This window comes from Delphinapterus leucas, chromosome 13 (genome assembly GCF_059928025.1).
Source record: "Delphinapterus leucas isolate spDelLeu-1000000601 "Yukka" chromosome 13, BTC_Dleu_Yukka2, whole genome shotgun sequence".
NCBI lineage: Eukaryota > Metazoa > Chordata > Mammalia > Artiodactyla > Monodontidae > Delphinapterus > Delphinapterus leucas.
In genome coordinates, this window is record NC_143141.1 from 42,878,423 (window position 1) to 42,944,394 (window position 65,972).

The 65,972-nt window shown below is 36.4% G+C and overlaps 1 protein-coding gene across 4 annotated transcripts; it reads left to right on the forward strand.

The window, feature by feature from the left end:
• Positions 1-817: 817 nt before the first annotated feature.
• On the forward strand, positions 818-44,654 carry XPO1 (exportin 1). Of its 4 annotated transcripts, none has more exons than XM_022597204.2 (25): positions 818-1,583; positions 4,931-5,062; positions 10,563-10,664; positions 14,193-14,265; positions 27,411-27,472; positions 27,699-27,743; positions 29,808-29,989; positions 31,233-31,281; positions 31,358-31,477; positions 32,612-32,740; positions 33,618-33,776; positions 34,730-34,927; positions 35,414-35,552; positions 35,753-35,934; positions 36,016-36,172; positions 36,277-36,440; positions 36,731-36,865; positions 37,409-37,592; positions 37,919-38,025; positions 40,279-40,473; positions 41,159-41,327; positions 42,001-42,135; positions 42,212-42,371; positions 42,457-42,553; positions 43,563-44,654. In XM_022597204.2, the coding sequence occupies exons 2-25, from the start codon at positions 4,937-4,939 to the stop codon at positions 43,707-43,709; spliced, it is 3,216 nt and encodes a 1,071-aa protein (XP_022452912.1). In that variant the 5' UTR covers positions 818-1,583; positions 4,931-4,936; the 3' UTR covers positions 43,710-44,654. The 4 variants fall into 4 exon arrangements, with proteins under 4 accessions (XP_022452912.1, XP_089779258.1, XP_022452913.1 ...); XM_089923132.1 differs by lacking the exon at positions 818-1,583 and adding an exon at positions 9,310-9,522 and having other exon boundaries at positions 5,045-5,062; XM_022597205.2 differs by lacking the exons at positions 818-1,583; positions 4,931-5,062 and adding an exon at positions 11,787-11,850 and having other exon boundaries at positions 10,600-10,664.
• The last annotated feature ends 21,318 nt before the right edge of the window (positions 44,655-65,972 follow it).

Below are 65,972 nucleotides of genomic sequence, written 5' to 3' on the forward strand. Positions count from 1 at the left end.
ATGTCTCCGAGAAAACCACGAGGCGCCAAGAGTGCGCACCCCACACCTCACCCCAACCTCTCAACATCTTGGCCCCAAACCCAGGCCTTTAAAATGGATTAGAGGTCCGGGGCCTACAATTAGTTGTCCTCCGTTGTGTTCTCCTAGCTCCTTTTTTCCACCCCACCCTTCCCCGATTAAAAAAACAATTCGCTGTGCCCTCCCTTTTAGTAGCGCAGCCCCCATCAGAGGGGCGGGTCCCGATCCCGACAGGCTCAGGCCCCGCATGTTGGCGGGAGCCGGCGGGGGCGGGCCAGCGCGGGTCCGGGAGAAGCCGAGCGAAAGCGGGCTACCGCGCGCCGCGCTCAAACTCGCGCCACCACCAGCTCAGGAGCTGCGCCCCACCCTCTCCGTCACCAAAGGCGCCCAGCCAATGAGCGGGCCGGAAAGGCCGGGCCTGCGGGCTAAGCACTGGGAGGGGGAGCGGCGGGAGGGGGCGGGAAGTCGAGGGCGGGCTACGTTTGATTGACAGCTCGCTCGAACCAATCCTCCGCGCGGCTTCTCTTCGCTCTCCTCTCTGCAGGGCTCAGCTCTTCGTCCCACCTCCTCCTCCTCCACCCTCCTCCTAGCTCCTTTGCGACCCGCCCCTCTTCCCCTCCCCCACTCTGCGGGCAAATCGCTGCTGGAAAGAGGCGGGGGACGAAGCGGCGGGCTTGTGTGGAGCCTTGAGGTGGGATTGACGGGCGAGCTGGCCAGTAGGAGGTAGGCTGATGGCGCGGCTGTGGCTGGAACTGGCCAATGGGCGGGCGGGCTGGGGGCGGAGGCCCAGGTTCCAAACGCTCCGCGGCGCCATGGGCTGAAAACTCAACCGAGATGGAATCTCCCAGTCTGAACCGGTTTCAACCGGTTCCGAGTTTGAGGCACTAGGAGGAGGGGGAGAAGCGGCTGCAGCGGCCGCGGCAGGAGCAGCGGGAGCTACAGCATCAGCAAGAGCAACAGTAGCTACAGCCCCGGCGGCGGTGCCTGTTCCAGTCTTTGCTGCTGCAGTCCGTGCAACCACCCAGAGGGGGAGGGGGGAACCACCAGTCGCTGAGGAGCAGGAGAAGGGGGGAAAGTTTAGGCGAGCCTGGGTGGGGGGGGCCCAGCGCCGGAGCCGCGTGAGGGAGCCGTATTTTGGTAGGGGGGAGTCGGACTGCAACTGGCAGCAGAGCGTCCCCCGGCCGTGTGGACTCTACAGCCCCTACTCCTGCCGCTCCTGCTGCCGCCTGTAGCTGGAGGGTCTCCCTGGGGCAGAATCTTTGGGACTTGACCCCGTTCCCCTCCCCCTTCCCTCACTCCCTAGCCAGGCGGGAGCATTTATTCCACAGATTAATTCCCCTTCTTTTTTGGGGGGGTGGCGGGTGTGTGTATCGGGGGGAGGTGTCCCTGAAATAGTAAATATTGTTGAGCTCTTTTTGCCCTTATCCTCTTCGTTTTTTTAATTTCCTTTTTTAAGGTGGGAAAACTGTGAAACCCACCTTGATTTCCTCCCCTCTCCCCCCCCCCATCCTCCCTCGCCCTAATCCCCCGACAAGGAAGGAAGAAGCAGTTGGTTCAATCTCTGGGTAAGTCGACTGTGTCTTCGGGGTCGAGGGTCGGGCGGCAGGGCGGGAGAAGGCTGGCGTGGGGCGCGGCGGCGGCCGCGGGAGGCGAACCGGGGAGGCGGCGGCGGGCCCACAGCAGAGCCTGCGATTGAATGGAGCCGCTTCTGCCGCTGGGGGATGGAGGCGGGGAGGCTGCCGCGGGAGGGGAGCGCTTGCTGGGTCATTCGCGTGTGCGGGTAGCGGTGGAGGAAGGCAAGGAGCGTGGTAGTGAAGTGGGGCCCGGCGCGGGGGTGGAAGGGCTTCCCCAGCCCCTTGGGTTGGGGAGAAGTTGGGGTGATTTCAGGAACATTTCTGTAAATTATTAGGAGTGGAAGTTTCCAGAAATATTTAGTGCAGCAGCATTGAAACGTCCGCCTGCATCACGTGGCCCCTCGGTGGAGAGCTTGGGATCGCGGGAGGGAGGGGCTCTTAAGTCCTTGCTCCTCCTGCAGGGAAACTCAGAATCTCTGGTTTTTTACGGAGTAGAATTAGAAGTAGGAAATGTTAGTTGATTTTTCAGGGAAGTGCAGATGAGGTTCTGTGCTGTAGTTTGTTTGGGGGGACTTGGGTGTGTAAAGTGATCGACTGATTTACTGCTGGCATTGTACAGTGGATAATACCCTGATTCTCTTTCATTCCCGTGTCTGAGTTTGGGGTGGGTGGGAGGAAGTGGTGTACTGGGGGAAGCATGAGAGATTTGCCCAGTCCGGACCTCCTCTGACCACGCAGAGGCCATGCTGCATAGAGAATGGGGCGGTGAACTTCAGGCGCCTGGTCTAAATGCCTTCTCCGAGTATGGGCGGGGTGAGTGCGTGCTCCAGTATGCTATAGTTAGAAGTGCTGCACATCGGTTCGGGTGGGAAGAGAGGGGAGGGCGGGCCTTAGTGAGGTGTGTTTCTACTGAATGAAGCAGGCAATTGCCCACACAATCTAAAGTAGCAGTCTTTCTCCTTGCAGCGACTTGTTTTTTGACCTACTATGTAGTTATCATTAACGGTTATGATTTTCTGGTTTTTGGATGGGAGCTGGCAGTGTATAGTTGCCTGCCTATTCAGTTTGAAGTGGCAGTGAAGGTATTTTGGTAGTCACTTGTAGAGTCACCACGTGGCTGGATAATACCTTATATTTGCTATACAGTGAGTGGAATTTAGAATTGAGTGTCCCAAGGAGAAGGAAAAGCTTTTGTAGTTTCTTTCACCTCTCCCGCTATGGCTGTTTGCTGTCTGCCTGATTGTGTATCTTAAGCGCGTGGGACACTGCTGTTAGTGGAAAGAATGTTTTGGAAGCTGTTTGATTTGGGAGACTAAATGTGCTTGGCATTGACTAGAAAGCCGCCATTTCTGTACTACGTACGATTCGAGAATAGGTAGGTCATTTCGAAGATAGCCGCTAGTTTTTAGGGTGGCATACCCTGCTGTATTTAACACAAGCTTCTATTCTAAACCTGATTTTTTTTCACAGGAATTTGTCTCATTTTTGTAAGGACAATGTGCTTGAAAATGAAACTTTTTAGAGTCACTTTATTTTTCGTTTTGGCTATTAAATTATGATAGGACGAAATAGGATAAAAGTTCATTCAATTTTTAACCCCCCCAATCGAAAACATTTGATGTATAGATCTTGGTTTTGTGGACATTGCTTTTCAGCCTCAATTTTTAAGATTGTCTGATCCTTTGAAATTGTATGGCACTTGAATGGGGTAAATTTACACTTACATTTGTGAAATATATATTTTCTTTTTCCTATTAGTATTTAGATCAAAGATTGTGTATGTCAGGTATTTTGCATTAAAAATACATTTAATAACTGCTGTAGAAATTTTTGAAATCTCACCAGTTTTTACTGTCAACAGTGGATGGAAGGACTTAAGAGGAATAAAATTCCTCAAACTCATAATTTCTCAGTTTTTACATTATATCTAACCTAACTGATCCTTCAGACTTTTACTTTGTTGTAACTGATATTATCGTTAAATAAAACATTTGACTTAAAATTGAAATTGCTGCCATTGTTAACGTTTTTTTACCTGTTATAAAATAGACAAGAAATAACGCCTTTTTCCTAACAAGCTGCTTTGTCCAAACATAATGTAATTAAGTTAGCCACCCATTTCCTGATCTTGGAAGGTTAAGAGAGGGAGAAGTAGAGATGACCATCTGACCTTGTTGGGTCTAAGTACAGTAAACCAGGGGTACTTAGCTCAAGGTTTCATGCATGGCTTTCATGGTGTCCTGAATCGTCTGTAATTGTATACAAAGTTGTGAATTTTTTAAATTTGGCAACAGCTATCCTGTTCCTCTGATTGTGAGGCATCTTAACCCCAAAAAGTTTGAGGAGTGCTGATTTAGCCAGTCAGACTTAAGTGGCACTGGCTTTGAAGAAAAAGCAAAAGGAAAGATTTTTATAAGGCTGGGCAACAAGAATGTGCATGTGTGCCAGCATCTTGGAGTAGAATCCTCTTAAAGGGGTACCATTGCATATGAACCAGTAGGTTTTAGCCAGTACATTACTTGAGGTGAAGAAGCTCGTTTTTCTGTTATGGTAGAATTTAGTCTTATTTAGAAAATAGCAAGATTTTACAGCTTTTTGTTTTGCCAGTCAGTACTTGGAAATTAAAAAAAATCTTGTTTGACATATTACCATAGTTTTTTTTTTCTAGAACATATATTCAAGGAGCTTGTACACTTGTAATTTAAATCTCCACAAATTCATTCAGGGATGAAAGAAACAAATATAAATGGTTTAATTGAGTGCAAAAGCTTAAATTCTATAGAGGTTAAGGATACCAGATTTGTTAGACTTGTTAGCTAATCATTGCTATATATAGGAAAACTTTTATACCACATTTAATTTTTAGCGTCTTCAATATATCTTAAAAATTAAGGTAACATGAAATGAGGGAAAGTGAGCTTTTACTGAACTAGAAGACCCTACTTGGGGCCGGGGGCGGGGATCCATTTGAACTTCATCTGTATTTAAAATTTTCGAGATCAAGATTTTAAATTGTATCAGGTTTTAGGGCCATAAATTCTTTAATAATCATTTTTAAAACGGGTTAGGGTGACTTTATATACATGTTAGTAGAAAGAACAATATGATTTTTCTGGGGTGTAAAAATAAAGTGAACCCTAATGATTAATGCAGTTGTGGAGTACCTAAGTAACTTCAGCGTTTATTTGCTTTTACTGTCTCAGTTGTTTAGGTAAAATCTCTGAAATACGAAGTAAAATATTTGTAAGAACATGGTTGAAGTAAAATAACTTGAGTAGAAACTTTCTGACAATATCAAAACTTCATAGGCGCCTTAAATTCTTTCTCTTTATTTTCAGTAATCTATGCCAGCAATTATGACAATGTTAGCAGACCATGCAGCTCGCCAGCTGCTTGATTTCAGCCAAAAACTGGATATCAACCTTTTAGACAACGTGGTGAATTGCTTATACCACGGAGAAGGAGCCCAGGTAAAGTAGCTGATCAAAACATTATTGCAGAGTAATAAAGTTGTTGAGTTTAGAATAAAATTTTAAATTACCACCTTTTAAAAAATATCCCATAGTTTGTATTAAATTGGAATTATATATTAATTCTGAGAGGTGGTCTGGAGAAAGAAATTGCATTACATTTTGAAATGGTTTAGAGTGGGAAGTTTTGGAATATTTTTATTATACTTGTTCTGTTCTTCAGCAACCTTTACCCCATTTAATAAAAGATATAGCCCAATGTATTAAATGTTTTGTAGATATTAAAGGTTGTACGTCCCTTATATATTTAATGTATTTGGAGTTAATATGAGTCTTCTGTTTTTGAAACATTTAAATTGCAGAAGTACTTCACAGATAAAACTTGTTTTAAATATCCCACAATACCAGGTATCTTTACATTGTTTGAATTTTAGCACTTGTAAAAGTGATAACTGTTAAAATAGGAAATTGTCTTACACTTAATCTATGTTTTGATGAGTTTAAGGTTTGGGTTTTTTTTTTTAAAAAACAGGAATGTTTGTAAATTTAAAATTTTTTTTATGGTACAAGAAACTGGACAATCTTCAATCTGCACCCTGTGGACCTAATAAAGTTTTAAACGAGTAAAAGTTTCTGTTCCTGGATTAAAAAAATCTTATAAGGTGATGTGACAGATATCTTACTAGTAAAATTTTGTTGCCAAAAAGTGCATTTCTGGTAGATAATGTATCTTCAAGCCATTAATTTATATTTGCATAGTTAAACCCTGGCTACTTTGATACTTTTTAAAAACCTCTGAAAGGTGGATATAGTGGTATCTTTTATAGATAGTCCAAAAAACATGATGTATAAATATTAGCAAGTGCATAAGTATTTCTATTCCCTTCTGAAATCTAACATTGGTTTCACTATAATAAAGAAAAAATTTAAAGGGAAAAAGGGCCATGCAAGTTGTATGAGTGGAAAAAATTAGTGATTTTGTAAGCTTGTTAGTGCAGTTTTATACTCCTAGGCGCTTTCGATCAGTGTTCTTGTCTCCAAAAGCATTCCTGAAAAAGTATCCGTATTTACTACACATACCATACATTCAACATGGAGCTTTAAGCTCCATTTCATCCCAGCATGGATGTATGGAAAGCAGCTGCTTTTGGAAGAAAGTATGACAGTAAGGTTGAAATGCATGAAGTAACGTTGGGCTCAACTTTGACTATATTAGAAACATAAGTCTATAAGCCATTAGGAAGATAGGCATTTAATTTTATCATATCATTAAGCTGCCACTGCTCTTTAGTCTTCGTTCTTTTTTAACCTGGTTCACAGCATCTAGAAGTATGATGACTAAATAGACCAGTGTTCTAGGCTTATAACAGAGGTAATTATGAAGACTATGTTGTAATATTATTGCTTTAGTAATGTTTCACAGTGTCAAGATTTAATGATTTGTTTTAAATTTGACTTGAATAAAGACTAGATTTAGAAAAGTGTTTACAGATATTTCCATTTATGAAGACAAAATTAACTTTACCAAAAGTAAGAATTTTATGTCTGGTTAGATTTCTCATGGGACAAGTCAGTTGCATAAAGAATAATCAGTAAGTTGGTATTTGTTATAGATAAGGGAACAGGCTTAGAGCTTAAAGGCAGTTAAGAACCCCTTTTCTGAAAGTGATATCTTTAAACTTCCTTGTTCAATTTTTTATATACCACTTCTTGGGGGTTTTATTTTGAATAAAAAGTTGAAGGTTGCAGTGGAAAACATGTTTTGTTTTTTTCTTTTGCGGTACGTGGGCCTCTCACTGTTGTGGCCTCTCCCGTTGAGGAGCACAGGCTCTGGACGTGCAGGCTCAGCGGCCATGGCTCACGGGCCCAGCCGCTCCGCGGCATGTGGGATCTTCCCAGACTGGGGCACGAACCTGCGTCCCCTGCATCGGCAGGCGGACTCTCAACCACTGTGCCACCAGGGAAGCCCGGAAAACATGTTTTTAGTGTTAAATGTCTTAAATTTATTCCAGTAAGTTTTCTAGTCATTCCTCTAGAATCTCATCTACAAAGTTACCTACCTTGCAAGAGACTGGAGAATTAGTGATGAGGTTTTGTAAAGCACCTGTTAGCGGTGACTGCTATTTAGGAGCCATTCTGTTTAAAGGGGACTTTGAAAGTATAATGAAGATGATTTCACATATGTGATGTAAACTCATTGTTTTGGGGTTTTTTTTGTTTGTTTGTTTTGTTTTTTTTTTGCGGTACGCGGGCCTCTCACTGTTGTGGCCTCCCCCGTTGCGGAGCGCAGGCTCCGGACGCGCAGGCTCAGCGGCCATGGCTCACGGGCCCAGCCGCTCCGCGGCATGTGGGATCCTCCCGGACCGGGGCACAAACCTGTGTCCCCTGCATCGGCAGGCGGACGCTCAACCACTGCGCCACCAGGGAAGCCCAAACTCATTGTTTTAAAATATGGTTTGGTGGGGAGTTTTTGTTTGGCTTTGATCTGTCATAAAATATGTACTTAAAATAGCAAGTAGAAATTATGCTAATTAAGCTTTAAACTCACCTGTATGTAGCCTATTTTGAAAAGGATTTCGTAACTTTGGAGATGAAGGAATTATTAGAAGGGTGGCCTTTAATCTGTAGATAGAACTTTTGCCTAGATGGGTAGTATAGTAGAATAATTAGCACTGTAATATTAGGACTACCTTCTGTTATAAACATTTTTCTATTTTTAGCCAAGTAGGACGCCAGGGAAACAAAAATGTTGGAGTTGGGTGTTTTCTCCCGTACTGTGTTAAGTGTCTTGAACTCTTTTATCTATTGCTTAGCAACTAAAATACTTTCACCATTCAGTTAGTAACACAGGGAGATGCCAGATTTTCTCTCTCCTCGGTTTCCTTTTGTGCCTTTTTTAACCCCTCCTGGGGTTTTAAGTTAATAAAGGAATATATTTTTTAAAAGAAGAAAAGGATATATTATATAAGGACAGTGGGATTAAGACAAATTAAAAAAAGGACGCAAATACTAGCAATAACTTTAGAGAGTAAAATTACAACAAAAAGGATGACTGAAAAGGAAGGAACGTGATTTATGGGGAGATTGAAATGAATGGTGATAGTGTGGGAACTATTCATTTATGTGTAGAATGCTCATCACTTCAAAAAATCTGATAAAGTTGTATCTTGACCAAATAACTTACTAGGCATGGATCTTTGATGTACCTTATCCTCTTAATATTTGTTACTGTTTTATATGCAAGTCTATCCAGTTAGATATTCTCAGGAAGAGAATCAAAACACTGCTAAAATGGGCTTTGGCCATAAATAATTCACATCACCATTCTTTCTACCTTTTGTTGGTTGCTTATTATATGATACAATTACAACCCTTTAAATCAAATAAAAAATGTATAGTTGTATTTCAAGACTTCACACACTTGCTCTAATCCCAGACCCTTAGGGTGGAACCCAGGCACCTTATTTTTCTTTCAAGTTCCAAAGTATTTCTGGTCTTATTGTCAGGATACAGAACCATTACCTAATTTAGTGGGTGTGTATTTGTCAACGTTTTAAACAATAAGCAGTGTATAAAAGCCAAAAGAGGGGCTTCCGTGGTGGTGGTGGTTGAGAGTCCGCCTGCCGATGCAGGGGATGCGGGTTCATGCCCCAGTCTGGGAAGATCCCACATGCCGCAGAGCGGCTAGGCCCGTGAGCCATGGCCGCTGAGGCTGCGCGTCTGGAGCCTGTGCTCCACAATGGGAGAGGCCACAACAGTGAGAGGCCCACGTACCGCAAAAAAAAAAAAAAGCCACAAGAGAAAAATTTTTTTTTTTGTAAATTGGAATAAAAGCCAACTTAAAGATTATGAGGTGTCTGTGTCAGAGATGGTTTAAATAAGAATGCTTTTCTCCCCTCCTTTTGATGCTTCCTTGTTTAACCCATAGAATCAAACCCTTGATCAAGTAAATGATCTAACAGAAGGATAATTGCCAAATTTTAAAACGATAAAAGTTTACTCTTTGGTTACAACATGTGATAGAAATAGGTAAAAGTTAATTAGGGAGGATCCAGTTCAGCTACAAAACAGCCTATAAAGGTGAAAAAGATTAAGCGGCTGCTTCCTGAAAAAAATTAATAGACTTATCAGCCTTTGATAAAATGTAGTGTTCATATTGTGTGAAAAACTAACAGTTAAAATGAAGAAACTGGATAATGTCAACATGGCTAGATCTTTAAAACTCTCAATTGTCAATCATATCTCAGTGAAGCCAAGGGAAAGAAACTATGTCAAATGGAAAGAGCGAACTGCAGAAGGATTTCTACAATATACTATTTATATAAAATTTAGTAACCACACAACTATATTTATGAAATTCATACACATGCTGTGAAAATACAGACAGGAAAAGACACCAAAGTCATGAAAGTGATTATCTCTAAAGAAGGAACAAAGGAAGGAAATGGCGCTGAAGAAAGGTACAAAGTTCCATAAGTTTTAGATCTTATGTTTAAAAGAAAAACAGACAAGTGCAGCAAAATCTTAACATTTGTTAATTCTAGATGATGGTTTCATAGGTTTAAATATTCTGAGTTTGCATTTTAGAAATACAAAAGCAAAAGAAAATTTTCAAAATAAGCTAGGATTTAATATGTGAAATTAAAGGATTTTCAGAGACAAAGGTGTGTTTACAATAAACTGAAAATACTGCTTTAAAAGGGTCTTAATGTTTTATGTGTATCAACAGGTATTAGAGAGTTGTAGACTTACTTAGACCTAGCTTTTATCTGTCTCCCCTGAAATATAATTTTATAGATAAAATTTGTTAAAGATATCTTGGTGACTCTTATAAACCAGAGTATACCATTACATAACTTATCTAAGTAGATGTGAATTTTTATATGTTGCTTTTGGTTGATTGTGTGCTGAGAACCCCTTTATGTTGGAGTAGATAATTGATTGAATTTAAGTTCAGTTTTGAGAATACCAAATAAAGCAGATTAGGGGAAGAAAACACTTTTCTGTTTAAAAAGAATATACCCATTCTTTTTTTTAATTAATTTTTTAAATTTGTTAATTTATTTTTGGCTGCGTTGGGTCTTCGTTGCTGCGCGCAGGCTTTATCTAGTTGCGGTGTGTGTGCTTCTCATTGCAGTGGCTTCTCTTGTTGTGGAGCACGGGCTCTAGGCACATGGGCTTCAGTAGTTGTGGTGCGCAGGCTCAGTAGTTGTGGCGCACGGGCTTAGCTGCTCCGCGGCATGTGGGATCTTCCCCGACCAGGGCTCGAACCCGTGTCCCCTGCATTGGCAGGCGGATTCTTAACCACTGCGCCACCAGGGAAGCCCTGTACCCATTCTTAATTGAAGTTGATAATGGACACATTTTTATTTCTATAAGGACTAGTTTCTTGAGTATTTCTGAAAGTTGATAAAATCACTGTCCTATTAGGATTTGTGCCTTGCTCAATACCATTTGAAAGAACAAGTTAGCTTAAAATTCTTTTTGTATACTATTTTAGCAAAGAATGGCTCAAGAAGTACTGACACATTTAAAGGAGCATCCTGATGCATGGACAAGAGTCGACACAATTTTGGAATTTTCACAGAATATGAACACGAAAGTAAGCAAGTGGTGGTTTTTTAAATCCATTATTTCTTCTTTTCTTCCAGTCATAAACTTTGAGGAAGGTATCTCATTTTTAGTATTAGCATTTGTTATCAAATCATTTAATAATGTTAACTTATTTCAAAATTTAGCCTTAAACATAGAATGAATTCTTGCAAATAGTCCTAAGAATTATAAATGGAGTTTTGAAATTGGGACTAGTATGCAAGGTGGCTTTTTTTTGTTGTTGTTTGGGGGTTCTTTTTGGTTTGGTTTTTTTTTTCTTTTTCTTTTTAGAATATGTGTACAGATCTCAGCATAAATTCTGAATGTTATTCAGAGATGAAACATAACATCAGAGGAATTATTTTGGGCAAGTAATCAATATAACACAGGCTAGGCACCTCCAAAACCAAGTTGTGTGGGCAGCGTAAAACCCTACTCCATGGTACCAATGCTTTTAATGGGACAGCACTCAGTTTTTATTTGCAATTGAAAATGTTATCATTTGGGTCCTTTTTTCTTAAGTTTGAACAGAAGGGTTGATCAAAATGTGTTTTGACTGTTTAGGCTTGATGATTCACACTTCTCTTTAAACTGCCTTAAAGTAGTAAAATACCATGCATGGCATTCTGTTTAAATACACACAAGGTTTCCACTTGGTATACATTGTGTTAAAACAGAAAGTAGCCATGTTCACCTCTGTTTCTGAAATCAGACTGTGTTAATTAACAGTTTTAAAATATTAACTAGTTTTGACATCTTATAAATTTTAGGGCAAAAATACAGTCCAGAACTTCCTCAAAGTGCTAACCTTAAGTAACATAACAGTGTTTGCCTGTTTGCTTGCCTGGTAAATTTTGCTTTTTATACTGACAGACATTACTAATGTTTAAGTTGATTTATCAACAGTATTTTTAAAAACTCAAATTTGTCTTGTGAAAAATGAGATGATTAGAGGAACAGAAAGAAAGCAACAGGTAAAGAATTCTTCCATTTACATAAATTACAAATGATTTGGTGCTAAATTTATGCACTATGACATTTGGCTTTTATGCAATCATTTTTTTTTCTTTAAAGATGTTAACACTACCTGATATTAATCATAATGTTCCATTATGTTGATTGCTTGTAATAGGAAGAAAAGGGGTGTCTTCCTGTGCAACTGACACAGCTAGGCTTTGACGGCAGGCCTCCACAAGGTCTACCCTTTTGATTCCCTTTAACTGAATTCTGTTCATCAATTGTTTTTGTTTCATGGGCGGTGGGAGGGGAAAGGGGAATTCAATGCGTAAAATAAGTATTTCTAAGGGCTCAGTAGAAATTTCTACCATAGGGATCATTTCATGCATTTATTTTTTTCATTTAGTCTTTGCTGTTCTCTGTCCCTCATCTTCATAACTCAGCAGTGGATTTCTCAAGTCCTGAGGTGTAAAGCAGAAACTTAATACTTCAGAATGATATTTGGATTATTTATGTATATTTCCAAAGTAGTTATTTATCATTGGCCCTCAGATTTGGCTATCACTTAAGATTTTTTAATCAAAATACTGCTTTTCAAAGAAATGTGAATTCTCATCATGTGTAGAGTCTTAATGTCTAGGAGAGATTGGGTTTTAGGGTACTATGTTGGTGATCTATGTATTCCTTTGAACTAAGTAGTGAAAAGCTTTTATTGGGCTTCCTGCCTCAGACCTGTTTGCAGAAAGATGAAAAGATGAATTGTATCTTCAGCAAGCTTGTGCTACTTTTTTACAGTTGGAGAAAGGACTAGAGGTTAGTAAATAGGTATTTCAGGTAACAGTATCAGATATAAAGGCAGAAGTAAATAAATGCAACAGTGAAGGGGGGGATATCCTTCAATTAAAAACGGTAGGCTGAAAATACATTGGCTAAATATGGTTAAGTTATCATTAAGATTAGTACTTCTTAACTGGTGTATTTATGGCAGGTTTTGTGTCTTAGTTTCTTAAAGATCTTTGTAATTGGTTGAGAATTAGCAAGAGGGTATATATTCCATGTAGTAAGAAGTGCATTTGTTTTGACTTAGTAAAACTTTTGACACTCTGATTTCATGCCTTTAGAATTAATTTAAAGCAAGTTTAGGGTAGTGTGTTTTTAAAAGTTAATTTAGAATTTTAGTCAATGAGAAACTTACCTTTTTTGTTTATTTACATTTGTCTGAAACGTAGATCTATAAAGAGGTAAATGAACAGGAAAGAAAGCTTCACCATTTACTGCTGATTATGAAACTTTTTTGGCATGGCATCAAATTTATAATTTGTAATTTCAGAATTTTGCTTTGGCCTTGTTTTTATTTTTGAAGTCTTTTTAAGGAATGTTCTGCAAATGTAGGATTTGGGTTGAAATGGCAAATTTTTCCTAAAAAGTATGAAATGTTAAAAATGAAAGAAAACAGCAAAAACACTGTTTGAGCACAATGTAGTTTGGGACAGTCTATATTGTGCTTTGGATAAAGTGTGCATTCACATGATCCCTTTGGTTGAAATACTAATGCTCCTATTTTATTGTGTGATGACTAACCATTTTAAAGATGAACTCTTATTCTCAGCCAAAACTTGCAATCTGAGGTTAAATGTCTATATATGAATGAGTTTACCTTTCAGGTATTATGGCTGATTCTTCCCTAATTCAACCAGTTGAAGCATACCACAACAGTTTTGACCCTTTTCTTCCTCCTGTCTATCCACACTAATTGGTCATGGTAATGATTTTGGGTAGTAACTCCTGTAGCCTTGTAAATTGTTATAAATATTGTTGACTATTTAGAGTGAGTAATCAACAGGAGGGACAAAATGGCTTGAAAGTGGTATTTGTATTAACGTTCTTACATTTTTAGTTATCATTTTTATAGTTGGAAGGAATACCTGAAAGGTAGATACAGATTGCAACATTCATTTGTGTATTATTTTGACTGTGCACAAAAGTTTATCTTTAAATTAGTAGAAATAGCAACTCTAAGGGTGGGGTTAAAATTTAAAATTAAACCCGTGGGCTGTCTTGCTGCTCCTTAAGTAACACACCAGTGATGTTTGTAAACACTTTCTGTAGAAAGTATCTGTGACAATACTTTAATACTTGGCCAAGAGCTTACAACTCCTAGAAGATGGTAGGAAGCTTGAGAGCATCCAAGCTGCTAAATTCTTAGGAGCCTGGTCGTGTTAAAGTACGTGAGCCTATAAGCAGTCATTTATGCTGTGAATTCGTATCTGGCTGCTACTTTTCCTTCTACAGACTAAGCCCATTTGGCTGCTAAGGGCTTTTTATTTGGTTCTTCCTCCTGGTGTGAGCATGTATAAACAGCAGGACGTTAAATAGAGTAGTAAACAATAAAGTGAGGAAAATGCATGAAAACTCAGTATATGGGCAAATAGATCCTTGTTTAATATATGTAATTAAACTTGGTAGCATAATGTTTTTGAAAATTTAGATGTAAATGTGTGAATGTCTGTCCATTTGTGAATCCTGGAAATTGCCAGTCTTATAGCAATATATTCACATGCTTCTATTCTCCAATTTTCAGTATTATGGACTACAAATTTTGGAAAATGTGATAAAAACAAGGTGGAAGATTCTTCCAAGGAACCAATGTGAAGGTAGGAAAGTGTTTTAAAGAATTGTAGATTCAGAATTTTATTATTCCTGGCATTTTTATTATAGTTGAGTATTGGACAGGAGGAATGTGTTGAATCTTTAGTAGTTTATTATGCTCTAATGGATTACTGCTTTCATCATGTTGCAAGGCAGGTTCTGTTTATATTTGGGGTCAGGGGAAGAATAAGGTTATTTTTGGGGGAAAGCAGAAATCAGACTGGTGAAACTTTCTACAGTAAATATTGTGGTGAAAAATTTGTATCAACTTACATAGTTAATCTAGACCATGTTTGAAATGAATGAAATTTGAATATGCGCTCTTATGTATTGTTTTAAATTCATCACACAGTAGCAAGTAATGAGTACTGTAATACAAGGAATAACATAAATATAACAGCAAAGGAAAAAACAAGTTTTAAAAATCAAGACTTTAGCTTTTGACATTCTGGGCATACCTTATAAGAGGTTGGCTTCTAAAATAAGGAAAGATAAAAAAAATGAAGCTGTGGTGATGCCTGGTATTGATATTTTTACTTTTTCCTTTGTCACTACCTCAGTAAAAGTAGTCATGGTTTAAGAAACATGGGGCAAAGTTAGTCTCTTGGAATTCTTTAATGCAGTTCCTTCCAGTTTTCACATACTGCCTTATTATCTACTTTGTTACTTGTTTAATCTCTGAAAAATAAAGAGAGAAGTCTGGATTTTAAAATGGGGTTATACTACTTTTGGTGGCATTTTTTCCTATTAAATTATGTTCCCTTTCTTTGACTGTTGCTCTTTAAGATTTGTCTTTACCTGCTTTCTCATGTCATCTTTATGGTGGAATAGCGACCTGGATTTACTCAGTCTGACTTAAATCTTGACATCTTTCTAGCACTTTTAGAGGTCAGTGGGACAATTTTTAACGGCAGTATCTGTAATACACCATAAACTGAATTAAGAATGATAGTATGGGAGGAAATAGTGCCCCCCCCAAAGAGGTTCCTGTTTCTTTAAATGTTTTTATTTTGGTTTGAAACCATTTTAGATCACATTCTGTGACTTTCTCAGAAATTAGTAAGTACAGTTTGACTCAGGCCCAAGTAGATCCTTTGTACTTCACTGCTTTTAGGGACCTTAGGTGCAGTCCTGGTTCCTTTACTACTGTTGTTTTTATACTTGTGGTTTGAGCCTCAAATTTAACTTTGGGTATGGCTTACCATACCAACAAAAAAGTGTGTAATATTTTACTTCAGTGCCATTTTACTGTAATAAGTCCCTCTTTAATTTCTAAACACATAGACCTCTGCTTCTTATTACATAAGGATTGTGCTAGATGATCCTCCCAAATTATTTTCCAGGTATAAAATTAAATGATTTAAAATTATACTAGCTTATCAGTCATGGTTGTGTTTGTTACTGAAAAAATTAGAGGCTAAAGGTTCTCCCTGAGGACTTGACAGTTTTTGCTTTCTGCATGAATGGGAGTGGCATCTTTTGGTTTTTATCATAAAGTCAAAAGCTTCCATATATTTCTATGTATCAAATATATACATATTCCAGGGCATATGTATATTTAATATATGCCCTGGAATATGTATATAATTTTAATTTTGAAAGTCTTACCATCTTGTTTGGCAAAAACTGGTAGAGGCGGGGTGGTGATATTCTTCCTGAGTCAAGAGAATTCTATTTTATTCATGTGTTCCTATTCTGTATTAGTGAGATACTTCATTTCTCTGCAAGCAGTACTTATAAAAAACATCAATTAGAATCACCTTTCTCCTTGCATTTCCCCTTAACACTAGTGATAAGATTGCGTGGGATGTAAACTTCTTTAAAAGTACGTGAAGTTCCTATCACCACATGTATGGTTTTCACTGTCAGTGAAGTCATTACATGGAGGGGAAAGTGTGATGTAATTTTTAGGGTCTTTCAGAGGCTCAATATTAGAAGAGCGTGTAAAATGGCTCCCAGAGAATGTTAGTGAACTCTATCTAACTTTAGATATACAGCAGCAACTTTGCATGATGCATTTAATGATGTGTGTTTTTAAGGTAATTGATCTCATAAAGCATTGGGAAATAAATTTATTCACTACTATATTTATAATTCTTTCCAACTTTGTCAATCCTAGGAGGATTTTACAATCCTAAAATTTTGTATCTCGCGAAGTATACTAAATTTCTGAATGTTAATTTTCCTTCATCTTAAGTAACTTCGATATTGGAAATAAATTAGTATAACCCCCAAAATATTGTACATTCCTTTTGTTTATAATTGTCATATCTTTTAAGCTGTTGTCTCCACTTTAGCTAGTCTTTGTCCATTTTAGTACCATTAGGTATTAAGACTATACAAATATATTCCCTACGTCAGAGTATTACAGGTAGGAAGATAAAACATGTTAAAAATGATATCTTTTTAAAAAAATATCATTAAATTAGGCGTATATGTAATAAGTGCTAACACATGCTAAAAGGGGAAAAATCAGGTTGGCCCTTTGGACAAGCTCATTCATGAAAATGGCAATGCTTGATGTATTTTAAAGGAATGATAGGTTTGCTTATCAAACCTATCAAACAGCAAGCCAAGATAAGTTTTTTTTGTTTGTTTGTTTGTTTTGGGTTCTCGGGCATCTCACGGGCCTAGCCGCTCCGCGGCATGTGGGATCTTCTCGGACTGGGGCTGCGCCACCAGGGAAGCCCCCAAGATAAGTTATGTACATTTTTTCCAATCCAGCATATATTTTATCAGCTTTCAGGTTCTTGTCCATAAGCGTACGTTAATTTTCACAAGTTTGTTTAGCAGAATGGCATTTTCAATTTAGGGCATTATCTAAAACAGTTTGCCAGGAAAATACCTGACAGTTCTGGACTAAGTTAGATGTCTCTTGCTCTGTGTTCCCTTAGTGTGTCCTGTACCAGCGGATCACAAATGAGTAAAATTTTAATGAGCAAAAGACAGATAATAGCTGAGAAAGGACATGTTAAAAAACATTTAATTAAAAGATATTTTAATAAAAATAGAGCAAGGGAGATATAACCTTCATAATCATTTTAATGAATTTAGATTTATGTAATACAAAGTTAACTACATTGCTCTGATTTTTATCATTTTGCTTTAGGTCAGAAAAATGGTTTTTTTGGTCACCCCCATCCCCACCCACTATAACCTTTATCCCACTTAGCTATCACTGTTTTTCTCACTCTTTATCTTATCCTCCCAAAAATAAGCTTAATGGTATCAGGGATCAGAGAATGTCTTTATTGCATTCTTACTGCTTGGTATATAGGTGTTCAGTATATAATTATTCAATTAATGAATTACTTATTATTGAAGTACTTCAGTGACTAACACCACTCCCTATTTGGGATTCATTCATCTATTTAAGACCCTGATGACTTTCCCAGTATTTTTGCTTTTACATTTTTAAGTAAGTCAAGACAATTTTTCATTTTACGATATTGAGTGTAGTTCTCTGTGCTATACAGTAGGTCTTTGTTGTTTATTTTGTATATAGTAGTGTGTATATTTTAATCCCAAACTCCTAATTTATCCCTCCCCCAATCCCCTTTCCCCTTTGGTAACCATAAGGTTTTTTTCTATGTCTGTGACTGTATTTCTGTTTTGTAAATAAGTTCATTTGTATCATTTTTAAAGATTACACATATAAGAAATATCATATGATATTCGTCTTTGTCTGCTTTACTTAGTATGATAATCCCTAGGTCCATTCATGTTGCTGCAGATGGCACTGTTTCATTCTTTTTTATGCCTGAGTAATATTTGTGTGTGTGACATCTTTATCCAGTCTTCTGTCGATGGACATTTAGGTTGCTTCCATAGTTTTTAAGGAACCTCCATACTGTTCTCCATAGTGGCTGTACATATTTACATTCCTACCAACAGTGCAGGAGGGTTGCTTTTTCTCTACACCCTCTCCAGAATTTATTATTTGTAGACTTTTTGATGGTGGCTATTCTAGCTGGTGTGAGGTGATACCTTATTGTAGTTTTGATTTTCTTTTCTGTAATAATTAGCGATGTTGAGTGTCTTTTCATGTGCCTTTTGGCCATCTTTATGTCTTCTTTGGAGAAAATGTCATTTTAAATCTTATGCCCATTTTTTGATTGCGTTGTTTGGGGTTTTTTTGTTTTGTTTTGTTTTTAAGCTGTGTGAGCTGTTTGTATATTTTGGAGGTTGATCCCTTGTGAGTTGCATCATTCGGCAAGTATTTTCTCCCATTCTGTAGGTTGTCTTTTTGTTTTGTTTATGGTTTCCTTTGCTGTGTAAAAGCTTTGAAGTTTAATTAGGTTCCATTTGTTTGTTTTTATTTAAGACAATATTTTTGACTCAAGAAAAAGAAGAAATTTTAATACGTAAAGTGGAATAATTTCCAAATAGGGAATGATTACTAGTCATTGAAGCGAAGGTACACTAGGACTGTCAGTGGTGTTGGTTCTTCTTTCTTGTCTGCAATACACATCAGCTTTCATTATAACCTTTGTTCCTTTTTAAAAATAATTTTGGTGCTTGGTTTAGAAGGTTCAAACCATAAAGAAGTGGGGGGAGGCCTCCTTTGTCTCTCGTGAAAAAAATCTTTGTTAAGGAATCTCTATTATTTTAATTTAAACCAAAGGATTATGTTTTAATCTGTTAAGGCATATGGCTTACAGATCATTACATTTCATGAAATATATACAAACTTGCTGACATTGAAAAGGGGAGTGGTGAATTTATGAAGAAAAAGTTTAAAGTGATAAAGCCATACTATCTTGATTGTCTTGCATGGTTATTGGGATGTGATATAAGAGGTAATGTGTGTAAAGCCCTCTGCATATCTAGGTGCTGACTATGGATAAACACAATGTGTATGTTGCCAGCCTTTTTCCATGAAAATACTCCCACTTCTCTCCATTTCACCAAGTAATCATACTAGTCTCAGGTTACCTTGCGATTTCTGCAATAGCATCCTAACTGGGCTCCTTAACAGCCATTTATGTGTGTCCCTTGTAATATATTCACAACAAAGGATTTAGCATGCTACTTTAAAAAACAGAACTAAGTCAGGTCACTCGCATGCTTAAAGTCTCTCATTGTACTGAATATCACGTTTAGCTTGTTGCCTTTAAGCAATACTGGCTTTTAAAAATTGCTTTTTTAAGTTTTGTTAAGGTATATTTAACATATACAATAGACCATGTTAAAGTGTACAATTTGATATGTTTTGACTCATGCATATACCCGTGAAAACACCACTGTAATCAAGACCTTCTTCTTTGTGATTGCCCTCTCCTTTACCTCCCCAGCCCCCAATCTGCTTTCTGTCACTCACTTGATTAGCTAGGAGTAGAATGGGTAGATCATATGGTAGGTGTATGTTTTTAGCTGGCTGCCCAACTGTTTTCCAAAATGGTTGTATCACTTTACATTCTCAGTAGCAGTATGCTTCCCATCCTCACCAAAGCTTGGTATTGTCAGTGTTTTTAATTCTAGCCACTATGGTACATATATAATTGCTTCTCACTGTGACTTCTGCTGTTGAGCATCCTTAACATCTCTGTGTGTATGTTTACTTATTTTAAGTTGATAGTGTTACTCCCTGTTGAACAGAGAAAGTTGTTTGTTGGTCATTTTGAAAAGAAAATTTAAGTGTTTGGGCTCTTTAAGCCCTTGGCTCTGAAGCAAATCCATGAGAAACTCCTTTTTTCCCCTCATAGAATGTAATGTTTGAAATATCAGAATAGGCACTCCTATTCGTGTATTTTTGCCAGTTTTATAACATGATGGGATAATAAAGCAAAGATAATGATTAAATTTACATTTTATCTAATAAAACAAGGCAGTATTTTTCAAGATGTTATTTTGCATTTCAGCATCATACATAATTGACAGAAAGTATTTTCCCACCACTTGAGGTTAAGGTAACCATTTGATCCCCCCAAAGTTTCCTAGTTCTGTGGAACTTCCATAAGAGGTCTTTACTTGAGACGTAACAATTCCTAATCCTTACCTTACATCCATGCAGGAGACAGGAACCACCTATAGATTTTATTAAAGGGGTGTGGATTTTATTATGATTGTTCTTTTGTTATAGGAAAAATTGTTGAATTTTTAATAAAATAAAAACTTGTTGTGATTAAATATACATAATGTTTACCATTTTAAGTGTATAGTTTATTGTCAGTAAGTAAATACATAGTATTGTGCAACCATCGTTACTATTCATCTCCAGAATTTTTTCATCATCCCAGTTGAAACTACCGATTAAACATTAACTCTCCATTACACTCTCTCCCCAGGCCCTGTTAACCATTATTATGCTTTTTGTCTCTATGAATTTGCCTGTATTAGGTAACTTATATGCATATAATCATACAGTATTTTGTGTCTGGTTTATTTCAGTAGCATGTTCCCAGGGTTCATCCATGTTGCAGTATGTAACAATTTCATTCCTTTTTAAGGCTGATTAATATTCCATTATACGTATATACCACTTTGTTTATGCATCCGTGGGTTGTTTCCAGATTTTGTCTATTGTAAATAGTGATGCTATGAATTTACTAAAATTTTAATTGCTGTATATATTTTAGAGTTTAGTATCTGTTTGAGGCCGTAAACCCTTTTAAGAGTAGAGAATAAATATCCATTCCTCTTAAAACTACTAAACATATAGGCAATAAGTTATAGTCTAATTCTAGCCTATCTATGGGAACCCTAGGTTAAGAACCCCTGCTTTTGAGGGTTTTTTAGCTATTCATTTCTTGTTTTGCTGTTTATTCTCATGAGTATTTTATTGAGTGAGGAGTAGGAATGTTATTCTGGATTCCTTTGGACAATAAAGTAAAGAGGACAGAGCTGTATTCTAGTGACTATCTTTCTGATGATCATTGGTGGTTTAAATGGACAGATGTTTGTAATAACAGTATGACATGGGAAAAGAGCCTTTCTTTCTTGCCAACAGGCATGTGAAAAGGTGCTCAGTATCACTAATTATTAGATAAATGAAAATCAAAGCTACAATGAGGTATTACTTCACACCAGTCAAAATGGCCATCCTCAAAAAAGTCTACAAATAATAAATGCTGGAGAGGGTGTGGAGAAAAAGGAACCCTCCTACACTGTTGGTGGGAACGTGAATTGGTAATCCACTATGGAGAACAGTATGAAGTTTCCTAAAAAACTAAAAATAGAGTTAACCATATGATCCAGCAATTCCACTCCTGGGCATATATCCAGGAAAGAGGAAAACTCTAATTCAAAAAGATACATGAAGCCCAGTGATCATAGTAGCAGTATTTACAATAGCCAAGACATAGAAGCAACCTAAACACCCATCAGCAGATGAATGGATAAAGAAGATGTGGAGGGTGGGTGTGGGTGTGTGTATATACACACACATGCACACACACAAAATGAAATACATCACTCAGCCGTAAAAAGAATGAAATAATGCCACTTGCAGCAACGTGGATGGACCTACAGATTATCATACTGAGTGAAGTCAGTCAGAGAAGGACAAGTATCATGATATCACATGTGGAATCTTTAAGATTGATACAAATGAACATATTTAAAAAACAGAAATACTCAGACATAGAAAACAAGTTTATGGTTACCGAAGGAGGGGAGGGAGGGATAAATTGGGAGTATGAGATTAACATACACTACTATATATACAGAGTAAACAAGGACCTACTGTATAGCACATATATTGTGCTGTATTGAATATCAGTGTCTCATAATAAGGTATAATGGAAAGAATCTGAAAAAGAATGTGTATTATTTGTATATAACCGAATCACTTGCTGTACACCTGAAACTAACAGCATTGTAAAATATTTTAAAATGTGAAAGAAAAGAAGTTTCAGTTATACATGGCTTTGATGGAAGGATGTGATTACAGAGTAAACAAATATTTAAAGTGAATTTCATGTGATAGTATTGCACAATGGTTGGGACTGGATTTAACTCAGTTTTGTCTGTAGCTTTACTTTTGTAAGAGTGTATCAAGGCTTTCTATTTTCTGTGTTGTATGAAAATTAGCCACTATGAAAGCAAGAGATAGGAGTCTGCAACTTTTTTTTTTCTTTTGGCTGCTTTGGGTCTTTGTTGCGGTGTGTGGGCTTCTCATTGCGGTGGCTTCTCTTGTGTGGAGCACGAGCTCTAGGTGCACAGGCTCAGCAGTTGTGGTGCACAGGCTTAGTTGCTCCGTGGCATGTGGGATCTTCCTGGACCAGGGATCGAACCTATATCCCTTGGATTGGCAGGCGATTCTCAACCACTGCGCCACCAGGGAAGCCCCGGAGACTGCAACTTTTTAACTTATATTTTAGTTTGCACCATCAGTATGTTGCAGTCAGTAAGTTCTCATTTTAAAGGGTTTTAGTGAATCAGATTCTGTTATGCATTTCTTTTACCCTATCATTAAGATCTAATATTTGCAATATGTTCCTGGGGGTTAAGGTTGTTAATATTGCTGTGTAACTAACTTGCAAGATGATATATAACTTCTAAGTCAGGATGGGAGTTACTTAAATCTCAGCTTTTTAACTAGCTAATGTTGATACTATCAACTTACAGGATTGTGTAGGCTATTTGGTATTGCTTTGTTTTTATTTGAAATGGGACTGTCAAAGAAATTTTTCTTGACTTTGAGAAAATAGAGTTGGATTATAAAAGATGCATGCATAAACTCTTGGATAAGGAGCATTCATGTGCCATAAGCTGCCTTCCAGTGAGTAGTTAGGCATTTTTATACTAGTGTACCTTGTTTTGAAGAAATTATACGTGACTGATCCTTTTAAAAAAAAAAGTATTCCTTTTCAATAAATAATTCAAAGGTTTACTTTAATAACTTTGGAGGTGAATTTTTTTGTTCATATTTAGAAGAACGGGATGGGGGGCTATGGATATAAGTATGCTAGATCATTGTAGGAGTCCTTTGAAAAACTTAGTAACCATATAAGAGCATAGTTGGGTTTGTCAAAGGCATACAAACTATGTATGAGAACTCTTCAGTGAAATGTTCTTCAGTTTGTATTTTTAATATATATATATTTCAAGTTTTCCTTATTCCCAAGGAAGAGCTTAGAAGGCTGCTGGAAGGAATATCCTAGTCTCTTCACATACACTTTCTGACTAATTGGAAACAGATAATTTCTGATTAGTATGGTTTTTATTGGATATGAAATCTTGTAAAGGTAGTTCTTGTTTTAAGAAATTTGTTTTACATAAATGTCACTTTCGCAACTGGCAGACGACTAATTCTTTTGGCACAAAGAATAAATAGACACTGGGATTGAAGTATTTTCTGTTAAATCCCAGAAGCTGAGCTTTCTCTGCTACTTGTAAACATTTGACTGTTCTCCCTTGGTACATGTGACACCTTTTTTTTTTTTTTTTTTGGCTGTGCCGCGTGACTTGTGGAATCTTAGTTCCCCAACCAGGGATTGAACCCACGCCATGCAATGAAAGCCCAGAATCCTAACCACTAGGCCACCAGGGAACTCCCACCATTTCTTTTATAAAGGTTCAGTTTACAATTGTAAACTTTTTCTTAATTGAACTGCTTTTATTTTTTTAATTCTGGGTAAACCATGGGAAGGAATTTGGGGAAAGGAGTTATGGTACTTAATCAGATAAGCTACATAGCAGTAGGATATTCTAAACAGAAAGTTGTAGGTGTTTACGTATAGTTTCAATGCTTTGGATGGATGGAAGTACTGATCATTGTAGAGTGACGTTAAATTAAGAGACTTTAAAGTCTTTTTAAAGTCTCAGAGACTTTATTGTCTCTGAGATCCTTGTAGTTTTTTAAATTACTTATTTCACATTTTTCCTGCTTTCATCTTATACGCTTTGCTCCATCTACGGGTGAATTTCAGAAGCCTCTAAAAAAAGGGGGAGAAGGTATTTAATTGATTTAATTTATAACAGAAGAGTGAAGGATCAGTTTGATCCTGTTTTCTTATTCTCCGAGGCTGAGAAAAGCCTCAAAACTCATACATGTTTCAACCAGAGGCAGGAATTGTAGTTCTACTCTTGTTCCTTATGACAGATTTAGAAGAAAACTACTGAATGTCTTATTATTTGGTATTGTCAGTCATTTAATCTAAGAGAGTAGGCTGTGTTTTTGGTTTTGTTTAAACCACGTTTTTGCCTATATTAGAGGTTTCAGAGGGGTGCTTTTTTATTTGTTTATAATGGCCCTTTTCCTTAATTTTTTTTGAATTTTATTCTATTTTTTTATACATCAGGTTCTTATTAATGTTATCTATTTTATACATATTAGTGTATATATGTCAATCCCAGTCTCCCAATTCATCCCACCCCCGGCCACTTTCCCCTCCTTGGTTCCTTAACTTTTTAGGGGTCTTAATGACAGTAATTCATCTGTAAAGAACAGGAGGGTCAACAATATCAGAATTTTTTTTTGTGGTTTTTTTTTTGGTTTTTGGTTTTTTTTTTTGGTGGTAAGCGGGCCTCTCACTGTTTTGGCCTCTCCCGTTGCGGAGCACAGGCTCCAGACACGCAGGCTTAGCGGCCATGGCTCACGTGCCCAGCCGCTCCGTGGCATGTGGGCTCTTCTCGGACCGGGGCACGAACCTGTGTCCCCTGCATTGGCAGGTGGACTCTCAACCACTGCGCCACCAGGGAAGCCCAAAATGTTCACTTTTTTTTTTTTTTTGGCTGTGTTGGGTCTTCATTGCTGCACACGGGCTTTCTCTAGCTGCGGTGAGCGGGGGCTACTCTTCGTTGCGGTGCGCGGGCTTCTCATTGTGGTGGCTTCTCTTGCTGCGGAGCACGGGCTCTAGGCACGTGGGCTTCAGTGGTTGTGGCTCGCAGGCTCTAGAGCTCAGGCTTAGTTGCTCCACAGCATGTGGGATCTTCCAGGACCAGGGATCAAACCCGTGTCTCCTGCATTGGCAGGCGGATTCCCAACCACTGCACCACCAGGGAAGCCCCAGAATTGTTTTGATTTGATCTAGTGGATATTAAGGACATGAGATTGTTGTGTGGGTTAACCTAACTAAATGGTATGATTTAGCACTCATTTTAAAATAAAACTTGTTCCCCTAGTCGGTTTGTTTGTTTATTTTAATCACCTTATTGAATCTAGATCTGATTTTATTGTGTGTGTCCACAAAGCCTCTTGTTTTTTTAAAATAATTTTAGACAGTAGAAACATTGACCCAAGAAGTACAGAATGTACTTACACCTCTTAGTTTATCCTTTTAACAACTTAGACAACCATAATAAAATTATCACAACCAAACATTTAACATTGGTTCAGTACTATTAACTGAATTATGGACCTTAATTCAAATTTCACAAGTTTTCTCTCTTGTCCTTTTCCTAGTCTACAATTTATTTAGTTGTGTCTCTAGTCTCCTTAATCTGTGACAGTTCTTAATTTCTGCTTGATATGTGTTTGACACTGATGAGTTCTGGTCAGTTATTTTGTAGTGTATTTGAATTTAGGTTTGTCTGTTGTTTTCTCATGATTAGACTGGGGTTCAATATTTTGGAGCAAGAATACCACACAGGTGATGTGTCCTCAGTCCACCAAACCGGGGGTACATGATGTCAATATGTTTAATTATTCATTTATTATTAATCTTTATCAGTTATGTTGGTGCCCACTGGTTTTCTATTTACAGGTTTACTATTTTCCACTTTGAAAGTGAAAAATATCTTGGGAAGATAATTTGACAGTGTGCAGATAATGAATTTCTCCTGAAAGTGTTGCCCATTTGTTCTAGCATTCATTCATTGGTGGATATTGTCTGCAACAATTAGTACTGTGGTCTTTGCCTAATGTAGAAATTTTTAAAATGTCAATAACATAGTTTTCAGCAGATTGTATGTGTTTGTATATAACAGTTAAGTTTTTGGCACCTGGCAGGCAGGTTTTTTAACTGATTCTTATATTGTGAACGTTTTTAATACTTAACATTACATTTTCAGCTGATGAATAACCCTTACTTTGTGGGTTTATTGTACTTAATGAAATTTTTCTGCAATTAGGAAATTATTTATTAATGATTTTTTGAAGGTTGTTTTAGCTTATGAAGATTACTATATTAAGGTAGTTTTACAATCAAATAAGCACTTTGTTGCCTTCAAGTTGACTAAATTTCTGGCTAACCCCTTATGGGTAAATTTCTTAGCATATTCCTTCTCAGTGGATATTGAGTCCAGTGTTGTAGATTTGTTAGATGAGACTTGGTACACACAGTTTAATAAAACCTTTATCTGTATTTTTGAAGTTCAGATAGCTTTGAAAATTCGAAAATCTTCATAAGTCATTTGGTGGCAAAACCTAAATTATTAAACAGATGTGAGAATAGTCTTTATTCTTTGTAGTGGGAAATAATAATTTGTTGGATTAGGGAATCTGTTTCAGACCCTTTGGATATGTTAATGTAAGTGTACCACATTACTTTAAATTTTGAGGGGAGCTGTAGTAGATGCCAAGTAAATTCTGAATGATGCAAATTAAAATCAAAGGCATGAAGTCAACTGTTGAAAGAATAAAAGGCATGAAGTCTTAACTGTTAAGAACAGATTATACTATTAAGGTACCCTTAAGTAAAGACTACTAGAAATAAAAACTTCCTCCTTAACTCTGTTTTTTCCTACATTGTAGGACAAACAAGTTAAAATTACTTATAGGATTAGCTTAATGCTATAATTAAAATAAATCTGAAAAGGATTAACATCTGACCTTGATTTATAAATATTTTACATAAACTTATTTATAGTGCTCACAAAGTTATGTCTTAAAGGTTTTTGTAGTTTTAACCCACAAAAATAATGTGTTTATTTAAATGAACAATACCTTAGTCCTTTATGGGGTTTTTTGTTTTGGTTTTTAATTTAAAAATCACAGCTTGGCATACTTGACTGTCTAACATTAAAGAATATCTTAGAATACAGTAGTTCCTAATTGTTAAACCAATATTTTGTAAAGCTTAACAAAAACTAAAAATTTAAAGGAATAGTACACTAAACTAATAGGCATTTTTCAAAAATGCCATAATTGGCGATGGGATTCAGGTGTATCATCTGACTTTACTCTGCCCTCCCCCACCCCCAGTTTTTTTGGTTCCTGAAGATGTATTAGCATGCTATGAAAGTGTTGAATAATTTTTTTTAATAGGGATAAAAAAATATGTTGTTGGCCTCATTATCAAGACGTCATCTGACCCAACTTGTGTAGAGGTAAGAGCTTTTTTGCAGATTATTGTGAGAGTATAAAATCATTTAAATATTGGGTCTTCAACTTAAACCCACTTCTGTCACAGACATACAGACACATATATGCACAATCATTTACAATAGATCTGCAGTCTTTTTTTTTCTCTCTGGGGGGGTGTGGGTTGCCTACATTTGTATTTATGTATCTATTTTAAGTCCTCATTTAATCTAAACTTTTTTCTTTTCTTAGAAGGAAAAGGTATATATCGGGAAATTAAATATGATTCTTGTTCAGGTAAGTTTTTAGTTGACACACTGTTTCCCTGAGAAGGATTAAGTGCTTCACTTCAGGCTGAGTGGTTGAACAAATAGTCTAACCTACTTTTATTGAATAACTAAACTAACATCTTGCAGAGTAGTGATAGTAATCTTCACAGTAATTACAGTAGCCTGCTGTCTAGCATTTAAAATTGTTAGTATGCTGTGGTAGAAAACATCAGATATGGTACTGTAAAACCTTCACTTCTTTGGCTCCAATATGGATTGAACTCATTAAAAAATTTCTCATCTAATGCAAATGAAAACTACAATGAGGTATCACCTCACACTGGTCAGAATGGCCATTATCAAAAAATCTAGAAACAATAAATGCTGGAAAGGGTGTGGTGAAAAGGGAACCCTCCTGCACTGTTGGTGGGAATGTAAATTGTTACAACCACTATAGAAAACGGTATGGAGGTTCCTTAAAAAACTAAAAATAGAACTACCATATGACCCAGCAATCCCACTACTGGGCATATACCCAGAGAAAACATAACTCAAAAAGATACATGTACCACAATGTTCATTGGCAGCACTATTTACAATAGCCAGGACATGGAACCAGCCTAAATGTCCATCAACAGATGAATGGATAAAGAAGATGTGGCACATATATACAATGGAATATTACTCAGCCATAAAAAGAAACGAAATTCAGTTATTTGCAGTGAGGTGGCTGGACCTAGAGTCTGTCATACTTAAGTCAGAAAGAGAAAGACAAATACTGTATGCTAATGAATATATATGGAATCTTTAAAAAAAAAAGTGGTACTGATGAACCTAGTTGTAGGGCAGGAATAAAGATGTAGACATAGGGAATGGACTTGGCACAGGGTGGGAGGGGGAAGCTGGGGCGAAGTGAGAGTAGCATCGACATATATACACTACCGAATGTAAAATAGCTAGTGGGAAGCAGCAGCAAAGCATAGGGAGATTGGCTCCGTGGTTTGCAATGACCTAGAGGGGGTGGGATTGGGAGACTAAAGAGGGAGGGGATATGGGGACATTTGTATACATATGGCTGATTCACTTTGCTGTACAACAGAAACTAACACAGTATTGTGAAGCAATTATACTCCAATAAATATCTATTAAAATAAAAAAATTTTTTCTCATCTGTCTCACACTGTGCATGTTTCCTTTCCATGTCCACTATCTCAGTCTTATTAATTCATTGAAAAAATTGCCTTTGAATTCAAGCATCCCTTTAATTGATCTCTATACTTAGCCTGTTTTTTAATCTTTCTATATTTGTAACTTCAGAAATTTTAAGTTTACCTACCTTTAATAATATGTCCAAAAAATTTCTTAAGAGCATTAATTAGTATGTGAGGGAAAAACACATTTTTTTAAATTTAATAAGTTATAGAAACATTGGGTTTTCCTAAACACTTGGATTTTCACTAAGTTAAACTAGCTTTTATTGAGAACTTCTTGTTGTTAGCGTATCTCTGAATGGGAAGAGGGAGGAGTCCAAAGAGGTTAAGTTACTTACCTCTTACTTAACAGGTGCTATTACAGAATATTGTTGGGAAATCCCTAGCATACAGAATCAACAGTACAGACCTTAAAATTGAATAAGTCCATTAGGCTTTTGGTCAAAGATGATTCTGTCCCCAACGATAATGCTTCTTTTCTTCCAAATTTCTATCTCCAAGCGCTACCTATATTTCAAGGCCCAGATTCCAGCCAAAGAAAATATCTTTCCCTACCCATCACCTTTTTATCATTTAGAGTTAGATTTTATAGTCTCTTAGGATACTTTGCAAATATTGGTATGCATACACATTAGAGCTAGATTAGACGAATCAGGATAATTGAGAGGAGGAACAGGGCATTTGAGACACAGAACTTTGTGTTGTAGTTTCTACTCTGTACATTCTATAGAGAGCAGCACATTTCCTGTCTTAATAAAGGGGAAGAAAATGAAAGGTGGTTGATATTTGCTCCTGCTTTTGGTATCACGCAATTTCTATGAAGTTTGTTTTCTTTACCATTGACAAGTGAAATGAAATTAACATTTCCTATCTTATTTTAGATACTGAAACAAGAATGGCCAAAACATTGGCCAACTTTTATCAGTGACATTGTTGGAGCAAGTAGGACCAGTGAAAGTCTCTGTCAGAATAATATGGTGATTCTGAAACTCTTGAGTGAAGAAGTATTTGATTTCTCTAGTGGACAGATAACCCAAGTGAAAGCTAAGCATTTAAAAGACAGGCAAGTAATTGTTTTGGAATTTTTAAGTAATTTATCTAGCAATTTCAAGGAATTTGGAGGTAGATTGTAAATTTTTAAGGAACTATGATTATTAAAAGTTAATACACTTAATTCTTTTCTACTACAAATTTAAATAGTGCTAAAGTGGCCTAATATTCTAAATATGGAGGCTTGAAAAATATGTATGATGTTACAGCAAAATTAACTTCATGCATGTCATGTGGAAGGAATATAGGTTAAGAATTCCCAAAAAACTCTTTGGAATCTGATTCATATGATGTCTAGTTAATCATAGGTCCAAGGATATGACTTGTGTCCAGATGTCTACTTTATTCTTAATATTCCTACATTTTATCAGTTTCCCTATAGTTAACACCAGGAACATGGCAGATTTTATTTTCTTCAACATAGTAATAAAAATGTGTTTAGTCATTAGAGAACAGAAATGTTTTTTACCTTTATGTATTCAGACTGGCTTCAGAATTTAGGATTTTTTCTCTGGTTTGGTGTATAAGCACATTTTAGGTGTATAAGCACATTTTAGGTTTGAGGATATATCGAACACCACTTCTCATTTTGGAGAGTTCTGTTTTGACTGTCTTGATTTAAAAGACTAGGTTGAGGGACTTCCCTGGCTGTCCAGTGGTTAAGACACTGCGCTTCCACTGCAGGGGGCGTGGGTTCGATACCTGGTTGGGGAACTAAGTCCCACATGCCATGCAGTGTGGCCAAATTTAAAAAAAAAAAATAAAAGGGGCTTCCCTGGTGGCACAGTGGCTGAGAGTTAGCCTGCCAATGCAGGGGACACGGGTTCGTGCCCCGGTCCGGGAAGATCCCACATGCGGCGGAGCGGCTGGGCCTGTGAGCCATGGCCGCTGAGTCTCCGCGTCCAGAGCCTGTGCTCCGCAGCGGGAGAGGCCACAACAGTGAGAGGCCCGCGTACTGCAGAACAAAAAACAAAAAAATAAAAGATGTGATGTGATTGAAATTATTCAAATAGAGTAAGGATGACATGAAAACCAAACCTCCAAGAAATGAAATTAAGTGCTATTTATAGGTGAGTTTTAAGAGATATTTACACATAGTTTTAATAGCTTTGTAACTTTCGATGAAGTTATTGATATCTGTGTTTATAAATAGAAGTAACTCAAGTTTTCAGTGGCTGCTGAAATGTTAGTATGTAAATAATTACAGTGTTCATTTCTATGTGTGTTCTAAACTGATCAATTTTTTATTTTTTTAGCATGTGCAATGAATTCTCACAAATTTTTCAGCTTTGTCAGTTTGTGATGGTAAGTACTTTTAATTTCATTTTTAAAAATAATTAATTATATAGGAAGATAATTTACAATCATGTTTTTGTTGTAGGAGAATTCCCAAAATGCTCCACTTGTACATGCAACTTTGGAAACGTTGCTCAGATTTCTTAACTGGATTCCACTTGGATATATTTTTGAGACCAAGTTAATCAGCACGTTAATTTATAAGGTATAGTGAATACATGTCAGTTATATTTATCACTGGATAGTGGTGTGTATTTTCTTAATTTGTAATGCTCTTTTGAATATTAAAACCATTCCACATTCACAGCCATAATCAACTTTGTTTCCGAGATAAGGAAATTGCTCAGAAGAACTTTTCTGTAGTTTCAACTACTAATTCTTAAAAACCGTGTCAGAATTTTATGATTCTGCCACTCATACCAGGCACTCTCCCAAATTGTATGTGAACAACTAATAATGAATTTGGTTTCCTTTTAGTTGCAGTAGCATGTAATACCTATGTAAAGTCTTATAATTGTTCATTCAGAGATAGTTACCAACTGGTTGTATTTCCAGATGTTTTCTAATCAGATATAATGAGTAAATTATGTATTTAATTAAGACCTTATAAAAGCAGACTATTATAGCTTACGTTTGGGGCTTTGTAGTTGAGGGCTTGATATGGTCATATTCTAATTTGAATTTACTATGTTAGAGCCACCATTTTATCCATAGACAATTTATTTTAAATTGTTTGCCATTGTCAGCAGTAGTGCAGGAAATACTGGACATTTATGCACTTGTCCAAATATTTGGTATAAATTTTAATACATGTAAGTATTGGATCAATAGGTATGTCCATTTTTAAGGCTTCTGATGCTTACCAAATTGCCACCCCCAGTGGGAGGCTATTTTTACACCTTCTCAACAGTTAAATGTGAAAGAACCAGTTTTTCCACACGTTATTAATCCTAGGTGTATTGCCCATCTCTTAAAATCCTAAACAATTAAAGTCTTTTTAGATTATACAGAAAACATGATGTCTTTAAAAGTCATGTAATAGATCGTGGGGAAAGTTTCTAAGCAACTTTGTGTTTTCCAGGTGTCTGAGGACACATCAAAAGAAAGCACAGTATACTAAAGCATTTACTGTCTATTGGATGGATAATGAAATTTTCTTAAAATATATGTGCCAAAAAACCCTATCACCACCTATTTGCCTGATATTTTTCCTCTGTGTTCCTGATTTTTAAATCCTTTGTTATTTTTTTAATTGTTAATTTTAAGTAAAGTGCTTCAGGCCATTTAATTTTATGCTTCCTTCCCCCCCACCCCACCCCCTTTTTTTAAATTAAAATAGTTCCTGAATGTTCCAATGTTCCGAAATGTCTCTCTGAAGTGCCTCACTGAGATTGCTGGTGTGAGTGTAAGCCAGTATGAGGAACAATTTGTAACGCTATTTACGCTGACAATGATGCAGCTAAAACAGGTAATACAACACTCTTAAAAACTGACTAAACAATTTTAGTGCCTTAGAAAATGTTGGGTTTGAGTTGAACCATTTCAGCACAGCTTACCATAAATAGATGAGCTGTAATGTGATTGTATATTTATTATATAAAATGAAGTGTAAGCTAGAAATTTTTATGAACATTTTGAAAATTCCTTGAAGTAAATTTTCTGGGAGTGTCATGGTAATTTATTTCTACAGAATTTAGAGGCTTAGTAACCTGGGGTTTAATATCAGTTCTGCCTTTAACCTTTCATCTCTTAAATGAAGGGATTAGCCAAGTGTTAGTCTGACTAGGTGTATATGAAATTATCTAGAAGGTTAATCACAAAACTATATTACTATATATGTTCGTGATCTGAATCAACTATTTTTACATTTTTAATGACCCTAGGTGGGAAAACTCTGATGTAGGGAATATGTCAAAGCATAATCTTTGAGGAAATTTTACTACTTGCAAGTTTAAAAAAAAATCAAAAGCTAGGACAGCAAGTTACAAAAATGGATATAATAGACCAAGGCATTCTAGGGGAGAATAAGCTGTTTAACTGCATATAGTTTTTTTGTTGTATTTTTAAAAATATTTATTTGGTTGCACTGGGTCTTAGTTATGGCAGGTGGGCTCCTTAGTTCTGGCATGTGAACTCTTTATTGTGGCATACATGTCTAGTTCCCTGACCAAGGATCGAACCTGGGCCCCCTGCATTGGGAACTTGGAGTCTTATCCACTGCGCCACCAGGGAAGTCCCACTCCGTATATTTTAAAATTAGTAAAAGGGTGGTGGAAATTTAGAACTTAAATGTAGTATCTTTGTTTTTAAAATGAAGGGCTTATGATCCATATTTAACCTCACAGATGCTTCCTTTAAATACCAATATTCGACTTGCATACTCGAATGGAAAGGATGATGAACAGAACTTCATTCAAAATCTCAGTTTGTTTCTCTGCACCTTTCTTAAAGAACATGGTCAACTTATAGAAAAAAGATTAAATCTCAGGGAAACACTCATGGAGGTAGGCTTTATGGAGCCTTTGGCTTCTGAAATTAATAATAAAAACTTAAAAGTACACCTTTGTTCTAAAAATTCCTATACCTTTTAACATATCTTACCTGTTACTTGTCTGTGCAATATAAATATATGTTGCCAATTCTGAATTATAGTTGTTAAAAGCCAAGTGTCACGAGTTTTGTGTTCTACTCAATACCAGATCAATAATTTATAATGAAAATTAAATTCCTAAAGCGTGTGCAGATTTGTCATTTGTAAGATGAAAAGTCTAAAGACCTTATTTTAAAATTGAGATGTAATTCACATAACATAAAACTATCCATTGTAAATTGTTTGATTCAGTGGCATTTAGTACATTCACAGTGTTGTCAACCATTACCTATTCCAAAACATTTACATCACCCACAAAGGATGATGTACCCATTGAAACAGTCACTCCCTCAATCCGCTCTACCCTCCAGTTCCTAGCAACCAGTAATTTGCTTTACATCTCAATGGATTTAACTATTCTGAACCTTTCATATAAATGGAATCATAACATACTGATTTTTGTCATTGGTTTCTTTCAGTTAGCATGTTACTATGTTACAGCATGTATCAGTACTTAATCCCTTTCATGGCTGAATAATACTTTGTATGGATAAACATCGAGTTTTGTGTCCGTTCATCTGTTGAACATTTGGATTATTTCTACCTTTTTGCTATTACCAAATGTCTTTTAATGTCCATACCTTTTTACAATCACGTAAGTTTCTTGACACGTCCTAGGACATGTCAGAAGAAAGCACAGTTGTTCCTAGAGAATTTCTGTTGTCTGTCTGATGAATAATGAAATGTTAGAGTTGTACAGAATGCAACATGAGTTTTTATTTCCCGTTAACGTAGCAAATGGAAAGCAGTTTGAGGTTGGTTAGTAACGTCTAAGGATTGTTTTAATAGTTTTGGTCTCCTATGTAGGCCCTTCATTATATGTTGTTGGTATCCGAAGTAGAGGAAACCGAAATCTTTAAGATTTGTCTTGAGTACTGGAACCACCTGGCAGCTGAACTCTATAGAGAGAGCCCATTCTCAACATCTGCCTCTCCATTGCTATCTGGAAGTCAACATTTTGATGTTCCTCCCAGGAGGCAGCTGTATTTGCCTGTGTTGTCCAAGGTAACAGTAGTGGGTGGTTGAATGTGCTTCCTGTGATTTGGGGGACCAAATGCAAATACTGGCTTTTATTTTTTGGCTAAATCTATCCAAGCACCACCTGTGAGTTTCTTAGGAATGAAAATGAGATGCAAGAAAGTTAACAATTGATTATTGTATTTTATTTTATTTTGCGGTATGCGGGCCTCTCACTGTTGTGGCCTCTCCCATTGCGGAGCGCGCAGGCTCACGGGCCCAGCCGCTCCGCGGCATGTGGGATCCTCCCGGACTGGGGCATGAACCCGTGTCCCCTGCATCAGCAGGTGGACTCTCAACCGCTACGCCACCAGGGAAGCCCAACAATTGATTTTTATCCATGTTATTTATTCTTTTATATTGTGGGAATAATTTTGTTTGGTATGTTGGTGTTAAGTGGGAGTGGGGGTTACATTTGATGTGACTGATTTCAAAGATCTAACAGATTTGTTTCTCTTGTTTATTGCTGAATAGGTCCGTTTACTGATGGTTAGTCGAATGGCTAAACCAGAGGAAGTATTAGTTGTAGAAAATGATCAGGGAGAAGTTGTAAGAGAATTCATGAAGGATACAGATTCCATAAATTTGTATAAGAATATGAGAGAAACATTAGGTAAGTTAATAAATACTGTTAATTTAATCTTTATCTTTGTAATTCAGTTTGGGGTGGAAATACTTTTTTAGGAAATATGGCATGCTTAGGTTCTCAATCTGTTAATAGCCATCCTTATTAATGTGCTATTAGTCTTAGTAAACATCTTTTTGCTCATTAAATTTTGCAATTTGAAACATTTGGAATTTTTTTCCTTGTAGTTTATCTTACTCATCTGGATTATGTAGATACAGAAAGAATAATGACTGAGAAGCTTCACAATCAAGTGAATGGTACAGAGTGGTCATGGAAAAATTTGAATACGTTGTGTTGGGCGATAGGCTCCATTAGTGGAGCAATGCATGAAGAGGATGAAAAACGATTTCTTGTTACTGTTATAAAGGTATGTAAGAGATAGGTATGAACTGGAACTTTAGCTGAGTGTATTTTATTACAAATGACTGAAATTTGTCTTATTTTACAGGATCTACTAGGATTATGTGAACAGAAAAGAGGCAAAGATAATAAAGCTATTATTGCATCAAATATCATGTACATAGTAGGTCAATATCCACGATTTTTAAGAGCTCACTGGAAATTCTTGAAGACTGTAGTTAACAAGCTCTTTGAATTCATGCATGGTAAATCCTATTTGCTTAATATATTTTATTTAGTTACTTTTGCTGAATAAAAAATGGAAATTTTTTCTTGAAAATTTTTTTGATAATTGTTTTTGTTTTGTTAGAGACCCATGATGGAGTCCAAGACATGGCTTGTGATACTTTCATTAAAATAGCTCAAAAGTGCCGCAGGCATTTCGTTCAGGTTCAGGTTGGAGAAGTAATGCCATTTATTGATGAGATTTTGAACAACATTAACACTATAATTTGTGATCTTCAGCCTCAACAGGTATGTGGATCAGCAAGCATATTTTTCTTAGAAAGTAACTACTGTTTTAATGAGAATTTATTAATGGGAATAGAAAGAAAGCCACTCTTGAATTCAGTTCAAGTGTTTCTGTGGTTAGGTTTTTATAGTGAGGCAGAAATTCAACCAGAAGTTTGTTAGGCTGTTTTCCTACTTAATATAAATTATTTCTGACACTTTAACAAAATTAGTTTAAGTGTATATGTGGATTGTTTGTGTGTGGTTTTCCTTATTATGATGTATGCAAGTAAAATGTCTGCCTTTTAACATAGGTCCATACATTTTATGAAGCTGTGGGGTACATGATTGGTGCACAAACAGACCAAACAGTACAAGAACATTTGATAGAAAAATACATGCTACTTCCTAATCAGGTTTGGGATAGCATAATCCAGCAAGCAACCAAAGTAAGTTTTATTACTTTTTGTAAAAGTTCTAATGGAAATTGAGAAAATTATATTTACAGAAGTAATAAATTTAGTACCTTTGACATGTATATCTGATCCATAAGTGCTTTTTTTTTTTGCGGTACGCGGGCCTCTCACTGTTGTGGAGCACAAGCTCCGGACGCGAAGGCTCAGCGGCCATGGCTCACGGGCCTAGCTGTTCCGCGGCATGTGGGATCTTCCCAGACCGGGGCACGAACCCGTGTCCCCTGTATCGGCAGGCGGATTCTCAACCGCTGCGCCACCAGGGAAGCCCCATAAGTGCTTTTATGTGTACTTTTTTATGTGTACTTTTGCACATTGAAAAAATTGTAGTATTTTTATTCTGTTTCGATGCAAAATTGGGAATATTTTGCTCTATTTTTAGTAAGGAAGACTTTTGCATTAGTTTCACCATTTAACATTATAAATGTGATGGTGCTTTGGAGTAGTGTGGGTAATGTTTTTTGCTTCAGCTACAAATATTCTCATATGTTAAATGGAGTTGTTTTTTGTCCTTCGCAGAATGTGGATATACTTAAAGATCCTGAAACAGTCAAGCAACTTGGTAGCATATTGAAAACAAATGTGAGAGCCTGCAAAGCGGTTGGACACCCGTTTGTGATTCAGCTTGGGAGAATTTATTTAGATATGCTTAATGTATACAAGTGCCTCAGTGAAAATATTTCTGCAGCTATTCAAGCTAATGGTAAGCGATTCTGAATTCTTATGGAATGATGTATTAATAAGTCAGTTCTGCATTCACTGCCTTGGCGTAAGCATTCAGCACTTCTCACAGATTTAAATTAATCCGTCCCATGTTTCAGGCGATCCTAGACAATTTTTTTAACCACTCACAGGCCCCTTTCCCCTATAAAGTTAGTCTTAGTTTATTTTCTCAGGAAATTCATCTGTGTACTCTTGTCTTTTAAGTTTTCTAATGGTAAATGGGAACTAATAGTATCTGAAGCACATGTAACTGCCAGTGTAGAATTTTAGTTGTTAAGTTGGATTCCACCTGATTGTATTTTTTAGGTGAGATGGTTACAAAGCAACCATTGATTAGAAGTATGCGAACAGTAAAAAGGGAAACTTTAAAGTTAATATCTGGTTGGGTGAGCCGGTCCAATGATCCACAGATGGTAAGTGAGATGTGCTTTTTGTTTTTAAAGTTGATGCTGCATTCTCTGGAACGTGCATATATTCTGTATGCGTTTAGCTATTTTAAAGGTAATTTAGATGTTTACATCTGGCGTTATTTTATAACATTCTATTTAGTGGAGTCCCTGAGTACATTAAAATAATAAGATATATACCATCTTCGAAAGAAATTGCTGTTAGTGGTGGGGGAGTTGGTGATGTAACAAGATAGCTGAGATGATTGGGTCGTTTTTATTTTTCCATGGATAGAGTTCAGATGAAATTTTTGTTTTCCTCATGGCTTTGAGAGCAATTTGCAAAGCTGTCATTAGTTTGCCTTTTCAGTGGGTGGGGGGGAGTAAGCACTTTCCTAGTTGAAGGTGTGAAAGTCTCTTTTGCTCTCTTATTCCTGTTAGTTCTAAATGGTTTTCAGAAACTAAACCAACTCCATATGCCTCAACTTGGGGAAAATGAGATTTATGTTTAGTTATTGTATACCTTTCATTTTCTTGATCCTGGGAACATTACCAAAAATCTTATCCTGTTTATCACTATTGTGTGGAAGTAGCACTGACAACCGTGCAACTTACTTTCATAATTTTAAACTTTCAATATTGTTCCTATTGATATGGAAATTTTTTCCAGGAAATTCTCAAGGTATCAAGCTTAAATACCAAAAGGTTTTAAACATGTTTATGTATGAGATCAGAACTGTATTTAAAATTGGAAAGTAAAAAGTAGGATGAATTGAAGGAATTGAGAAGTTCATAATTTACAACAACTTAGGCAATAATTTCAGGAGTATCAGTGATAATAATAAGAAGGGTCTCATTATGTTTTACAACTAAGGTTTATGTTGAGGTTTGGGGCTGTGAATTCAAAGATAATCAAACACTTCAGATCCAGTATGTAGGAAAATAAATTATTTCAGTGTTAAGAGTAGAAATGTGAGGGTGGGGGAGGAAAGAATAAATGAGTCATGGGTATGAAATGTATAATGTGGGGAATATGGTCATGTGGGGAATATAGTCAATAACTCATAACTTTTTATGGTGACAGATCGTAACTAGACTTAATGTGGCGATCATTTGAAATGTATAAAAATACCAAATCACTCACTATACTGTGTAACAGGAAGTTACATCGTGTTGTAGATCAACAAACATACAACGAACTCAAAGATACCAGATTTGTGTTTATCAGAGGTGGGGGAATGAGGGGAGGGGAAATTGGATGAAGGCAGTCAAAAGATGTAACGTTTAGTTTTAACATAAATAAGTACTAAGAATGTAATGTACAAACAAGATAAATGCAATTAACACTGATGTTATATAAGAAAGTTTGTTAAGAGTAAATCCTAAACGTTTTCATCACAAAGTTTTTTTTCTATTTGTATCTATATGATGATGTTCACTAAACTTATTTTATAATCATTTCATGTATGTAAGTAAACTTAGTGCTATACATTAATTATGTCTCAAAACTTGAAGGAAGAAAAAGAAGTGAGAATCAGTTCTAGTTAAGAGAAACCAAGTAGGTGAAAGGAAAAATAATTTTGTGCTTATCCTTCAAATCTTAACTAGACTTGTTTTGTTGTATGGTGGGACGTGCTAACTAGTAATCTTCAGTTAAATGAAACATGGTTATATTTATTGTGCACATCTTAATGGAGAACCTATTAAAAGCATAGAAGTTACGCCTTACTAAGACTGTATTTATTGAGAATCTTGGAAACTCTCACACACAGTCTTTCTGGCATAGTCCAGTTCCTTTTTTGAGAGTAAGTGATGGTTATTATTTCTGATTATTAAAATGTCAACTAGCATTCATTAAATTAAAAAAATCATTGAGTGGGTGTCTACTTTTGGTTAGTTATGAGTACCTTGGTACAGTATTGGTGAGGAGGACTCTACTTTGAGGTTACCAATCCCATACACACAGTATTCCTAGAATCCTGGTCCTGCCACAGTACTTAGAGCGTCAGGCCCCAGTTTCCTTTAATAATTACAGATTTAAACTATGCAGTGTCCATGGCCCTTCTCAGCCTATTGTGATTTCTCGCTTTCTCTTGGTAAGGTTTTAATATACAAAAACTTTTAAAGCACAGGAGTTTCCAATTTTCAGCAGATGATCAACCTAGATTAAATCCTACAGATGACATTGACCTAGCTGCTTAATAAGAGTTAGCAAGTGCCTACATTAAAATTGAAAACTTGTGGGTTTTTTTGTTTTTTTTGTGTGTTTTTTTAAAACAGGTAGCTGAAAATTTTGTTCCTCCTCTGTTGGATGCAGTTCTCATTGATTATCAGAGAAATGTCCCAGCTGCTAGAGAACCAGAAGTGCTTAGTACTATGGCTATTATTGTCAACAAGTTAGGAGGACATATAACAGCTGAAATACCTCAAATATTTGATGCTGTTTTTGAATGCACATTGAATATGATAAATAAGGTATGTGATTTGCATTTCAGTTACATAATGAGAGGTTCTGCAGTATGTCCTTATCACTTTTAAAAGGATAAATAATGGCTGTCTATGAGTACACCATAAACTTTAGGCTCTGATATTAAATATTTGAACTTCTAGATAAGAAAAATACTTGTTTTTTAAATTTACAAAAATAAATTTGATAGATTGTTTATTCAAATAGCAGCTTGCATTTGTTGAATACTTGCTGCATTTTAGTCACTGCCTTTTTAAAGTGTAGTCTGTGCTTATAAGGATAGGGAAAATGTATTAATCAAAAAGAAAAAAATGTACATGTAAGTGTACACATTTACACAGTAGACAGCAATTTTTCTAATCTGTATTAGTGATCTCAAAGTCACTTAAAAGTGGTAGTAACAGTCTCAGAGTTACTAGAAAATATGACGGTCTTTATGTGGGTTTTGTTGAGTTCTCTTTATAATAAGGTGAACTTGTATTCCTTCACTTTGGTAATTCATTTGTCTAATAAATAGTAATTTTGTCTTCCCTGACAGGTGAATTCTATTAGCTTTTGAGTTTGAGTTTCACATCTTAACGGGGTCCACTAACAACTCCAAACATTTATACTGAATTAGGGCTTGCTTTCCCCCTTCCATTTAACATAATTCAGGCATTGAAACTTTATTTTGTTCCCACTATTTGTTTTTAGGACTTTGAAGAATATCCTGAGCACAGAACGAACTTTTTCTTACTACTTCAGGCTGTCAATTCTCATTGTTTCCCAGCATTCCTGGCTATTCCACCTGCACAGTTTAAACTTGTTTTGGATTCCATCATTTGGGCTTTCAAACATACTATGAGGAATGTAGCAGATACAGGTAAATACACAGAAACGATGTTCTTTATTCATTTGCTTACCAACCCACAATCCATGTACAGACACTTACAGGTAGGTGTATAGTGGTAGACAGGTAGGTATCACTTCACTTCTCATGGTTTTGTTTGAATGCATCAGTTGCATAGATAGGTCTGAGTAAGTCCTATAAACAGTTTAATCAGATCCAGAGTGAGTTCATAGAATTGAGTTACAGGGAGATGGGCATAAGATTCAAGGCAGGGAGAACATCACTCACCCATATCCTCACCAGTGTTTCCTTTTCCCCATACGCTTTTCCTCTGGCACCGAGGGTTAACTAAGCATAAAACAAAAAAACTGTTTATAGCTGGAGGGTTTGTTTTCCTTTTAAATAATAACTGTTTTATGTAATAGAAAAATCTACTCAGTTGTACTGCTTTTGGAGTGGATGTAGAGAGAATCAACTAAACCTTCAGAAATACTGGAAAGGTGGCAATGGTTAGATTATAGCCTGTAAGTTAGCAGACATTGATTCCAGTTTAACTCCATTACTGAGTCAAGATAATTTAGGCAAATAATTGTCATTAGCAAAAAAAGAGGGGCGAATGGACTTTGAATGAATTGTTTAATAGCTGAAACACTATCATAAATGTTGTCAGTATGTGATAACGTTGTTGGCATTATATGTATTTTAGGCTTACAGATACTTTTTACACTCTTACAAAATGTTGCACAAGAAGAAGCTGCAGCTCAGAGTTTCTATCAAACTTATTTTTGTGATATTCTTCAGCATATCTTTTCTGTCGTGACAGACACCTCACATACTGCTGGTAAGAATTTAAAGCCATAAAAGTATGTGTTCCGGTTGCTCTTATATCTTGAAGTTAATGATGTCCTTCTTAACAGGTTTGACAATGCATGCATCTATCCTTGCATATATGTTTAATTTGGTTGAAGAAGGAAAAATAAGTACACCATTAAATCCTGGAAATCCAGTTAACAACCAAATGTTTATTCAGGAATATGTGGCTAATCTTCTTAAGTCTGCATTCCCTCATCTTCAGGAGTAAGTATAAATAGACTTTTTAATAAACTTAAACTTTTAAGTTTTTTTTTTTTTAAGCAATTAATTATTGTGTTTTGACTTGCAGTGCTCAAGTAAAGCTCTTTGTGACAGGACTTTTCAGCTTAAATCAGGATATTCCTGCATTCAAGGAACATCTTAGGGATTTCCTGGTACAGATAAAGGTATGTATTTTATTTGCAGTTGCAGAAGTATTGACTAAATACTGATTGAATTCTTGCATCCAGAATTGACCGCTTTTTGTAATGCAAAATGAGTGGGCTTTTAAAATATGTGTAGTCTTACTCTTTTGAGACTGATTACAGAAGGAAACACTTTCAAAGTCAAGGCCAGGAAGAGGAGATAGGTTTGAAATGGTTTGAAATGTTCGGGGGAACTTTTTATTAATATAATTCATCTTAGAATATCTTTTGCAACATTGTGATTGAATCCCATAGGTATTTTTAAAGGAGTGGAATGGGTGAAAGAAACACATTGGTAGTTCCTTTTGGGATTTTCCATTTTGTTAGTAAGGAATTCATTTTAGGGGGAACATGATAATTAGCAGATACCAGCCTATTTTTACTGCTGTTACAATGCTCCGTTTACTTATGGGAAGAGGGATTTTTCTTGTATCATCATGCTTTAAAGAAATACAAAAAGTACCATGAAACTCATAAGTAGTTGATGTTATCTATGTCTATTAAAGAATTGGTCACATAAGATATTCAGGTTTTTTTCCCTCCAAAATACAAAGGTTTTGTTTTTTGTTTGTGTTTTTTTTACTGTAAATATAAAATTAGTAAAAAAAAAAACAAAAAACTAATTCATAAAGTTGAGAGTGTATAAAGGATGAAAATTGTCTGAAACACAGCTATGAGGACAATTATAGAAACTTGATCGTTAGTCTTTCTTGGTATCGTTGCTTATGGAGTATATTTTGTATATGGCATTACACTATCCCTCTTTTGAAATCTATTTTTCCCCCCAACTAACACCTTTGGTTTTTAATTCAGTTGTGTAGAATTATAAAAATAATATACCATAATTTAAACTCAGTAATTGATGGATAAATTACATTGCTTGTGTAAACTGGGAGGTGCTTATCTACACTTTTTTTTTCCCAAAGGCAAGTCATTTTGCGAATTGAAGTTTACTAAAGCATGTTGACGTTTCAACTATCTGTTTCCACAGGAGTTTGCAGGTGAAGATACATCGGATCTCTTTTTGGAAGAAAGAGAAACAGCCCTTCGACAGGCTCAGGAAGAGAAACATAAACTTCAAATGTCTGTCCCTGGCATCCTTAATCCACATGAAATTCCAGAAGAAATGTGTGATTAAAGTCAGAAGTCATGCTGGGTTGTTGTTGTTTTTTTGTTTTTTTTTTTCTTTTTCTGTTTTTTTTTTTTTTTTCTTTTTTCTGCAACTCTGTTAGCAGATGAAAACAACATCTGGATATTTGTCGACCAAAATGATGCCAATTTGTAAATTAAAATGTCACCTAGTGGCCCTTTTTCTTATGTGTTTTTTGTATAAGAAATTTTCTGTGAAATATCCTTCCATTGTTTAAGCTTTTGTTTTGGTCATCTTTATTTAGTTTGCATGAAGTTGGAAATTAAGGCATTTTTTAAAATTTTACTTCATGCCCATTTTGTGGCTGGGATGGGGGGAGGAGGCAAATTCAATTTGAACATATACTTGTAAATTCTAATGCAAAATTATACAATTTTTCCTGTAACCAATACCAATTTTTAATTAGGGAGCATTTTCTTTCTAGCCTGTATTTCAGTCTAGAAGAAAAGATAATGAGTAAGACAAATTGCGTTGTTAAAAGGATTATTATAGTGCTGCATTGTCTGAAATTAGCACCTCTTGGACTGAATTGTTTGTCTAGGCTACATGTATTACAAGTCTGTTTGGCAAGTTTGCAGCAAGATCATGTGCATATCATCCCATTGTAAAGCAACTTCAAAAAATATGGGAACACAGTTAGTTATTTTTACACAGTTCTTTTTGTTTGTGTGTGTGTGTGCTGTCGCTTGTCGACAACAGCTTTTTGTTTTCCTCAATGAGGAGTGTTGCTCATTTGTGAGCCTTCATTAACTCGAAGTGAAATGGTTAAAAATATTTATCCTGTTAGAATAGGCTGCATCTTTTTAACAACTCATTAAAAAACAAAACAAAACTCTGGCTTTTGAGATGACTTATACTAATTTACATTGTTTACCAAGCTGTAGTGCTTTAAGAACACTACTTAAAAAGCAAAATAAACTTGGTTTACATTTATTTTCCCTTTATTGGCTCAAACTTATTCCTATATTAATGAAAGTGGTTATTTGTGTTTAGGTATTAGGTAATATTTTTAAATGAAGTTTGATACCTGTTGACTTCTAAATATTATTTCTAAGGTTATTAAGTAAAGGCAGCACTTGTATAAAATGAACGTGCTCCTGAAATACCTTCTGTTCCCAAGAAACAAGTCGTTCCTGTGACAGCTTGGCGCACATTTTACCTTTACTTGTGGTTAAACATCTTCTTTATTCTGGTTAGGGGCTAGGGGTAACAGCTTAAAATTAGTCTTAATGAGAACCAAGGGGCAAAAAGGTACTGCACATATTCTTGATTAATTCCACTCTTGTAAAACAACCCTTGGAAGTAGTGTAGTCCCTTTGGGAAAGGTGGGAAGAGAGGAAAAAATGTGTAAGAATGCCTACGAAATATGAAAAGGGAGTAGAAAAACGAAACCAACTTGGGTGAACCTGTTTCCAGAGGATTAAATTAGCCTTCTATAAACCTAGACTAAAACCTAAGCATTTGAAGTGCCTCATGTTCGTGGAGAATCAGCAGCTTGGTATAATTGCTGTACTCCTAACTTTATAGGTCTTTGGCAAAAACTGGCATCATTTTAGTAGAATGTAATCATACATAAAACAGTCATTTTTTAGAACAGATGGTAAGATTTTTAAATGTGTTCAAAGAGGAATATTGAAGGGCTTTGTTTAAAACTTCAGCTTTGTTAAAAGCTTGATTTGATCACTGGTATTGGCCTAAAAGTAAGAGGTTTTCTTGGATCAGTCAAGACCTCAAGTCCAAATCGTTTGCTGTGTTTGAAATCAGCTGTAAGTTCATGTTTGGTTTAGAACAGCTGTCACCATTTCCATTTCCATTCCATGTAATTTTCTTATCCTATAGCCCCATTGCCTACCTTGATATGTTCTGGATGTTTAAGAAACCAAGCTTTGGCCAAAATGATACTGATAGCTATAGCAAATTAAATCTAGGGTGGGCATTTCTTGCTTAATTAAAAGTTAATCATATCAGGCCAGCCTCAAGGTATTTGACAGCAAAGCCCACTGATAAACTGGCCATTCGAGATGTTTGGTTTAGTGCTGTTTAACTCTTGGAACAAGGCAATGTCTGAGTTACAAATTGTGAAAGAGAACTAGAATTGTCTCATAAGTGGGTCTGAATCCTGGTCTAGGCACCCGTTAGAATCTTGGGCAAGTCATTTGAACTTTGAAGATGGGATCACAAAGCTAATTCCTGAGTCAGTTGTGAGGATATCTCAACCAACAGTAGTATGCATTTTTTTCTTCACATTTTAGCATGTCTGGAAATCAGGGTGTATTTTACAATCCATGGCACCTGAAAATTACAGTGGCGAGGCAATACCCCTGGCATATTTCCTTGCTTGTCCCTGTGTGAACTTAGTTACAATGGTTTGTAAGCATTTGTTTAATTGCTATTTAAAAGTGTGTTACAAAGGATTGCTCAGCAACAAAATAAAATGTTACTTATATGCAAAATGGCAGAGGCAGCAGGATATAAACTAGATAATAAAGGGAGGAAATACTCATTGTTGGAAGGATAGTCACACTTCCATATTATCTTGCAAAGTGGCAACCAGGTTTTTTGGGGGGGGCCTAAGCAAGGGAGCTGCCCATAAGTTATAATGCAAAGAATTGTCCACCAAATGCCAAGCAGTGCAATTTTATTCATAAGAAACTTTGAAATTTCAAAAAGGCTGCTGTAGCCAGTTCATGTATTTTGTAGTAAGGACTATCATATTGTCATAGTTGAAATTGTTTTCTTGTTCTCTATGGTACATAAAATTAATGGTACATCTTGCAACTGATATCTTAGAATTGAAATAAAGCAGAAAGTAAAGTGTGAGTTCAGTCTTCACAGGCTGTCAACTCCACATTTAGTCAAATCTATGAAAGACTGACTCGGGTGCAGATGTTTCATGATTTGATGCCAACAGACATGCAAGGATGGAGTTGGAAGAAATACAGTATTAGAATACTGAGAAATTAATTGGTCTGATTTGCTGGTGTATGTATTGGATTTTCCTCCTAGAAAGTTTCCAGCAGAATTCAGTCTGTAACGTGTGAAGACTTAGGTCTATGGAAAAGAGGTTCAAAAAGTGTAAGTCACATAGTCAACCGATTCTGGTGTTGTGATTAGAAGCTCAAGAACAAAATGGATTATTAAGTTACATAAAAGTATATTAATAAGTAGTACTTTGGTACTTAAGTACTGTTGTAAAGTTAACAGTAAGTACTGTTGTAAAGTTTCTTACCGCTTTTTGTGCTTTTCGTCTCTGATACATTCTGGGTAAACTTAAAAAATTAACTGTAATTCCATAATATATGTAGTCCATGTTTAGATTTCCCCAACAGTTCCTAAGAATTGTCTTTCATAGCTTATGTTTTTCCAAATAGGTATCCAATTCAGATTCATGCTTTTTGCATTTGTAGTTTTTAATTTCAGTGATCGTTGTTTACTTGAAAAATATTTGGTTACTATGTGAACCTGTTTCTTAAAGTATATTCTCTTTTTTCATGTTTATCTAAGCATAGTTTATATTCTATATTGTCTGTTGTCCCGATTGACAAAAGCCCTCCTCCGTACCCTACCCCCTGCCTTTAGAGTCCACTTAACAATTTTATTTACAGTTTTATTCTAGATGGTCTAGGGAGTAAAGTCTTACTAGCTTGCAAAGTGGTTATCTATACAATCTTAAAGCTGGATGTGTTGCTGCTCTGAATAGAATTGGCATTTGATTAATGAGGAAGGGGGAGAGTGAATTGAAAATAGCAGTCTTGACCACAAGTTCAGCAAAATTTAAGTGAAAGTAAAGGACAAGGCAGTTGACTCTGTGAAAAGTAAAATCTTCTCTAAGCATTGAGGTACTGAAAATGCCAAAGAAATTGCTCTTCTTACAGTGGCAGCTGTCTTTGTCATTCACTGTACACAATTCAAAAAAATACCCATCTGTACAGGGTGGCAGACAAAACCATTTACTCCTTGTCTTTGTTACTAATTGCTGTGTGGTATCAGTTTTCAAGATAAAAAGAAACTACTGAAACTAACATCCTGACATTACAAGAGGAAGACTTTAAAACCTAAAGGAGAGGAAGCATACAGAATTTGAGGGGGAAAGGCGATGTCTAAGAGCTGGGGAAGTTTATGTGTGGGAAACCTGTTGTTTCCTTTGTGAAAAAGGTCTTTTGGAAAAATGGGTATCTAAACTTACAGACTCCTTTTCTTGATCTACTCTTAAGTGAGCTGTCACTGCTCTCCCCACTGTCAAGACACCTGAGGAAATTATGTCTTTTCCCCAAAGTTTGCTGACTAGACCTTTTCTTTCCTGACATGGAAGTACCTTCTCCATTTTCAGAAATCTTCCTTTATCCGCTCACCCTGTATTTCTTTGGAGACTATTATAGATTAACTTGCATTTAATTTTTTACATCTCTCTTCTCTTAGTCTGTTAGGATAAGACCAGAGTTTCACGCAAGGTGGGATACATTTTTTTGTGCTCCAGCAAGACATGCGTAAGAGATCCAGCCTGAACATTAATTCTCTGTACTTGCTACCCTAACTGAAGTTCCTAACCCAGAATGTCCTTTTCCTACAACTATAACAAGAAACTCCAGGCCTACCACACTTTGATCTCAGAGTCCTGAGATCAGCCATTCAAAATGAGATCAGGCTTATTCAACATGCCCCATCAGGTAAGAGCAAACTATTCTTAAGTTTATTTTACCTATTTTATGATTCATCCGACTCTTAGGCACAGAAAGTAGTGATGTACTTTCCACCTTGTTCAGACTATTGGTAATGGTCCACAAGAAATCCTTTTATTCCTGAGTCCACCTCAAATCTGGGTCTTCAGAGACATTTAAAAAGGTAGAACTGGGACTTCCCTGGTGGCGCAATGGTTAAGAATCCGCCTGCCACTGCAGAGGACACGGGTTGGATCCCTGGTCTGGGAATATCCCACATGCCGCGGAGCAGCTAAGCCCGGGAGCCACAACTACTGAAGCCTGTGCGCCTAGAGCCAGTGCTTGGTAAGAGAAGCCACCACAAAGAGAAGCCTGCGCACCACAACTAGAGAAAGCCCACGTGCAGCAGCGAAGACCCAGCACAGCCAAAAATAAAAGCTTTGAAATTGATGTACCTGCACTTTAGGTTGCCTTAAGCATTATAAATAGTTTGTTAACTGGCAGAAATAATTAACCAATTAGTCTATAGGAAGAAAATTTTCTGCTTCTGAAGGTGATTGCAGCTAATTCACAAGTGAGCTGTCAGGAGGCCACAGTGTTAGAAAAGACCACATAACAATTGCTTAGATTCATCCATGCATAGCCACACACAAAAAATCTTCCTGATGTGGGACTTCCCTGGTGGTCCAGTTGCTAAGACTCCATGCTCTCAATGCAGGGGGCCCGGGTTCAATCCCTGGTCAGGGAACTAGATCCCACATGCCACAACTAAGATTCTGCATGCTGCAAGGAAGATCCCTCATGCAGCAATGAAGATCTGTGTGCTGACCTGCTGCAGCCAAATATTTTTTTAAAAAGTCATTCTGATAGATTTTAGTAAGCTAGATTGCTCCCCCTTTTTGGTCAGTAATCTTTGTTCCATGAGGTGATGTGCGATAAATTACACTTCCCCATAATACTTACACATTTTGTGCTCCATAGAGCCTTAGCTGACTAGTTAAATTTCTTGTGCTGGACTAGGCTCTGCTTGTCTCTTAATTTAAAATCTCTGTGCTTTCTGACCGCCAAGGTAAAGAAGAGAGGACTCTTTTAGAAACAATTTTAAAAAAACGGGGATCATTTTTTACCTCTCAGCAATTCAAGTTCTAACTCCAAAATTTGTATTAATTTAAAATAAATTTTGTTTATATAACTGTATGAAGTTATAATACGTATCTAGGGTAGGAAATACTGTTAATTCATAAATTGTACCTGTTAATATTCACCCAAGTTGTAAACTAATGCACTAATTTGTTGTGTTTGCTTCGACCTTAGTTCTTCAGGGTGACCTCTGATGCCGTTTTGTTTTGTCATTTTGTCTCCATGAAGCAGCTGTGTGAAGCTTTTATTAGTTAAAAGAGCTTCCAGGGCTTCCCTGGTGGCGCAGTGGTTGAGAGTCCGCCTGCCGATGCAGGAGACACGGGTTTGTGCCCCAGTCCGGGAAGATCCCACATGCCGGGAGCAGCTGGGCCCGTGAGCCATGGCGGCTGAGCCTGCGCGTCCGGAGCCTGTGCTCCGCAACGGGAGAGGCCACAGCAATGAGAGGCCCGCGTACCGCAAAAAAAAAAAAAAAAAAAAAAAGAGCTTCCAGAATTTTTCTGAATTCAGTCATCACAAAATATGTAGATGATTAATACTAATGAATTTTCCTGGTTTCAATGGAATCATAACCTTTGAATAGCTACAGAGATACTTAATAGATGTAAAGTTACAACCTCAGGAAAGATTCATAGATTTTGGCAAGTCTGAACTATGCTGTAAATTCCTCAGGCTGCCTTTGCAAAATAAATTTGAGAATGTGCCTGGGTTGCTGGTCATCTACTCCATTAAGGTGACTCGTTTCAGAATATCCATGGAATTTTGGAGATAAGAGTTTCAGAATAATCTTGAAAAGTATGCATTCAAACACAGCATAGTCCAGCTGTGGTTCTGTGAAAGCATATTGTTTTTCATGAAACTTCTAAAATAGAAGCTGAAAGCTATAAGTTTGAAAAATACTATTTCTCCTCACTGATTCTTAGAAAAAGACTTTTTAAAAAAATTCCAATAATCATTCAAATTTCAAAAAATGTATTCCTCTGACAACTTTCTTGCTTCTCACTTTTGAGTTCTAAGAAGGGGAAGAGAGACAAAGACAGAGATGACAGGATGAAAAATCTTACCAAGAGCTTGTTACCAGCCTCATAAAGGTACAGACTCCCTCTTCCAAAACGCTCTTTGCTTTGCTCACAAGGAACTTAGGAGTTATGCCTTCTGGAATTGTCCCTTGGAAATTTTCACATCGTGAGGCAATAAATGAATGAGAGGTATGACTTTTATTTGTAAAGTGGGAGATAGGATATTTGAAAGGGAAGTGAAGAGTTAAACTGGCAAATGGCTGAGACATTTTGGGGCAAATCACTGTTGACAAAGTTCATACTGAAGTTGATTCCATTAAAGGTACTTAAAGAGTACCCCCTGTCAAACATTTGTGTACATAAAAGAAGCAAGTAGTCCAATGTGAAGATTTCTGGTCTTCAACATCCAGCATGATTCAGGCCATACCTGTTACCTTTTCAAGTTTGCTTCGCACTTAGAGGATAATTTAACATGAAGTTCGTGAAGTTTAGACTTCAGGGCCCCTGTCTTGCAAGAGCTCCTTCCAAAGCCCTTAGCTATGTGTGACATGTGCAGTATTTGTCAGTTTTTAAAATTTGTGATTACTATGATTTCTGTTCTCATTCTAAGTAAGTATTCACTTTTGTACATAATTTTATATTTGTAATTTTGTATTTTTCTTGAAGCAAGCCCCCCTAATTGTGTAAGCTTTTGGATAACACAGAAGATAGATCCACCCCTATTTGCACCATTTTGTACTTACTTGTTTTCCTTTAGTCCCACAGTTACTTTGAGGATGGGGTTACTATTCTGAAAACAGGAAAATTAAATGAACCTGTGCATCCTAGATGCTGTGATTCCTCAAGCCTTCTTTCCCTTCTTGGTTCCCAGGAAAACTAGTAGCTAGACCCTCAGGCTTCTGCCAGGAGACTGCAAGAATGTCCTCTGGGAATCTGTCCAGCTAAGAAGGAAGGAACCAAAGGTACTGGCAGAAGTTCCAGTTGGACCTCTCTACAATGAAGGTCACAGTAGACGAGCCCCACTCATGGGCATAGCCTTCCAGTTAATTTTTTTATTCTTGCACTTTAAGTATGAATGGACAACTAAGGATTATCAGGCATCTGAGGGCAGCCTCAATATGAAAGATAAAACAAAATGAACAGAAAAAAAATGAAAAACTTGAAGAAAACAGAGACCATGCACAGGCAAGGAAAGTAAACAAACTATCACCAGTAACCTCAGAGAAGTTAAGAGAAGCTATAGCAACCAAGAAATAAGAAGAGGATAATATATTAAAGGTAAATTTAGAAAACGAAAAGGAACTTTTGCAAGTTAGGTTGTTTATTTCTGCTATTCTTTGAGTTGAAGGATAAGTTGAGGAAATCTCCCCAGAATAGAGTAAAAAGACAAATTACACAAAATAGTGATTTGACATTTGCATACATTATGAAATGATTACCATGATAAGTCTAGTAACCATCTGTCCCCATACAAAGTTATTATGATATTATTGACCATACTCCTTATGCTATATATTACATCCTAGTAGCTTATTTATTTTGTAACAGGGGGATTGTATCTCTTAATCCCCTTCACCTATTTCATCCCACCCGTAACCCCCCCTCTCTGGCAACCACCCAGAGTTCTCTGTATCTATGAGTCTGTTTCTGTTTTATGCTTGTTTGTTTTGCTTTTTAGATTCCACGTTTGTAATCATTTAAATCGTTGGCCCGTCTGGAATTTTAGTGTTTTCATGTAAGATGCTATTATTTTGCTGCATTTATTTCAGTCTTTTCTTGTTCATGTTTTTATACATAGATATAATCATAGTGTATATACAATTTATTTTAAGCCTAAATGTTCTTTCTTATCCTGGAGAGTCTTAACCATTTTGAGGGGAAATGTAATGAAATTTCAGACAATTGCATATATACTACAAATTTTATATATAATTTCAGGTCTCTAATTAGATATATAGTTTTTACACAAACAATAGCTTATTGCACACTGGACTTTCTCACCTAGTGAGTCACATATCTTGCTTGTTGTCCCATATCAGTATGTAAAGAGCTTCCTCTTTATTATGGCTACATTATATTCCATTAGATGAATATACCATAATTAATTTAACCGTATAATACTATGATGAACATAGTACAATATCAAGTAGAAATTAAAGGAGTCTGGAGCTATACTGCCTGGCTTTGAATTCCAGCTCCAGCACTTACTAGCTGTGTGACCTCGCCGAACCTCAATTTCCTTATCTATAAAATGGGAATAATACCTACCCATAAAGTACCCATCTATAAAATGGGAATCATACCAACCACATTAGGTTATGAGGATTAAATGAGTTAATATATATAAAGCATTCAGAATAATGTTTGATCCAGAAGTAAGTGCTAATTTCTTGCTAATACTCTGAAGAAACTTATACATATGTGAGTATATACAAATGATAAATTTCTAGCAGCAAAATAGCTGGACCAATGGGTTTGTGTGTTTGTAACTTTAATGGATATAGATATGAACTAAAATATGGCCTTAGTTGCTGCTATGTGAAAAAATTAATTATTTAAATTCTACTAAAATGCATTAGTTCAAGCTAGTCATTCTAAGATACCATGATGATCATTGATAAATGGGTCTCCTGACATAGTGACATCTGAGAAACATTTGCAGCATTTCTATCAGTTCAGTTCATTTCACAACAGGAAACCTGCCCTTTAGAAGGATCTCTGTTTATCCTTATCCTTTATGTAGTTGCTACTACTCGTAAATAAAGTTTTTACTCTAGTTTTATTTTTATTGCAGTTTTTGATATTTATACATTGGATACTTTATAACAAATATTAAAAATAAACACAGGATAAAAAGACAGCAAAGTTGGAAAAGTTTCCTAACAGTCTTTTAAAATATAAAGTTGAATCTGCTGAATCTGCTGGAGGACAAAAGGGAGGTAGTTCTAGTGATGAATTGTAGCCTGAACTTGAAACACTGTATAAAATAAGAACAGTCCAGAATGTCCTTTGATACTGTAGAAGAATTGATACAATAATAAAGCAATTAGTTATATTTCCAGAATGAAAAAACAGCTTTATTATTTCAACAATATATTTGGGTGGCCTATTATTGCAGGTTACATAAATGTAGATACAATTTAAAATAGTTAAATGTAGTATTATTAAAGGTTGAAAGTGCTAATAACCACATATTCCATCTAAATCACAATTCTTTTATAGCTTATGAGTTTGCAATGATCAGTGGGGAAATTTTTTTAAATTAAAATAATATCATGTTACTATTCAGCAAGAAAAAAAGAAAAAATACTAGTTATACATGCAACAAAGTGGATGCATCTCAAAAGCATCATGTAGATGAACAAAGCCAGACACAAAGGAGTATATACATACAACTGCATTTTAATAAAATTCATGAAAAAACAAAATTAATGTGAGATAATAGAAAGTGATTATATAGGTATTATACATCTTTCAATACTCATCAAAATGAAGACCTAATATGTATATTTTTAATGTTAATTATACCTTAATTTAAAAATATGATAGCAGTTAAAATATAGCATGTTTCTGAGCATGCAGTCTGTATGTACAATAAACCATTAGAAATGATGACTCCCAAGGTTTTTAAAAATCAAGATGTTGATAAAAGCAAGAAAAATTGTATATGTTTATATTATATATGTTATGTAAAATATATTTAGACATATATAACATAACCATCAACTGATTTTAACTCTATAGTTAAAATAATTGAAACTGAACAGTTTCAGATATAAAATATTTTAAAAGACTTCCAAAAAGCAGCACACATATATAATATAATATTATGATCTAGATTAATGGTTCTGATTTTTGCAAGACATACATCTACTGAAATGTGAAAACTTTTAGGAAAACATGCATGAAACTGGTAAAATTTCATTATTGATGAGATTTCAGGTGTTTTATATAAAAGTATTGTAATAATTTACTTAAAACAAATAGAGAAAAGTAATTTTAAATTATTTATTTATTGAGCTTCAAAGCTCCAAAGATAAGTTAGTGGTTTTTATTGATCTTATGGAGATGATAGAATCACCTGAAATAATAGATCAAATTTATTAGTAGTACATTAAAAATTCGTTCAATGAGAAATCTTACATAAAATTCAAATTGAATTTTGTACAGACTGAGTGAGGTTAGAAAGAAAATCTGGACTTTCAGCCAAAAGTTTAGAAAATTTTCCAGATTATTTTTTTTAATTTTTATTGGAGTATAGTTGATTTACAGTGTTGTGTATGTTTCAGGTGTACAGCAAAGTGAATCAGTTATACATATACATATATCCACTCTTTTTTGTTTTTTTAGATTCTTTTTCCATATAGGCCATTATAGACTATTGAGTAGAGTTCCCTGTGCTATACAGCATGTTCTTATTAGTTATCTATTTTATGTATAGTAGTCTGTATATGTCAATCCCAATCTCCCAATTTATCCCTCCCCCCTTATCCTCTGGTAACCATAAGCTTGTTTTCTACATCCATGACTCTACTTCTGTTTGGTAAGTAAGTTCATTTGTACCCTTTTTTTTAGATTCCACATATAGGCGATATCATATGATATTTGTCTTTCTGTGTCTGACATACTTCACTCAGTATGACAGTCTCTAGGTCCATCCATGTTGCTGCAAATGGCATTATTTCATTCTTTTTTATGGCTGAGTAATATTCCATTGTATACATGTACCACATCTTCTTTATCCATTCCTCTGTTGATGGACATTTAGGTTGTTTCCATGTCCTGGCTATTGTAAATAGTGCTGCAATGAACATTGGACTGCACGTATCTTTTGGAATTACAGTTTTCTTCCGGCACATGCCCAGGAGTGGAATTGCTGGGTCATATGGTAATTCTATTTTTAGTATTTTAAGGAACCTCCATACTGTTCTACATAGTGGCTGAATCAATTTACATTCCCATCAACAGTGTAGGAGGGTACCCTTTTCTCCACGCCCTCTCCAGCATTTATTGTTAGTAGATTTTTTGATGATGGCCATTCTGACCAGTGTGAGGTGATACCTCATTGTAGTTTTGATTTGCAATTTTCTGGATATTTGAATTCAGCATTAATTGACTGTATTCAACTCTCTCTGGATGACGTGATTTTAAAATGTAAATCAATCACTTTAAATAGTGTTGGGTAAGTTTGATTTTTCTATCACAAATCAAAAAAAATCTAAATTATATGGATGAAAGGTAGGGAATCGAAATAATAAAAATTGGAAGAATATTTGGATTTCCATGGGCAGCCTGTGATGCAAGAGCTGAAAAAGCAGTTAGAAATTGAATCAAGCCTCATATATTTAGTTTTACAGAAGTTACGGGGAATTCCCTGGTGGTCCAGTGGTTAGGACTCCAAGTTCTCACTGCTGAGGGCCCTGGTTCAATCCCTGGTCCAGGAACTAAAATCCCACAAGCCAAAAAAAGAAAAAAAGGAATTATGAAACTTGAGTAAGCCTTTGGAAAGTAAAATTTTCTTTAAAGATTCAGTTTTAATAAACAGTATTCTAACCGATATCATTTTTTTTTTTGGCTTTACAAGAAGTCAGTTTCAGTTATTGAAGATGATAGATTAATTCATAATTGACTAAAATGATTAAATATATAAAACTAAAGTAAGGAAACTATGAAAGACAAGTGAAAGATATAGAAATGAAGAAATATGAAATATAATATAAAACAAAACAAAATGAAGGGGACTTCCCTGGTGGTACAATGGTTAAGAATCCGCCTGCCAGTGCAGGGGACATGGGTTCGAGCCCTGGTCTGGGAAGATCCCACGTGCTGCAGAGCAACTAAGCCTGTGCATCACAACTACTGAGCCTGTGTTCTTGAGACCGCGAGCCACAACTACTGAGCCCACATGCCACAGCTGTTGAAGCCCATGTGCCGAGAGCCCGTGCTCCGCAACAAGAGAAGCCACCATAATGAGAAAGAAGCACATGCACCCCAACGAAGTGTAGCTCGCCACAACTAGAGAAATCCTGTGTGCAGCAACAAAAACCCAATGCAGCCAAAAAATAAATAAATAAAAATTTTAAAAGGCAAAATGAAGATTAGATTCTAAAAGAATAATTAAATTATCAAAGAAACTATAGAATATGTGTTTATTGTTTGATCATTAAAGTGAAATTAAAAAATACAATGAACTTTCAAGTTCTTTCAACATTGAATCCTAAATCTTGGCCAGATTATAATTATGATGTTCTGTGGATTGAAGCTGAATAAAAATTAATATTATTAAGCTAGGTAATTAACTATGGGATTCCAATAAATAAATATATGATTTAGTTGATAGTAGAGATATTAAACATACACAAATTTCAGTATTATAAAAGTCAGAAATTTTTCAAAGTAATTTTTAGTGTAGTTCAGCAGAAGCTGAGATATAAATTCTCAACTTTTTGAATGCATCTACTGACTCTCAGTTTAATGGGGAAGTCATTGGAAGAGTCTGACGATTCCCTCTGTTAAATCACTGCAGGGCTGCATTTAGTTAGCTAAGTGACAGTTGTATCAAATAAAAGATAACACCAACAATTTCTAAAAATCAACCAAAGACTTGGTAGTTATAAGAACAATTCCATGATTGTACCCTAACTTGGTAGTGTCTATAATATATGTAGTTTTAGTTTATTTAGGGAGTAAAAAGGAATATGTTTTAATTAAATTTATTTATTAATTTTGAATATCATTCCTGACTTTCATAAATATCGCTTTTTTTTCTTTTTTTTCCTTCACAAGCAATTTATGAGAATTCCTGTTTCTTTTTTTAAAAAAGTGTTTTGTTGGCCGGAATGTTTTGAGAATTTTCGAGGACAGAAGGTAAGTCTGATAAAGAATACAGATTACTTTTCTTTCATTTAGTGTTTTCCAGTTGACTTGGTTGCAAAGATAAATTTTTTTCAAATAGTGCATTTTCATCTTTCATATGCTTCTTTGCTATTATTTCAGTTTGGTAAGGGTCTTTCTAATCAGTTGAATATCAAATAGAGTGCACACATCAAAAGTGAATTCACAATGTGCTGTTTCTTCTAAACTTCTCTAATGGACTGCGAGTTGCTGTCATTCTCTACAACCCAAAAGTGGGTTGGTGGTCTTGTGGTTGTAGCCAGACCACCATAGCAACATTATGAGCCCCTGGAGGTAAAGTTCAGATAAATGCTTGGCGAGTGAATGTTTTTCAGTTCTACAAATGCTAAGTCTACTTATCATGTGCTAGGTCCTGTTAGATACTGCCGTTGCAATGGTGAATAAAATATCTAGGGCCCTACATTCCACCAGAGATACAGAAAAAAAATTTAAAGTACTGAGTGCTACAAAAGGAGTGTGCACAAGTTGTGATAGGGTATGAAAGAGGGGTACCTAAACCAGAATTGACTGGGCATGTTGGGAAAGACAAGGGACACTGTTTTGAGTAGCCTTAAAGAACCAAGGAGTCAGCTCCGTGGAGAAGGCAGGAAGGGCAAAAGAAGCAGAGAAAACAGCAAGAGTGAATGGCCCAAAGCATAGAGTGGTGTGATGTGTCTGCTAAGTGAACAGTTAGAGGCAGAGAGTGGCTCTTCTCTCCCACATTAGCAATCCTACTATGTACAAAGATAGGGGCTGTTAGGGATACGTTGTAATAAGCTGCTGTAACATTTAATCCTCTCAAGAAACTTGTTGGATGCCAGATGAAGGATTCCGGGCAGGTCAAGTTTTCACTTGCCCCTGGTGACAGAATTAAGGAGTGATGGAGCAGCTAGGATGCAAATCCAGGCCTCCTGGCTCCATGTGTTCTTTCTACCATTGTTAGGAAGGCACAATGCAGTCCCGTGGAGGAGGACAGGGATGTGTAAGCATCGAACAGGAATACAAATACGATATTAAAATAATGCTTTGATGTCAGAGGGAGAATTCTGTCTGAATTTAAGAATGATTTATTGCTCAATCTCAGTAGTAATCTTGAAAGTACAACTTAAAACAATGAGACAGCATTTCACACAAAGATTAAAAAGGTCTGATAAGACCAAGTTTAGTGAGGATGTGAAGAAACAGGAAATCTCATGCCTGCTGCTGAGAGTATAAATTAGCACATCCACTGTGGAGAGCAGTTTAGCAATATCTAGAAAAGTTAAAGAGGTATATATCCTCAATCCAGCAATTCTCATTCTAGGTATATATTTCTGAGATTCTTTTGCACACATATCCAAGGAGATATACAAGAATGGTTATTGCACCATTGTTTCTAACACCAAAAACTGGAATTAAACTAAATGTCCAACAGGAGAATGTGCAAACTGTGATATAGTCATACATTGGGATACCATGCATAGTTATAATGAATGTATTAAGATAAATTTCAAAAATAACTTGAGTGAAAATCCCTATTTGCAAAATAGTATACCATCTACTTAAAGTTTGAAACATATGCCAAATTGTTGTGGTATATGTTTTAGTTCATGTAATCCTATGTATTAATAAAGACATGTAGGTGTAGAAAAATGCCAAATTTAGATAAAAGATTATGATTACCTGGGGGGGGGTTATGAAAGGGCTACTGGGAATAGGGAGGTTGACGTTTTATTTCTTTAAGAAAAATAAAGCAAATATGGATAAAGGATTTAATAGAGCAGAATAGTTGATAGATGGGTGTTTGTGTTATTGTCTATCACAATGTTTTACAAAATTTTTTGAAAAACAGGGAAACTGGCAGTTTAATTACCTGAAAAGTTAGGGTGTTGTTTTGTTAGTGTTTTTCAAAACACTGGTTTGTAACCCATTAGAAGGTTAAATCAATTTAGTGTTTGTTTGTTTGTTTGTTTGCAGTACTTGGACCTCTCACTGTTGTGGCCTCTCTCGCTGCGGAGCACAGGCTCCGGACGCACAGGCTCAGCGGCCATGGCTCACGGGCCCAGCCACTCCGCGGCATGTGGGATCCTCCCGGACCGGGGCACGAACCCATGTCCCCTGCATCGGCAGGCGGACTCTCAACCACTGCGCCACCAGGGAAGCCCTAATTTAGTATCTTTTTAAATGACTAATTTTTATTTTTTTATTACATGACATATAACAGTGTTAATTTAAGGTGTACACCATGTTGATTTGTTACATTTGTATATTTTAATATGATTGCCATTCCAGTGATAGTACCTTTATCATATCACACAATTTTCTGTGGTTGGAATAATTAATATCTGGTCTTTTAGTAAGATGATTATAATACAATATCATTGTCTTTGTTCACTATACTGTGCATTAGATCTCCAGGACTTATTTACTACTAGTTGCAAGTTTGTACCCTTAAACAAATCTCTCCTGTTCCTCAACCTCCCAGGCCCTGATAACCACCATCTCTGTTTTTATGAGGTTGAATTTTTTAGATTACACATATAAGCAGTACCATATGGTATCTGTCTTTCTCTGATTGATTTATCTCACGTAGCATAATGTCCTCAACGTCCGTCCATGTTGCTGTAAATGGCATGATTTCCTTCTTAGTCATGGCTCCATAATATAGCATTGTGTATATGTGTGTGTGTGTATACATGTATATGAATAATGCTGTGATAAATATGGGAGTGCATATATCTCCTTGACATCTTATTTTCATTTCCTTCGGGTATATACCCAGAAGTATCATAGGTAGATCTATTTTTAATTTTTTGAGGAATCCCATACTGTTTTCCATAGTGGCTGGACCGATTTACGTTCCCACCAATAGTGTACAAAGTTCCTTTTTCTCCACATCCTCACCAACACTTGCTATTGCTTATCTTCTTTTTTTTATATATAAATTTATTTATTTATTTATTTGGTTGCATTGGGTCTTTGTTGCGCATGGGCTTTCCTCTAGTTGCAGCGAGTGGGGGCTACTCTTCATTGTGGTGCGCGGGCTTCTCATTGCAGTGGCTTTTCTTGTGGCAGAGTGCAGGCTCTAGGCGCGTGGGCTTCAGTAATTGTACACGTGGGCTCAGCAGTTGTGGCTTGCGGGCTCTAGAGCACAGGCTCAGTAGTTGTGGCGCATGGGCTTAGTTGCTCCACGGCATGTGGGATCTTCCCAGACCAGGGCTCAAACCCGTGTCCCCTGCATTGGCAGGCGGATTCTTAACCACTGTGCCACCAGGGAAGTCCCTCGCTTATCTTCTTGCGATAGCTGTTCTAAGAGGTGTGAGGTGTTACCTCATTGTGGTTTTGATTTGCATTTCCCTGGTGATTTGTGATGTTGAGCATCTCTACATTTATCTGTTGGCTGTTTGGATGTCTTCTTTGGAAGAATGTCTGCTCAGTTCCTCTGCCCGTTTTTTAAATTGGATGTTTAGTTTTTGTTATTGAGTTGAATGAGTTCTTTATATGTTTTGGATATTAATCCCTTATCCAATATATGGTTTCCAAAAATTTTCTCACATTCTGTAGGTTGCCTTTTCTTTTTGTTGATTGTTTCTCTTGCTGAGTAGAAGCTTTTAAGTTTGTAATCCTACTTGCTGATTTTTCTTTTGTTGTTTGCGCTTTTGGTGTCATTTTAATGACTAATTTTTATTTTTTCTAATTTTTTTAACATCTTTATTGGAGTATAATTGCTTTACAATGGTGTGTTAGTTTCCGCTGTATAACAAAGTGAATCAGTTATACATATACACATCTCCCCATATCTCTTCCCTCTTGCGTCTCCCTCCCTCCCACCCTCCCTATCCCACCCCTCTAGGTGGTCACAAACCACCTAGCTGATCTCCCTTTGCTATGCGGGTACTTCCCACTAGCTATCTATTTTACGTTTGGTAGTGTATATATGTCCATGCCACTCTCTCACTTTGTCACAGCTTACCCTTCCCCCTCCCCATATCCTCAAGTCCATGCTCTAGTAGGTCTGTGTCTTTATTCCCGTTAATGACTAATTTTTAAAATAAAATAGAAATATCAGCTGCATTGCATGTAGTAAGGATTTATACATTTATACATTTATAGATTATATACAGATGACCCCCAAATTACGATTGGCTCCATTTACAATTTTTCAACTTCGTGGTGGTGTGAAAGTGATATGTATTCAGTAGCAACCAGACTCTGAATTTTAAATTTTGATCTTTTCTCAGGTTAGTGATATATGCTATGATTCTCTTTCATGGTTCTGGGCAGCAGCAGCGAGCGAACCACAGCTCCCAGTCAGCCACATGAGCATGAGGGTAAACAATCAATACATTTAAAACCATCCTGTACCCACACAACCATTCTGTTTTTCACTTTCAGCACAGCATTCAATAAATTACATGAGCTATTCAACACTTTATTATAAAATAGGCTTTGTGAGGAATTCCCTGGCGGTCCAGTGGTTAGGACTCCATGCTTTCACTGCTGAGGGCACGGGTTCAATCCCTGGTTGGGGAACTAAGATCCCACAAGCTGTGTGGTGCAGCCAAAAAAAGAAAAAAGAAAAAAAATAGGCTTTGTGTTAAGATGAATTCACCCAACTGTAGGCTAATGTAAGTGTTCTGAGCACATTTAATGTAGGCTGAGCTAAGCTAAGCTATGATGTTCACTAGGTTAGGTATATTAAATGCATATTTGACTTATGATATTTTCAACTTACAGTGGGTTTATTGGGATGTAACCCCATCATAAGTAGAGGAAAATCTGTACATGTGTTTGTGTGTGTGTGTGTGTGTCTGTGTCTGTGTGTGATGTATGGGAGGGTAAGCACATGTCCTGGTTTGTCTAGGAAAGTCCCAGTTTATGCCTGTTAACCCAGAGTAATTTTCAGTAGTGCTCCCTTTAAGTCTAAAAATGTCCTGGTTTAGGAAAATAAATTATATGGTCATCCTGGTTCTAGGTCTTGATGTAACTTTACTATGGGTTGCAATTTTTTAAAAAGTATGAAAAATCCTGGCCTAGATGATATCTGAAGCACCATTCTTTCCACACACCTATGGGATCTTAGCAGTATCCCATTGACCTAAATGCAGAGGAAGTCCCATATCAAAATGCTATCCAGGTGGTAAAAAAAAAAAAATGCTATCCAGTGAAATCTCCTATATAACCATGATTTATATTTACACACATTCATTATATGTATATTTTCTAACATAATAGCTGCCATTTATTGAGCACTTACAATATGCTAATTATCATGCTAAGTTTTTTACATGTATTATCTCACTTAATTCTCACAACTCCTGAAAGATATGGATTCTATTATTATTCCCATTTTACAGATAAGGAAACTGACACAAATTGAATAACTTGCCTCAAATCATACAGATGGAGCTATATGGAATTCCTACAGTATGCACCTGATTTTCACAATATTAACACAAAGAAGATTAATAAAATATATTTGCTGTAAAATTTTGTTTTGGAATATAGTAGAGGGAGTTTTCTTTTTTTTTTAATTTTTTTTAAGGAATTTCTAATAAGTATTAGAAGTTATCTTCCTTTGACATATTACAAGGACAACACTGCAAAAATTTACTCTCAAAATGCCCATCACCCTTACATGTTTGGTTATTGGTTGGAAATGTCCAAAAAATTTGGTGAGATTCAGGTGGTGGAAGTGAGGCCACAGCTCTTGCTCTCTAAAGGCCATCTTGATTAGAGGTGATGAGAGACAAGGATTCCAGCTTGAACCCAGATAGAGCTATGTTCTTTATTAGTGTACTTGTGTATTAACAAGAACTTCTATTGTTTTAAAATTGTAATAGTAGGATATCTTTCACTGTAGAAAATGTGCCAAATCCAGATAAGCAAAAAGAAAATATTACCTGTAATCCCTCCAATAAATGTTAACTGTTAACCCATTGCTAACCCATTTTTTTCCCAGTCTTTTTATTTTTAAAAAAATTTTTAAAAGATTTTTCTTGATGTGGACAATTTTTAGAGTCTTTATTGGGACTTTCCTGGTGGTGCAGGGGTTAAGAATCCGCCTGCCAATGCAGGGGACACGGGTTCGAGCCCTGGTCTGGGAAGATCCCACATGCCGTGGAGCAACTAAGCCGGTGAGCCACAGCTACTGAGCCTGCGCTCTAGAGCCCGTGAGCCACAACTACTGAAGTTCACACGCCTAGAGCCGGTGATCAGCAACAAGAGAAGCCACTGCAATGAGAAGCCCACGCACCACAGCGAAGAGTAGCCCCTGCTCGCCACAACTAGAGAAAGCCTGTGGGCAGCAACGAAGACCCAACTCAGCCATAAATAAATAAATATAAATTAATTAATTAAAAATAAGAAGAAGAAAAAAAAACCATGGAGCTGAGTGTGATCTCCTAGAAAGTAAATGAGAAGAGGTCGAGACCTGGGCACTCCAGTGTTCTGAGATGAAAAGAAGCCAATAAAGGAAATAGAAAACAAACATCCAGGACACAAAGGGTCTATTTGAAGATGGTCATACGCAATAACTCCATTTGTAAGAATTTATTCTAAGAAAATAAAAAACAGTACGCAGAGATGTATGTATTAAGGTGTTTATTGTGGTGTTGCATAAGACGAGAAACTTGGAGACAATTTAAATGTTCGTCCGCTGGGTCCAGTTTAATGAAATTATTGTGAATCTATACAATGAAATGCTATACTAAGGACAATAAAAGCATTATGTATCTATACATGTTAATAAAAAATACTTATCTCATTTAAACATTTTAGTCCCATTTTGATAAAAAAGATTTACATGCCTATTTAAAGAATGAAAGGCAATGTATTAAGATGTTGACAGTGCCTCTGATTGGGTATTAGATAATGGTCAATATTTAGTTTCTTCATATTTTCTGTAGCTTTTACAATGAGTAATATTACTTTTACAAAGAGAAAAAAGGTTACAATAATAAGAAATAATTGCAAAATATTGCAAGTAAGTTAAAAAAATTGCACAAATATAGGGAGAGATTTGGCAGCAGGAAATGTGAAAAAGACCTAAATATTTTAATTAACTGTAGTTTAGAGCCACCAAATATTGTCGCTAAATTAATTGGACTATGTGGTCTAGAACAAAAGAGATCATAATTTTATACTACTCTGTGCTGTCAGACTATATTTCTAGATACCATATTTTATGAAAACATTTCTATTCTCTAGACAAGGCTTACTTTCTTAATCAGAATCATGTACAGACCTGAAACCATATTACATGAGGAAGAGGTAAAAGAGCTCTGGATATTCTGGGCCAAAGAAAAGTCAGTCACAATGGAAACCAGACTTCCTGCTTTCAAAGATAGGCAGGAGTATGATGAATAAATGGGATTAAACCTGACTATAGTGTTTCAAATAGATAGGGTAAGACAAGAACCACCTGCATCAGAATTACCTGGAGTTCTTAATAAAATAAATTAATAAAACTGCGCCACTAGGGAAGCCCGAGTGGTAATCTTTTTTCTGGTGAAAGTCTTGCCTTGATGTTGATGGCTGCTGATTGCTCTGTCAGGCTGGTGGTTACTCCAGGTTGGGGTGCCTGTGGCAATTTCTTAATATAAGACACCAGTGAAGTTTGCCACGTGGATGGATTTTTCATTTCATGAATGATTTCTCTGTAGCATGCAATGCTGTATGACAGCATTTTCCCCACAGTAGAACTTCTTTCAGAAGTGGAGTCAGGAGCTTCCCTGGTGGCACAGTGGTTGGGAGTCCGCCTGCCGATGCAGGGCACACGGGTTCGTGACCCTGTCTGGGAAGATCCCACATGCCGCGGAGCGGCTGGGCCCGTGAGCCATGGCCGCTGAGCCTGCGCGTCCGGAGCCTGTGCTCCGCAGCAGGAGAGGCTACAACAGTGAGAGGCCCGCGTACCGCAAAAAAGACAAAACAAAAACAAAAAAAACTGGAGTCAGTTCTCTCAAACCTGGCTACTGTTTTATCAACTAAGTTTACATAATATTCTAGTATTCTCAATACTCTAAATCCTTTGTCATTTCAACAATTAAGTCTGCCACCTTATATGGGTGCAGTTTGTGTCACCCCAAAACAATTAAAATAGTAACATCAAAGATCATTGATCACAGATCAGCATAACAAATATAATAATACTAGCGAAAAAGTCTGGAATATTGCTAGAATTACCAAAGTGTGAGAGAGACATGAAGTGAGCAATTGGCATTGGAAAAATGGTGCCGATAGACTTGCTTGATGCAGGGTTGCCACAAACCTTCAATTCGTAAAAAAGGCAGTTTCTGTGAGGCACAATAGAACTGAGGTATGCCTGTATGTCGATTGGGCTGGTCATAGTGATTTGTGTCTTTCATTCCCAACAACTGTCAAAGAATGAATAGCTCTTGAGATAGTGACCTTGTAAGCAAAGAAAGCCTCAAACACATAAAAATGGCTTCTCCCCATCCCATATTTAAAGGTAAATTATTTTTTTTCAGCTATTCAATTACTTATTTCTAAGACATACCATTTGCTGGAAGGAAAATCACATTTGAATAGCAGAAGCAGTATAT

Excerpts from the sequence above, each read along its gene's own strand:
- XPO1 (XM_022597204.2), top strand. The coding sequence starts at position 4,937 with ATGCCAGCAATTATGACAATGTTAGCAGACCATGCAGCTCGCCAGCTG. Across the intron at positions 27,744-29,807 it reads TAAATATGATTCTTGTTCAG|ATACTGAAACAAGAATGGCC; the intron begins GTAAGTTTTTAG and ends ATCTTATTTTAG. Across the intron at positions 35,935-36,015 it reads TTCTTGTTACTGTTATAAAG|GATCTACTAGGATTATGTGA; the intron begins GTATGTAAGAGA and ends CTTATTTTACAG.